The sequence below is a fragment of the Eublepharis macularius genome, chromosome 15 (genome assembly GCF_028583425.1).
Source record: "Eublepharis macularius isolate TG4126 chromosome 15, MPM_Emac_v1.0, whole genome shotgun sequence".
Taxonomy (NCBI): Eukaryota; Metazoa; Chordata; class Lepidosauria; order Squamata; family Eublepharidae; genus Eublepharis; species Eublepharis macularius.
Genome location: NC_072804.1, coordinates 56,315,382 through 56,384,618, shown reverse-complemented (window position 1 = coordinate 56,384,618; position 69,237 = coordinate 56,315,382). Strand labels below are relative to the sequence as shown.

Here is a 69,237-nt window from a genome sequence, read left to right as displayed (position 1 = left end):
GCTTGCTCACATGGCATGAATGTCAGAAAGATCCCTCCCATGAAGTTGCATGATGGGGGAAGCACATCTATATCACAAATTGAAGGTCTGAGTACAAGTTAATTGCTTCCTTCAAAGACCTCTGGGAACTGTAGTTTTTGTGAAAGGTCCCGAGACATTCGTTACAGATCCCAGGCATCTCTGTAGAGTGCTGGAATGCATGAATGTGCTAGCATGGCAATGAGTGGGCATTTTGTAAAGAAATAGACTGAGGATATTCTTTCTTAAAATATTCATGTGGCAGCTAGAGCCCTTGTGGGTTGACTTCTGACTGTGAAATAATGGTTTTTAGAAACCGCCGGAGGGATGTCTATTTGAATTGAAGGACAAGCTGGATACTAAAACATGCAGCGCTTCAGGTAAGCAGCTTGGCAGGGATTTGGGGGTTGGTCGTCTGTGCCATGTTGCCTAAAGGCGGGCGGGGGGCGGGGGGGACCTTTGCTTTCTGTAGTACCAGATGATTACCCCAAGAGAAGATTGATTTGATCCTGCACCTCACTTCTCCCCTGTAACTGAAATGCTTCCCCATGCTCTTCTAGAGTCCCTTTCTGCCTGTCATGGACTCTTCGGTGGGGCTGCCTTTGAAAAAGTCCAGAAACTTCAATTGGCACATTATGCAGTGCCAGAAACACTAACCAGATTATTTGCACTGGCATCCACTGTTTCCAGGCCGTGTTGGGTGCTACTTGTTGACTTATTAAAATCCCTACACGGTTTGCAGTTAGAGTACCTGAAAGAATTCCTCTGCCCTTCTGAGCCCAGGTTTTAGATTAGTTGGGGGGGGGGGTGGTGGTGGTGTGTGTGTGTGTGTGTGTGTGTGTGTGTGAGAGAGAGAGAGAGAGAGAGAGAGAGAGAGAACCTGTCTGTATGTGAGATAGAAGTTCGCTGGTGTCCAAGCCGGGACCTTCTCAGCCGTGGCTTCCAACCGTGCCACACCTCAGAGACTGGTCTCCTCCCTCCTGTTCTTTGGTGGGATCTGAAAACTCGCCTGTTCCGTCGGGTCTTTGATGGGGCACGGACGTTGTTTTTACAGATTTGTATGGCTGACTCGTTTTGTCAGTTTTTGTTTATCGTTGCTGCTGTGGGTGCTTTCTTTATATTTTAGCTTTATTGTTTTGCTCGTTCTTTTTTTATAGATTGCAAGCTGCTAGGAAGCTGCAAGCTGCTCTTTTGATATAAATGGCAGGATATAAATGATCTAAACAAAAAGATAAATTAATCCTCTTTTCTGTCCTTAGAATCTCAGGTTCTTGTTGAAAGCTTTGAAATGAATCTGCAGTCTTTGTGCTCCAAATTTCAAGAAACTTTGCAACTTTATGATCAGGTAAGACACAAGTCAGGTAGGCAGCAATATGAGTTTTGGGTTTCTCACCTGAGGGGATAGCTGCCCCGGTCCTCCCATTTGTTCTGGGGTCTGGAGTCATGAATTCCAGAGTCAGCTTAAATAAAATTGTTTATTCGTTTAAGGAGTGTTTGCAAAAGTATAAAGCACTCTTATGCAGGCAACAGGCATAAAACAAAGAAACCCTGTTGGTGCTACATAAAATCTGCCTATCTAAAACTTAAAGAGTTTGCTACCTAAGCACCTCTGGTTGGCATCCATTCGTTGCTTATCTTAACCATCTGTTAGAATGTGTGCTCCCTCCCATGCCTGGTTGGTCTGGCAGAGGGATATGCCGAGCAGAAAAGAATAGAGGAGAGCCCTGTGTGAACTGAAAATCCATCTTTTCTAGGACTCAGTGTATCACCCAGCAACTCAAGAGCCAATCAGGGCCAAGCTGTTAATTAGCGCTTCAGCTGTGTAGAGAGTGAATGTGGAGCTTCTCTGAGAACAGCCTGCCAAGGTTGCCTCCAGGGGACTCAGCGACTGCTCCGCAGGTGTTTCTAATCAGCCCAGCCACAACATATCTGAGCTAGGCCACAACCTGGCAACACTTGCAGTTCTGAACCGAAGTTCAGCCATCTTGACCAAGACCCTGGCTTCCACTGGCAGTTCCTTACATCATCTTGAAACACTTCATTGGCTGCCAGTTTGTTTTCCTGGCTCCATGCAAAATCTGTCATAACCTGGGACTTGCATACCTGAAGGAAGCCTCTCCCTGTCTCAACCCACCTGCCAGTTGAGGCCCTCCCCGCAAGCTCGTGTGCTATTTCTGTGGAATGGCCTCTGAGAGGAGGTATGGAAAGCCCATTTGCTGCTTAGGCAATGTGGTACCAGAGGGCTTTTTTGCACTCAGCGTAACAGGATTGTTGTTCTAATGACCTTTTGTGGCCTGTTGGCTTTGTTAATTGTGAGCTTTGTACTAGGGCAGGGCTGAATTTGGTATGATGGAATGCTTTTGTTGTACTGTGCGTCTAATTTTGTTGCTAGCAGCTTTGAACCTGATAAAGACTGCAGGATAAAAGATGTTAAATAAATAAGGGTTTTCTAATTGTGTTGGGGAAGGACAGGAAGCAGCTGGCCAGTTTCCTTGATGCTGCACAGTTGTGGCTTGGTAATAACACTAGGATATCTGCTATTGTGTTTCTGTGCAATCAGAATTTCCTTCCTATAGTGTATACCCCATTTTGGTACTTAGTAGCTTGATGATGGTGCTTGCTTGGATAGAGGAGCTCACTGGCCTGTAGGCAAGGCCAGCCCCCTCACAATCTGCTCTGTCTCCCCTTTCCTTCCTGTCCCAGAGAAGTGGGTGTATAGCCAAGAGAGTTTCTGGCTCACTCCCAACACAGGCTTGACAGCTGCAGGGGTAACTTAGTCCTCAGTGCTGGATTTGGCATGGGACTGCTGCCAGGTGCCATCCCCAAAGGCATTCAGATTCTCAGGAGCTGCTCTTGTGATCCTCTGAAGTCTGGATTTGATTGACAGCTCTCAGCAAAGAAAGGTAGCGCTGGAAGTGGAGGATTAAAAGGTTTGTGCTTGTTTACCCTCCCCTGCAGGTTACTTCCTGCAAAGACTGCACCAGAGAAGAGCTCCTCCAGGTAAAGGCCCTGCTGCTGAGGACTTCCTGCTGGATGAAAAGCGAACTGGACTCGAGAGCAGTGAAGGACAGCCTGGATGTGGCAACAGCCACAGACAGCCCCTGCCTGGGGCTGAAACACCTCCAAGGAGGGGAGGCCCACTGTCTTCTGAGACACTACTCTGACTCCCTGCTGAAAATGGTAGAGAAAAAGCTGGATGAAAGGAACAAAGCAGATGTCTCCTGAACCCCTTCCTCCCACACACACGGCGCTCGTTTCTGTGTAACTCCTGAGGAGTTGGCTGTTTGGGGACAAAACTCTGTTCCCCTCTAGCAATCTGTGTGTGTGAATGTGTGTGCTTTTTCCTCCAGAAGCAACCGTGTCCATCCATCTTAGCTTTTTTAAGGGGCCTGATTTCATAAGAAGCATTCTGTATGAGAACTTGTTAAGCAGAAATCTTTGCTTATTCTGAAAGCGTGTTTATGTGATAGACTCTTTTTATCTTGACAAACGTGATGGACTCATTTTATCTTGACAAATACAGTGTGTATTTTGCAAGCTCTGACAAATAATAAATTTTTGTTTGCATTTAAAAGGACTGTGTTTTACTTTAGATAACCCCCCAAACTAAAGCAAGGGATTGCTTTGTTTCCATTTGAAGCAAATGTGTGCCTACTTTGTGCTTCTGCAAATCCTGTGTGCTTGCCTTGGGAGATGAAGTTTAATTCCTTTTATAGCCCGACTAGCCCTCTGTATAGCTAGCCAGCTACTTCTGCTGCGGTCTGAAATGGTACAGCCTAACCTGGGGTGCAGGTGGGTGGAGCAGAGCAGTGTAGAACTGATCAGTGGTCTGCAGGTATCTCCAGCTAAAGAAACTTGGGTAGCAGACCTGAAAAAGACTTGCTTCGGGGAGAACTGGGAGTGCCACTTCCCGCTTCCAACCCCAATGAATGGGTGTCTCTCACTGCAGGAGAAAAGGGGATGATGGAGCTCACTCTTCATTTCAAAGAGCAGCAAAAGACATAACTAGAACCACAAAAACAGTTTGTGTTTGCAGCATTTTTGCATAGACCAGGGCTATTGTCTGACAGATCTGACAGATGAAAATGACTGACAAAGAGCCTTTGGTCAACTTGAGAGTGCCTACCAAAAGAAAGATCTGAAGTGGGAGCTTCACAGGTGGCGCTTCTCAGTTGCCAGGCTGCACCATTATTGTTCTGGATTTGGCGTTAGTTCAAAACAGCCTCGGAAACCAGCATGTAACTGTAACGATTTCAGGCTGAATAACAGTCCACGGTGCATCAGGCCCTCGCGGCTGCCTTTTGGCCTAAAGGGTTTCAGGCAGCTTGAACGGACCCCAAGACCCCAAGTGCTGCTGCACTGACATCTTGTCCAATGGGCAGCCACTGCTGAAACAAAGTCTAGTCTAGCAAGCCAGGTTCCTTGGGATGTGGGGAACAAGGGAGACAAAAAGACCTCAGCCGAACTCTTCTCCAGCCTGATTTGTTAATCAAAAGGAGACAGTGACTGTGTAAAACCAAACTGCTCAGAAAGCTGTCCATAGAAACAGGTTTATTCAAATCTGAGCACCAAGCAAGACATGGAAATGTCTGTTTGAGAGATTTGTTTGCTTTTGATGCAACGTCCCCCCCATGGATCAGTAATGACTTGGTTCTTGAACAGGGGACTATTTTTACCTTTAAGCATCAGCCAAGGGTGTCTGGAATGAGCAGCGGAAAACCCCACTGAGCAAAGGATGCCCAAGCAGTGGTCGTAGCCCTAGGGGCTAGTTAACGAAACTCACTGATAAGCAGCTGGGGAGACCAAGTAACTACCAAGTGAAGGTGAAACCGGCTAGGCTGGAAGGATTCTGGCAGCTGAAGCTTGCCCCTCTTCTACAACCACCCTGTTCCCCTCTGCTGCTCTTTGCTGCAGTGATGAGTGCACAGAGCCTGATTCCTCCGCTAGGTTTTCTTCTGTTGGACATCTGAGTCTCTCATGCTGCTTTGCCGAGAAGAAATGTCTGGAGGACCCAGTGTAGGCAAGCGTCTCTCGTGTTAGGAAAAACATAATGACATTTGGGGAGGTCCTGGGATAAGACTAACAGCCAGCATTCACTGAGTAGCATCCCACCATTCAAGAGTCCAAGAAGGTCTCCAATATTAACATTAAAACAAATCCTGCTGCTTGCCCAAGAAACCCAGTGTGCCACTGTGTATAACAAAGAGTATAGTGTGACTCAGAAGTCTGCATACTAAATTCTAGTAAATAGACCTCTTTAAGAGGAAATCAAAATGAAAATCGTTTCGGCAACGATGCTTACATTGTACTATTCCAGTCTCTGTATTACTAGACCCCCTGATAATTATTTTGGCTTGCTTTTGTTTCACTGTATGGCTTTCTGGTCTGATCCTTATATTTCAGCTGAGGCTGTGGTGCATTTCCAGCCCCTGCAGCTGTTCTGCCAGAAAGGCTGACTGGGTAACCGTCATCTGGTCCCCTCTCCATATTCAAGTGTAGGATTTGCATAGAGAGGATGCAGAGCCTTTGTTTCCTTTGCAGTTATGAGCCAGAGTATGCAAAGGAGATGGAGGCCACTCATTCAGACACCCCCTTTGCCTCCCGTGGAGATTCAAATTGCCAGAAGAGCCAGCAGATTTGTTTTAAATAGCACACGCTCTGTTGTAATCGCCCCCAGAATCTCTCCAGCTCAGCAGGCTTCAGCTGAGATTTTGGATTTTGCTTGGCAAGAAACCAGAAGTTTTGTGCCAAGACTTTTGGGCACTCTCGTGCGCTTGCTGAATGGTGGGTGGGTGTTAGATGAGGGACTGGAGTTGGCCCCTCTGATCGGCTGGAAATTGTCTGAGGGTGTTTAATTTTGATTGATCTTTCAAACAAATCTTTTGTCATCTTTGCTAGGCAGCCTAGACTCTGAATTTGATCTACCTCTTCACAGGAAGGAGAATCGGCTCGGGTGCATGATGGCCTAGAATTGTGGACGTCCAGGATTCCATTCCCTGATCTGTGAGATTATAAATGGGAACAGTGAGAATTGAGAGTTGCATCTTTGGGTTCCATCTTAGCTTCACAAGGAGCGCTGCCTTCTCCTCGGTCCTGAGGCGTGAATTTGGAGGCACCTTCCAGGGTTGGTCAGTATCCCCATACAGCTCAAGCAGAGGTATCAAAGCAGAATAACTAGTGAATCTAGGGGACTTGCGGAGGGCCACTGCATCAGTCATGCCTAAATCGTTCCTGGTGAAAAGCCGCAGCTCAGCACGGCTAAGAGCCCGGGACTGGGGAGAACTTTCTGACCAGCTCCGTGGAGATTCATACATCCCAGGTACGTATACTAGCTACGTGCTAATGCTCTCTCTTTGCACAGCTTTAATTAACTTTTTAAAATCACATACCACAAGCTTGACTGTATGTGAATATACTTAAAAGGATTCCTAACGAATGCTAGGCTGACAGGCCATAATTAGACCCACTCCCTATGTTCCCTGTGGCAACTTGTGTCCATACGTTTCACTCACACAAAGCAAGAGTCTGTTTCATCAAGATGAATGCTGGCTGTTGTGGTTTTCCTCTTTGCAATCCTAGCATTAAAAAAAATCTAGCTTAAACAATTCCATAGTTGCTGGGGGCTTCAAGTTTCTTTTAGCATTGTGTTCCCGGAGGCCATAAAGCACCAGGAAGCAATTTCAGGCCCCCTAGCACCTCCAAACCTGGTTTTTAAAAAGCTCTTCCTCCTCTATCTGCATTCCATGCAAGGGCTACTACAATGAGGCACCAAAACAGACTTCGGTGATGCAGGTTCTAGCTACCACTGCTCCAAAATGCTGTTTCCTTTCTTCACTTTTCTGTTCACCCCCCTGGTTGCCTATTTTTTTAACGGCAAGGTCCCCGACAACAAGGTGTTATTTTGAACTATTTGGTTCTTCCAGAAAGCAGCCTGGTGAAAAACCTTCTGGGACCCAAGATTCTCAGGGACTTGACTGCATTTGAGCAGACACAAGAAGACCCCCAAAGCCTCGTCCAAACCTTGTTTCATTCTCCACCGGATGCCAGGGGAAAACATTTGAAAAGCAACAGAGTAAGCAGACCCTCCGGAGGGCCCAGGCGTTTTCTCATCAGCTCTGTGGCATTCCTCTGGACACTTAAGAAAAGGTTCCTTTAGGGACTGTCTTGGACAGACAAAATGTGTTTACTGGTCATGGATTTGATCAAAGCCTCTCACTACATTATCTCTGTGGGTTGGATCCAACCAGGTTGCTCACTGGTGGAAAAGGGAGGCCCACTCAAACGGCCACGCTGGGGACCTTGGGACCTACATGAACAACAGCCATGGGGGGTGAAGCGTTTAGTAAGCAAGGGATCTCACCCAAGACTGAGCAAAATAGCTAGCTGGATCCAACCCAGTATTTACATCATAATAATATTTGATTTATATAGCACCCTTCAGGACAACTTAACGCCCACTCAGAGTGGATTACAAAGTATGTTGTCATTATCCCCACAACAACAATCACCCTGTGAGGTGGGTGGGGCTGAGAGAGCTCTGGAAGAGCTGTGACTGACCCAAGGTCACCCAGCTGGCTTCAAGAGGAGGAGTGGGGAATCAAACTCGGTTTTCCAGATTAGAGTCCTGCCACTCTTAACCACTACACCAAACTGCTCTGAATGGCCCTGGCTCTAGTCGAGGCTAGGCGGTCCTCCTTGGGGCCAGGGACCACCAACAGCTGTTTGTCCCCTGATCGGAGTGTCCTCCAGGGAATATATGGGGAGAGACGGTCCCGTAGATACGTTGGTCCCAGTCCGCACAGGGCCTTATAGGTCAATACCAGAACCTTGAATCTGATCCGGTATTCCACTGGCAACCAATGCAGCTCGCGTACGAACGGTGTTGGGGCAGAGACCTTGCTGATTACATTTCCCGATTCAACAGCTACCAATCCTCTACCCTTCCCCTCCCATTGCCTCATGCAGGGCAGGGGTTCCCAGATGCAAGCCACCTTTCAGTGCTCCATCTGCAGCAAGTGGTTCCCGCTGCAGCGCATGCTGAACCGGCACCTCAAGTGCCACAACTCTGTCAAGAAACACATCTGCCAGTACTGCACCAAGGGCTTCAACGACACCTTCGACCTCAAGAGGCACCTGAGAACTCACACAGGTAGGAGGGAGCCAGCCTTTCATGCGGGAAGGTCCCTTTGTGGCTGAAGTCGAGGCTGACTGGGGTCTTGAAGCTCCTAGGAGAACTCCCCTTGCTGCCTCCCCTCTACTGCTAGGTAGACTCAGGTTTTAACTTATATTAAAAAATAAATTCAAAATAAGATTGCTAGGGCAGATCACAACCAGTACAGCAATAGACACTGATGCCAAGATCCAGTAAACAAACTGCACCCGCCTAGGGAGAGACTAGAAAATTCCATCACACTACACAGGAGAGAGTACCATTTTAAGTGATATATTCTCTAACCATCATCTTCCTATAGAATTCTTTCTAGAAACAACCATCTTTCTCACACATGGCAATATACACAGTATCACTGGCGGTAGGGAAGAACAATCTCTTTCAAGGAGGGACCTCCTCAATCTTTTTTCGCTTGCAACGTAGGTGTGCGCTACCATTAAGCAACACATTCCTGTAATAAAAATACTGACAGACCAGCAACATGTTCCCTTAAAGATGCTATCAGATCAGCTAACACCTTAAGGAATAAACTGACATCAGTTTATGCTCCTACCGTGCAGTAGGCCTCGACTGATTCAAGCCACCATCCACTAATAAGATCAAGACACCTCTATTCCAGGTCTGCCAGTAAGCTGTTCCTCAGGCCTCAGGAAAGAAGCTGGTACCTTCTCATTAGCAGAGTCTCTCACCAGCCTCTGCATTACTTATTCAAGCAAACAATGAGGCAGATCCAACCAGCTTCCCCACTCAATCGCACCCACTCCCCTCCTTACATGGCGTTTGTCCATGCAGGTCCCGTGATCCCCAGTGTAACTTTGCTGGGGGACCCCTCCTCGTATTTTCATCATCAGGAAAGCTGGCTGGTTCCACCCAAATATCAGATTTCCATCAAATGAGGCAAGAGTAGTGACAAAGTGTATGGTTACGATTTTTTTTAAAAAATCACATCTTCCAAGTTCAACCCACACGTGATCTCAGCTCGAGATACTGTACACGTTTTCTGTATGCGGCAGTCAGGAGAGATCAAGGTGAGCGCTACCTTCCACCTTGACTGGCTGAGACCTTGCTGCTCTCCAAGCAAGCCTCAGGATCAGGGGAGCCACTCCCTGCTTAGAGCAGATCTATCAACGAACCTGCAGTCAGTCTGTCCTTTCTCCCACATCACCGCTTTACATTTCAAAACGTAGTCAGAGGAAGATTCATGAACATCCAGGCGATACTTTGAAACCTTTGCTCCGGGCTCAGGCGTTGGCGGGTGGAGGAACTGAGGCAGATGCTTGGCCGTCTCAGTGCCTTGGTTCTGCTGGATCGAGGCCAGCTGCGTGCACCACAACCACCGGCGGGACCCAGCTGCACAAGAGCAGAACGCCCAGGGCCTCCAGACCATCCCCTCTGCCCTGAGGTTAACAAAACCTGCTTTGACTCCTCCCCAGGCATCCGTCCCTACCGCTGCTGCGTCTGCGACAAGGCCTTCACCCAACGCTGCTCCCTGGAGTCCCACCTGAAGAAGATCCACAGCATCCAGCAGCACTATGCCTACCGGGAACGTCGCTCCAAGCTCTTTGTGTGCGAGGAGTGCGGCTTCACCTCCGGCGGGAGCGATGAGTACTACGGCCACGTGCGCCAGCTCCACCCCACCAGCGGCCTTCTGGGCAAGGAGTTCCGGAAGCTGGTGGTGCCTTCTCTTCACAGCAAGTTCCATCTTTTCTACCCTTCTCCTTACTGCGGATGAGTAAACTCTCTTCTTTTTTTAAAAAAAGATTCAGTCCCTATGCTAAGAATGAAGGCCTAGAAGCTTAATGATGTAAAACCAGCCACCTGCTGACTCATTTGGCAGAACTTGGTTGGTTTTGGTGGCCTTGCAGGGGACAGAAGCAGCCCAGAGGACTGTAACCTTTTGCCCCAAAGGGTCAGAAGGCCCCGTTGAGCCTCTGCAGGCTTCCATCTGGCACCTACCTGTTGAAAATCACTTCTCATCCCTAAAGTTTCATTTTTAAGACAATTTTTTTTAAAAAAACCTTTCCATTTTTACCCTGCCTTTCTCCCAGAGCAGCTTACATCATTCTCCATTTCACAACCCTGTGAGATAGGTTAGATTGATGATGTGTGACTGACCCAAGATCACCCAGTGAATTTCCACTGCAGATTAAGCATTCAAACCTGGATCTCTCAGACCCTAGTCCGACACTAAGCACTGCACCACACTGGCAAGCAAACACTCAGGCTCACACAGACTTTGGGTTACCTTTGTCATCTGAGCAGCCAGGAGAATGTTTGACCCCTTTCTGCTTAAAAGTAGCAGCTACGTGAGCCGTCCACCAAACCTAGGCATGTGTCCTGCTTTCTTCCCCCTACTCCGATCAGGAGGCAGAGCTCAGACTGCCCCAGCAGCCATACCTTTCAGGCCGACACCATCCAAGAAAGCATGAGCTTCAACAAGGGATCCAGCCACCCACCACAAGTGCTCCGAGCCACTCACTCGTGACCTGGAGTCTGCCAGAGTAATACAAACCCGAAGCCTGGTGACAGAAAGAAAATCTGTGCAGGTGGCCCAGGCAAGGCGCACGCCACCTCTTCTTTCAAAAAATAAACCAAGTTTTATTGACAGACTCCAAACAGTTCAGAGAGACTAGAAGCCCAGGCAGGAACCTCTGGGCTAGAAGCCATTCCCAAGTAAGACGGAACAGGCACCTTGCTGATGGCTGGCTTGTCCCCTCCAAGCTCTTTACTCAGTCCAGCGGTGACCGCAGTGTGGGGCTGTGCAGACGTAATACAGCCGCATGGCATCCTGTAAGACAAAAGGGAAGACAGTGGGAGAAGAGATCAGAACGACAGGCTGTTTCCAAAGAATGCTTCCAGCCATCACGGTCACAGCATATGCAGACGAAAATGGGATGATAGGCCAGAGACCAAAAGGCTGGCCTTTCTCACAGACCTGAAGGGATCTCGCTTCAATTTGTTGCTCAGTTCCCTAGAATTTCCCTTGATCTAGATTTATAAACTATTTCCACACGGAGGATATGAGGTCTGGGCTAAAGCATCTCTTGTGAGAGAAGCAGGGAATAAGGGGTTTGTTCTCTATTCGCCAGGAGCTCTCCCTCTACTGAGACTGCGAGATTCCCAGCTGAAGCACAGCAACTTTGAGCTAAATAAACCCCATGCTGAATTCCAGCGGAGAAAGGATCTAATCAGTGAGTCACATGAACAGCTCAAGTGAATGGGAGATAAAGCCGTCAGTTAGAGAAAAGGCCAGGCTGGTCAATGGGTCAGCTGAGGAATGCAGATGAGACAGAGGGGATATTCACGTTTGCAGCATTTCAGAGAAATGTCACCGGTAAGAACCGACTTTGGCTGACACACTGCTAAATACACTTCTCCTCACCTCTGCCCTTGCACTGTGAGATTGGAAAAATACGGCTTCCTTGTGGCCACACCTGGAACACAAAATACAGAAACCTGATCAACAGATAAGGGGACTGGGAGAAGCCAGGAAAGCATTTGTAGCCAAAAAGATTTTATTTTAAAAAGTACCAGAACTTGATGACTGAGGATGGGCTATACCCAGTGCATTTGCAGAGCTTTAAACATTTCTATTATGTCAACAGAACTCACTTCTGACAGGGGTGGTCCTCTGTTCGGGGCAGAGTTGGGTCCTGAGAAACGTCAGCGATGATCTGGGTCAGTTCGCTGAAATTAAGAGTTTGTATTTATTTATTCCAGCCTTTAGCCTGCCCACCCATCGCCCTGACAGACTGGGGCCAGTTACGACAGACAAACACACACAGAAGCTCCTGCCCAGCCCCCCGCCCCCCCCCCGGCTCTCAGAGCCCGGCCTCACTTCTGCTGGGGCTGTCCTCTCCCCCCCGATATCTGTCAGGCTGCTTCATGAACCCTTCCATGCTACTCTTTCCTCTCAGCACGCCTTTCTCCAATAACCTGGGCATGTGCCCAACTGTACTTTCGTTACAGCTGGTTATGACATCTGGAAGCAACACATGCATCAAGACGCGGCAAGAAACCAAACTCTGGTTAGTCGTCATGACTGAATGTAGACAGTTGGAACCAAACCAAGACTTCAAAGTAGGACTTACAACTGGTTTGCTCACCATAGTGTGTATTTAATTGTGGGTTGCTGCCACATCTGATTTCACAAACTAGAGTTTACTTAATAGTGCTGCCCCTCGTGGTTGCCTGTCACAGACGCTGCAGTGCAGGAGGGATGTCTTCCCTGCTGGGAGGTGGAGAAAAGGCAAGATCCAGACAAAGAGGGACTTGCACACAGTCAGGATTCGTGACTTGCATCTGGTAGACTAACCACAGTTTGTTGTGGAAGCTGAGTGAAGCCTACAAAAACTCAGCACTGAGAATTAAGCAGAGTCTGTTTCTCCAAGGGACGGCAACAGTCCCGTTAGGCCCGCAGTGGTGGTACTCACTCAACTTCATGTGTGATCTTGTTGACATAGATGCAGCTGTTGTCAGCTTCCTGCTGGTAGTCACAGTTCCGGCACTAAGCATGGGTGGGGAGGAAAAAGAAGCCGTTAAGTAGACCCAGAAACCCCCCTGAAGGGTCGATCAAACAAACTGGCAAAAATGATTGCCAAGAGCGGGAACTGGTTGACAGGCTGTTGTCCATGTCCTGCAATCTCACGTGGCAGCTGGACCCCTGCAGCTTCCTAGCTCCCACCATAACAGTGCTCATCCTTCATGTACAGAGTGCCCCAGGGTCCATTTCCAGGCAGCCCAGCCAGGGAAAACCTCAGCTTGAGACACTGGAGAGCTGCCATTATTCACAGCAGAGGGGTGAGCTGTTAATTTAATTTAGAAAGACAACTCAGTATATGGCAGTTGGGGGATGGGAAAATGTAAAATACACAGGCAAGATAGCTTAAGAACATGAGAACATCTGACTGGACCTGATCGAAGTTTCGCTTTTTAAATGTGGCCCGTTGGATGCCCTTCAGGAGATGGCCAGGCACCCTCGACTCTTCCATTTCCCCACCAATCTATTATCTCAACTAAATCAGGAGGTAAGGTACAACTGTCCCCTCTAGCTCCATATCCTAGTGCTGGCATCTGCGCACTCTCCACTGATAGCGCTGGTATCCAAGTATCCAGCGGAGCAATGTCCAACTTTTTTTTTTTTACAAGAATGAGTTCAAAGAATCATCAGCCTAGCAGCACATGCACCAACTCAGGCAGGTCACATGAATGGGCTTCACCCCCGTATGACACTGTGGTGGTTTCCCTGGGCAGGATTCTTACACAGCAAAAGTTCAGGTAAGAGGAGGTCACGGTTATCAATCTACCATAACTCAGATTAGTGCAACATGCCACAAACATAGAACAAGGATCTTTTAATCAAAATAACATTTGAAAAACCTGAAATGTAATTTTCTTAGTATTTGTTCTTTTCCGTTAACCTAACAAAAAGGCTAGTGCTAAGGTCTCAATATTTATCACGAGGAAAAGGTTAAAGAAGACCCAAGATAGCAACAATTAGGTAGGCTGGGACTGCCTTGAATTCCATGCCTGATGACTGCTAACATTTAAAAAGGTTTAAAGTGAGGCTTGTGGTGGGCAGGCTGACAGGCAGCTACAAGCAACAAGAGCCAAAAGATGAGCTCTGCATTCAGGGACAATCTGCTGCCGACTACCAGAGGCCAGGTATGCATGTGACCATCACTTTGCCAGGAAAGGCCCCCAGGGTCACTATTCCCCACGATGCTCAGCTAGACAGACCAGTCCTTCAGAGACTTCATACTCACTGCGTAGAGAAGGATCCTGTTCTCTTTGTCTTCTTTTGGATACAACATGTTGTTGCTGTTCAAGAGACCAAGAAATGACAGGTGAGCTTTCTATGGGCATCGGCAGTGCAGAAAGAGGACTTGCATTTCTAAAGCCAGTTTGGTGTAGTGGTTAAGAGCAGAGAGACTCTAATCTGGAGAGCTGGGTTTGATTCCCCACTCCTCCACTTGAAGCCAGCTGGGGGACCTTGGGTCAGTCGTAGCCCTCTCAGATCTCTCTCAGCCCCACCCACTTCACAGTGTTATTGTTATGAGGATAATAACAACACACTTTGTAAACAGCTGTGACTGGGTGTTAAGTTGTCCTGAAGGCCAAATTTCAGCAGGCATGACTTGTCACTCCAACATGATTCTCATTCTCCCACAGTCCCTATTTACCAGGGGCCATCCTGAAGATCCGGTACCCTTCAATCGCTGGTCCTGTTCTCCTGGCAATCCTACAGGCACTTAATTGGGATTAAGCTCCAGTGGACGCTATTGGAGCGGGCTGTCAATCTTCCTGCAGTGGGTGTGAGGATGTTTTTGCAAATCACAAATGCATATGCATTGGGACATACTCACTTGCAAGAGCAGTTGTGAAATGGTAATTACATTCACTAGGTTAACAAGGTAGTCTTTGTTTTATGAGGGACTCCTTCAGCCAGGGCAGGAGGAGCACACAGCCTACAGCAGAAGAGCTTTTATCAGAAACATCAGAACACCCGGGGGTGGGGAGAGACAACACAAATCTGCCTAGCAGTGGCTCTTGGGAGAAGAACACAGAGGTTACAAGTAAACAGAAGCCAGCCCTTCCCCACTGGCAAAGAGCTGGAGAGGGTTTCACGGTTAAAATGACAGGAGCCCTAACCCTCCTTTTATTCTGGACACAAGGGGAGTCCTGCTGGATGTGGCCAAAGCTCCATCTAGTTCAAGATTTTTTCCCAACAGCCAGTGAGACGCCTCTGGGAAGATCACATGCCAGTCATGCCCTTCCCTGGCATTTGTCTCTGGCATCTGTTACTCAGAGGTATACTGCTTCCAAACATGGAGGTTCCATGCAACTAGTAGGGCTCATAACCCTGACAAACCTACCAAGTCCCCTTCCTTTTTGTGCCTCATGTATTATATGCAGCTCAATCATATCTATGTTTACATGGAAGATTTCAGTGGGAGCTTCTGCCTCAACAACTCTGCTAAGTCTTTAAGATGCCACAAGATTCTTTCTTCTCTCTCTCTCTGGAAGTCGTGCTTAGAGGTGGTCTGGGCCCATGCCCTTTATCGGAAGTACTCTAGAAATTCACTACCAACACCACTGAGAGTAAACATTATGGGGTTGGTTATTGGCTATTTGTGTTGTGGTTAATGGAGTTTGCTTGTTTATATATACTCAGAAAAACTGCTGCTTTGTGAAAAAATACAATACTTTCTAAAAACAATGGTTTTCTTTGTGACGAAGAATCCCGTAAGTTAACTCACTTGATTGATTGTGAATCTGAAGGCTGCTGTGCTGGTCCACGTGAGGGAAAAAAGTCAATCCCCAAAAGCAAGAAGGTGAGACTTTTTCATTAGGGCCAACAAAAACTGCTGAAACACGATGGTTATGGGGCTGAGATGCGAACCAGCATCTACCACTGCCACGAGCCCAGCAGGTGGCCTTGAGTCAGCCCCTCCTGCTCTGAGTGGGGCACTAATTTGTCTAGAAGAGCAGCATATAAGCACAGTTATTATTATGAGAGCTGCTGTAGCACAGTGGTTAAATGGCGGTATATAAGCACACTGTTGTTATTCCCAAAATAGCAGAATAAAGGAGATTCTCATGGGATATAATAACATGCAATTTAAGAAGTTCAGTAAATCTCTATAAAGCTCAAAAAAATAGCAGCACAGAAGAAAGCCTAAATATCAGAATTTATTATGCAAAATAGAGCTTTTTTAAAACTTGGGAGAGCCTATTTGTCACTGTTTATTTAGCCCATTTTTATCCTCCAAGGAGTTCAGGGTAACATAGATGGTTCTCCTTAATTTAATCGTCACCGCATGAGATAGGCTAGTCTGAGAGACAGACAGACAGACAGACAGACAGACAGACTAGCCAGTTACCCAGTAAGCTCCAAGTCATAGCTGATTTATGGTGGGTGGTGTAGAAGGGAGTCCAATGCCACCTTAAACACTAACAAAATGGAGCCCATCACATATTTTCCTGAGTGAGATTTCACTTCAACACATGCATGAAGCGCACATCCACTATGCCAAAAGCGACAGACAACAGGAAGTGTGCATGTGGTGGCAGGGAAGATCCAAGACAAAAACAGTAAATTTAAGGGGGATGAGGACCAGCCCCAACTACTGACATACAGGCAAAGCACAATTAATACCAAGTAGGTGGGATGTAGGACAAAACTAGAACGTATACATGATAGTTTAGCTACCCATATACTTTGCTTTCATCCTGTGGCTGACCTAATTGGCATTAATCCTCTTGTGCCAGTCAGCAGTGAGGAGCAGACCTCACCCAGCCTGAGTGGATGCTTCACTCTCTGTAGATTGGATTTCAATCTGCTTGATAACATCACCACCCTCCTTGCCCCCCCCCCCATTGCTGACAGCTTTCAATGTTATATAAACTCTTCTGCCTAATGGGATCTGCATTCCAAGTCATCTGATGAAGTGAGTATCTTCCAACTAATAAAAGCTAATGCTGCAATACATTTCATTAGTCTTGTGGGGATAATAACAACATGGACTTTGTTTACCAAAATGAGTGGACGCTAATCTGTCCTGAAAGGCGGTATATAAGCACATTGTTATTATTGTTATTATAATAATAATTATTACATTATTATTAATGATTATTATAATCATTGTAATTATTATAAGTATTAAAAGAGCCAGGGTGGTGTAGCAGTTAGAGCACTGGAAGACCCAGGTTCGAATCCCAGCTCTGCCATGAATTCTTGATGGGTGACAATGGGACCATCACACACTCTTACCCTAACTCATCTCACCTCAGAAACCACAACATTCAAAAACCAGTAATGGCGGGGGGGAGACATTTTAACCTTCCAGGACATTAAGTTGCTGACCTAAAAGTAGCAGTTCTCCTGCAGAGGAATTTCAACAGGAGATTGGAAAGAAAGACTGCTGGATTGCTGCTGATAATGAAGCTCAAGACAATGCATCCACCTGGACTGAATCAAGACCTAGGGTTTCTGATTTCTCCTCAACCACCAACCCTTTACATACCCAGCCCTATCCAATCATTCCTGCTATTGTCATTCACCAGACAAATAAGGACAGATGGACTCACATTCTAGCTGTATTTGAAAAAGTGAGCTGTGACTCACGAAAGCTCATATCCTACCACAAATTTTGTTATTCTTAGAGGTGATACTGGACTCTTGCTCCTTTCTACTGCTACAGGCAGACTTACATGGCTACCCATCTCGATCTACCTCGCAGAGTTTTTGTGACAATAAAACAGAGGAGGAGAACATTGTCAGAAAGCCACTTTGGATTGCCAAAGGGGAGAAAAGTGGGGTATCAACTAAATAAATAAATAAACAGAAGTGCCACTGAACTCATTTTTTTACTTTGCTGGAATTATCACTATGCCACCAAAGCTTTATTGTACACCCACGGTTGCTATGTTAGCTAAGAATAATCACAATTATTGGTGACACATTACTACGACTAATATATTTTTAAGAATCAGGACAGTGAGATCCTTTCAGGCAAGCACGGCTGCCAACTCCAGCCTGGGAAATTCCTGGGGATTTGGAGGCGGTCCTTGAGGAGGAAGAATCCGAGGAGGGGCTTCGCCTACAATCTACGGTATACCATAGAGTTCGCCCCTTGGAGCTGCCTTTTTCTCCGTCACATAGACATCAGCTCTAACTGCAGGAGAGCTCCAGTCCCCACCTGCAGGTGGCTGGGTGGTCGTCACCATCATCATCATCATCATCGCAGTGAGATGCAACAAGGCCTCCCTGTTTCTCCCGGCAGTGAAGGGGGAGGGAATAATTCAGGGAAGAAGCCCCCCAGAGAGGTAAATGGGGCGAGGGAGATCGCGGAAAGGAGGTGGAAAGACGCCCCCCCTCCGCCCCTGGCCGCCTCACCATTCCTGACAGAAACGGATCCCCACGAAGCCCGGCTCGTAGGCCCCTTCCGATTCCATGGTAACCGCCGAGTCCCGAAAGTGCGCAAGCGCAGATCATAATACGGCCCGTGCCCCCTAAACGGCGCAGGCGCAAAACGAGTTGTCCGGTGAAGGGGGGAAACCTTCCGTTCCCAGACTGCGCAGGCGCATTACCTGGTTGCTAGGTTCAACGGAAGCTGGCAAGGGTCTTAACGGTTTCGGCCGCGTTCGCTCCAGTTTCAAAGAATTCTCCGCGTCTCGTCGCCGATGATGCCAACGAAGCAGCCAGAATGCAACCATGGCTTGCCTGGGTGCAGCCCCACGATCATCTTAATCCACAGCGGCCAGCTAGAGACCACAAGCGGGTTACAAATTGCCAACCTCCAGGTGGTGGCTGGAGATCTCCTGGAATAACAACAGACAGGATTGCCCATTGAAAATAATGGGAGAGGCTTGAATGCCCATTGGAAATAATGGGAACCTGGAATGCCCATTGACTTACATGGGCTCAATTGAACACATTAGAGCAAAAAAAAGGTGCAAAGAAAAAGTGGAATGGATTTTGAAGGGCCGAGATAGACTGTTCTGGGACTGGATTGACAGGCGCCTGAGTGCAATGATGGCCCCTGGGTGTGCCAGAAGGGGTCTGGGACTGGAAAGACAGGCCCCTGACTGGAATGACGGCCCCTGGGTGTGCCAGAAGGGCTCGGGGACTGGAATGACAGGCCCCTGACTGGAATGACGGCCCCTGGGTGTGCCAGAAGGGCGCTGGGACTGGAATGACAGGCCCCTAACTGGAATGACAGCCCCTGGGTGGGACAGAAGGGCGCTGGGACTGGAAAGACAGGCCCCTGACTGGAATGACAGCCCCTGGGTGGGACAGAAGGGCGCTGGGACTGGAAAGACAGGCCCCTGACTGGAATGACGGCAACCAGGTGTGACAGAAGGGGTCTGGGACTGGAATGACAGGGCCCATGACTGGAATGACGGCAACCAGGTGTGACAGAAGGGGTCTGGGACTGGAATGACAGGCCCCTGACTGGAATGACGGCAACCAGGTGTGACAGAAGGGGTCTGGGACTGGAATGACAGGGCCCATGACTGGAATGACAGCCCCTGGGTGTGCCAGAAGAGCTCTGGGACTGGAAAGACAGGCCCCTGACTGGAATGACGGCAACCAGGTGTGACAGAAGGGGTCTGTAACTGGAATGACAGGCCCATGACTGGAATGACGGCCCTTGGGTGGGACAGAAGGGGTCTGGGACTGGAATGACAGGCCCCTAACTGGAATGACAGCCCTTGGGTGGGACAGAAGGGGTCTGGGACTGGAATGACAGGCCCCTAACTGGAATGACGGCCCCTGGGTGTGCCAGAAGGGCTCTGGGACTGGAAAGACAGGCCCCTGACTGGAATGACGGCAACCAGGTGTGACAGAAGGGGTCTGTAACTGGAATGACAGGCCCATGACTGGAATGACAGCCCTTGGGTGGGACAGAAGGGGTCTGGGACTGGAATGACAGGCCCCTAACTGGAATGACAGCCCTTGGGTGGGACAGAAGGGGTCTGGGACTGGAATGACAGGCCCCTAACTGGAATGACGGCCCCTGGGTGCGACAGAAGGGCGCTGGGACTGGAATGACAGGGCCCCTCACTGGAATGACGGCCCCTGGGTGTGCCAGAAGGGCTCTGGGACTGGAAAGACAGGCCCCTGACTGGAATGACGGCCCCTGGGTGTGACAGAAGGGGTCTGTAACTGGAATGACAGGCCCATGACTGGAATGACGGCCCCTGGGTGGGACAGAAGGGCTCTGGGACTGGAATGACAGGCCCCTGACTGGAATGACGGCCCTTGGGTGGGACAGAAGGGCCCTGGGATTGGAATGGCAGGCCCCTGACTGGAATGACGGCAACCAGGTGAGACAGAAGGGGTCTGTAACTGGAATGACAGGCCCCTGACTGGAATGACGGCCCCTGGGTGGGACAGAAGGGGTCTGTAACTGGAATGACAGGCCCATGACTGGAATGACGGCCCCTGGGTGGGACAGAAGGGGTCTGGGACTGGAATGACAGGCCCCTGACTGGAATGACGGCACTTGGGTGGGACAGAAGGGGTCTGGGACTGGAATGACAGGCCCCTGACTGGAATGACGGCCCCTGGGTGGGACAGAAGGGCCCTGGGACTGGAATGACAGGCCCCTGACTGGAATGACGGCAACCAGGTGTGACAGAAGGGGTCTGTAACTGGAATGACAGGCCCATGACTGGAATGACAGCTCCTGGGTGTGACAGAAGGGCCCTGGAACTGGAATGACAGGCCCCTGACTGGAATGAGGGCCTTTAGGTGTGACAGAAGGGGTCTGGGACTGGAATGACAGGCCCCTGACTGGAATGACGGCCCCTGGGTGGGACAGAATGGCTCTGGGACTGGAATGACAGGCCCCTGACTGGAATGAGGGCCTTTAGGTGTGACAGAAGGGGTCTGGGACTGGAATGACAGGCCCCTGACTGGAATGACGGCAACCAGGTGTGACAGAAGGGGTCTGTAACTGGAATGACAGGCCCCTGACTGGAATGACGGCCCCTGGGTGGGACAGAAGGGCTCTGGGACTGGAATGACAGGCCCCTGACTGGAATGACGGCCCCTGGGTGGGACAGAAGGGCTCTGGGACTGGAATGACAGGCCCCTGACTGGAATGACGGCCCCTGGGTGTGCCAGAAGGGCTCGGGGACTGGAATGACAGGCCCCTGACTGGAATGAGGGCCCCTGGGTGTGCCAGAAGGGCTCGGGGACTGGAATGACAGGCCCCTGACTGGAATGACGGCAACCAGGTGTGACAGAAGGAGTCTGTAACTGGAATGACAGGCCCATGACTGGAATGACGGCCCCTGGGTGTGACAGAAGGACCCTGGAACTGGAATGACAGGCCCCTGACTGGAATGACGGCCCCTGGGTGTGACAGAAGGGGTCTGGGACTGGAATGACAGGCTGCTGACTGGAATGAGGGCCTTTAGGTGTGACAGAAGGGGTCTGGGACTGGAATGACAGGCCGCTGACTGGAATGAGGGCCTTTAGGTGTGACAGAAGGGGTCTGGGACTGGAATGACAGGCCCCTGACTGGAATGACGGCAACCAGGTGTGACAGAAGGGGTCTGTAACTGGAATGACAGGCCCATGACTGGAATGACGGCCCTTGGGTGTGACAGAAGGGGTCTGTAACTGGAATGAGAGGACCCTAACTGGAATGACGGCCCCTGGGTGTGACAGAAAGGGTCTGGGACTGGAGTGACAGGCCTCTGACTGGAATGAGAGCCTTTAGGTGTGACAGAGGGGCTTGGGGACTGGAATGACAGGCCCCTGACTGGAATGATAGCCCCTGGGTGTGACAGAAGGGCTCTGGGACTGGAATGACAGGCCCCTGACTGGAATGACAGCCCCTGGGTGTGCCAGAAGGGCTCTGGGACTGGAATGACAGGCCCCTAACTGGAACGATGGCCCCTGGGTGTGCCAGAAGGGCTCTGGGATTGGAAAGACAGGCCCCTGACTGGAATGACGGCCCCTGGGTGGGACAGAAGGGCGCTGGGACTGGAATGACAGGCCCCTGACTGGAATGACAGCCCCTGGGTGGGACAGAAGGGCGCTGGGACTGGAAAGACAGGCCCCTGACTGGAATGACAGCCCCTGGGTGGGACAGAAGGGCGCTGGGACTGGAAAGACAGGCCCCTGACTGGAATGACGGCCCCTGGGTGTGCCAGAAGGGCTCGGGGACTGGAATGACAGGCCCCTGACTGGAATGACGGCAACCAGGTGTGACAGAAGGGGTCTGGGACTGGAATGACAGGGCCCATGACTGGAATGACAGCCCCTGGGTGTGCCAGAAGAGCTCTGGGACTGGAAAGACAGGCCCCTGACTGGAATGACGGCCCCTGGGTGGGACAGAAGGGGTCTGGGACTGGAATGACAGGCCCCTGACTGGAATGACGGCCCCTGGGTGTGCCAGAAGGGCTCTGGGACTGGAAAGACAGGCCCCTGACTGGAATGACGGCAACCAGGTGTGACAGAAGGGGTCTGTAACTGGAATGACAGGCCCATGACTGGAATGACGGCCCTTGGGTGGGACAGAAGGGGTCTGGGACTGGAATGACAGGCCCCTGACTGGAATGACGGCACTTGGGTGGGACAGAAGGGGTCTGGGACTGGAATGACAGGCCCCTGACTGGAATGACGGCCCCTGGGTGTGCCAGAAGGGCTCTGGGACTGGAAAGACAGGCCCCTGACTGGAATGACGGCAACCAGGTGTGACAGAAGGGGTCTGTAACTGGAATGACAGGCCCATGACTGGAATGACGGCCCTTGGGTGGGACAGAAGGGGTCTGGGACTGGAATGACAGGCCCCTAACTGGAATGACAGCCCTTGGGTGGGACAGAAGGGGTCTGGGACTGGAATGACAGGCTCCTAACTGGAATGACGGCCCCTGGGTGCGACAGAAGGGCGCGGGGACTGGAATGACAGGGCCCCTCACTGGAATGACGGCCCCTGGGTGTGCCAGAAGGGCTCTGGGACTGGAAAGACAGGCCCCTGACTGGAATGACGGCCCCTGGGTGGGACAGAAGGGCGCTGGGACTGGAATGACAGGCCCCTGACTGGAATGATGGCCCCTGGGTGTGACAGAAGGGGTCTGTAACTGGAATGACAGGCCCATGACTGGAATGACGGCCCCTGGGTGGGACAGAAGGGGTCTGGGACTGGAATGACAGGCCCCTGACTGGAATGACGGCCCTTGGGTGGGACAGAAGGGGTCTGGGACTGGAATGACAGGCCCCTGACTGGAATGACGGCCCCTGGGTGGGACAGAAGGGGTCTGGGACTGGAATGACAGGCCCCTGACTGGAATGACGGCCCCTGGGTGTGACAGAAGGGGTCTGTAACTGGAATGACAGGCCCATGACTGGATGACGGCCCCTGGGTGGGACAGAAGGGCTCTGGGACTGGAATGACAGGCCCCTGACTGGAATGACGGCCCTTGGGTGGGACAGAAGGGCCCTGGGATTGGAATGACAGGCCCCTGACTGGAATGACGGCAACCAGGTGTGACAGAAGGGGTCTGTAACTGGAATGACAGGCCCCTGACTGGAATGACGGCCCCTGGGTGGGACAGAAGGGGTCTGTAACTGGAATGACAGGCCCATGACTGGAATGACGGCCCCTGGGTGGGACAGAAGGGGTCTGGAACTGGAATGACAGGCCCCTGACTGGAATGACGGCCCCTGGGTGGGACAGAAGGGCTCTGGGACTGGAATGACAGGCCCCTGACTGGAATGACGGCCCCTGGGTGTGCCAGAAGGGCTCGGGGACTGGAATGACAGGCCCCTGACTGGAATGAGGGCCCCTGGGTGTGCCAGAAGGGCTCGGGGACTGGAATGACAGGCCCCTGACTGGAATGACGGCAACCAGGTGTGACAGAAGGAGTCTGTAACTGGAATGACAGGCCCATGACTGGAATGACGGCCCCTGGGTGTGACAGAAGGACCCTGGAACTGGAATGACAGGCCCCTGACTGGAATGACGGCCCCTGGGTGTGACAGAAGGGGTCTGGGACTGGAATGACAGGCTGCTGACTGGAATGAGGGCCTTTAGGTGTGACAGAAGGGGTCTGGGACTGGAATGACAGGCCGCTGACTGGAATGAGGGCCTTTAGGTGTGACAGAAGGGGTCTGGGACTGGAATGACAGGCCCCTGACTGGAATGACGGCAACCAGGTGTGACAGAAGGGGTCTGTAACTGGAATGACAGGCCCATGACTGGAATGACGGCCCCTGGGTGTGACAGAAGGGGTCTGTAACTGGAATGAGAGGACCCTAACTGGAATGACGGCCCCTGGGTGTGACAGAAAGGGTCTGGGACTGGAGTGACAGGCCTCTGACTGGAATGAGAGCCTTTAGGTGTGACAGAGGGGCTTGGGGACTGGAATGACAGGCCCCTGACTGGAATGACAGCCCCTGGGTGTGCCAGAAGGGCTCTGGGACTGGAATGACAGGCCCCTAACTGGAACGATGGCCCATGGGTGTGACAGAAGTGCTCTGGGACTAGAATGACATGCCCCTACCTGGGATCACATCCCCTGGTGTGCCAGACTATGTCTTGGATCCTTACTAATGCAATGTCTTTAAACATGTATATGTTAGCCTTATGGTATTGTCAGGGAACCATTTGTAGGAAAAGAACTGCAGGAACTCATTAGCATAACTCATTTACATATGGCACACCCCTTGATCGGGCAAAAATGGCCAGGATTCGCCTCCTGCCAGATGGGGAAGTGTTCCCCCACCTGGCAGTTGCCCGATCAGCCCCGTTTTGCCCACAATCCAGGCCATAACAGGGCCAAAATGGGTGTTTGGGGCATGTTTTGGCCTGGATCAGGCCCAAAATGGCCCAGATTGGGTTGGTGCCGGGAGGGGAGGGGTCCCCCACCAGCAGGGCCGGTGCCAGGGTTTCTGGCGCCTGAGGTGAGATACCTACTTGTGCCCCCCCACCACCAATTTTTAAAAACAGAAGAAATGTAGGAAAAACGAAAAGCACAAAACTTGAAACTTTTTACATTTTAAATTTAATTTTTATTTTATTTAAATTTTAATTTTTTAAATGTGAGAATAACCACAATCTTTGTTTTTCTTATTGTGAGCCAAAAATCTATTTTGTGAGCAGAAACAGCAACTTGCAGTGAAGTTTTGAGCACACCTCCTTTTGTGTGTGTGTGTAAAAAAAGTTTCCCTCTCTCTTTCTTCCCACTTCTCTCTGAACCCAGAGACTCTTGGCAGTAGAAGGAGGGCTTCTCTTGCAGAGCCCACTTGGAGGAGAGAGATATTTGGAAGGGGGACTGAGCAGAAGCCTTCTCTTTCTCTCCGACCCCCTCCAAGCCTTAAAATATTCATCACCTTTGTCAGAGATCCCTTTCGGGAACTACCCTCCATGCTCATCCTTCTCCCCCCCCCCTTGGGTTTGAAGTGAACGGCAGCTGACAGCTAAGCATGTGCTGTATAAATATTGAAATAAACTATTGGGGGAGAGTGGGAAGGTGGGGTGATATCTGTAAACTAGGTAATGAGAGAAGGAAGGTGATAAAGAGGGGGCGCAGGGTGGGGCACTGCTCTGCTGGAGTGAAGGGGGAGCAGCATTGAGATCAGAGAATAGCAAGGGGGAGGGAGAACAAAAATGAAGAGGAGGAAGGAAAGTAATAGAATTTAAAACAACTTTAAACCCAACAACAGTGATTTTCTCCTACCTGTCGCACAGGGACTGAAAGGGAATTGTGTGTGTCTCACCTCACTTCCTCCTTTCTCTGTGGTGGTGCACACACAACAAGCCACTCTTTCCACCAAAATTAGCCCCCCCCCCAAAAAAGCCTGAGGAAAGGTGAGAAGTAGAATTGATGGCAGCTGGGGAGGGGGAAAGGGATGTACTAAAAGGAATGACAGGATTGCCCACTGGAAATAATGGAAGAGGCTTGAAGGCTCATTGGTGAAAATGGGAGCCAGGAATGCCAATTTACTTGCATGGGCTCCATTGAAATGCATTACAACAAAAAAAAAGTGCAAAAGCCCAATAGTGAAGCTGTGGCTCATGAAAGCTCATACCCTACCACAAATTTTGTTAGTCTTATAGGTTCTACTGGACTCTTACTTTTTTCTACTGCTACAGACAAACACAGCTACCCATCTTGATCTATCAACACAGGCTGCAGAGTGGAATGACAGTCCCTGGGAGAAGAATCAGTGGACTAGGACTGGAATGGCAGTGGGTGTGGAATGACGGGGTATCATTCCAGTCCCAGAGCTCTGACCCTATTCCGAGGAGCAGTTGTTCCACTCTTTGACCTGTCATTCCAGTCCCTGAGCACAAGTTCTATTCCTAGGGGCTGCCATTCCACTCTGGGGCTGTCATTCCAGTCCAAGAAAACTTCTGCTATTCTCAGGGACTGTCATTCCATTGTGCTGCCTGTAATTCCACTCCAAGAATGCTTCTGTACTACCAGGGGGTGTCATTCCACTGTGCAACCTGTCATTCCTTTCCAGAACACAGATTCTGCTCTGAGGGGCTGTCATTGCACTCTGGGAGTTGTCATTCCAGTCCCAGAACACTTCTGCTCCTCCCAGGGTCTGTCATTCCAGTCTGGTGCCTGTCATTCCAGTCCCAGAACGCTGCTTCTACTCCCAGGGGCTGTCATTGCACTGCACTCTGGGGGCTGTCCTTCCAGTCCCAGAGCACTGAGCCTATTCCTAGGACTGTCATTACACTCTGAAACCTGTCCTTCTGGTCCTGGAGCACAAACTCTACAGCTAGGGACCGTCATTGCACTCCCAAAGTGTTCCATCTGGTCCCAGAGACCATTATGGAAAATCCATTCCACATTTTCTTTGCAACATTTTTTGTGTTGTGCGATGCATTTCAATGGAGCCCAGGCAAATCAATTGGCATCCCTGGCTCCCATTATCTCCAATGGGCCTTCAAGTCTCTCCTATTATTTCCAATGGGCAATTCCCCCCCCCACCCCCACCCCCGTTATTCCTTTTAATACATGGGGGGCGGGGTGGGAAGCAAGAAAGAAAGGAGAGAACAAGGGGGACAAAAGATCAAAGGGAAACTTGCTGCTCCCCAGCCAGCTAGAGTATCTCTTGCTCCTGGAAGCCTCATCCAAGGCTTACAGAGAGAGAGAGAGAGCAGGAGGGGGAGGAGGAGGGGGAAAGGCAGAGAGAGAAATGTCCTGGGTGCATTCTACACGGGTGAAATTTGTTTTTTTAGCACATTCATCCTTTTGTACAGCAGGAATGCAAGGGAAAACATGAAGGAAGGATGGAAATCCCACACATCTTGCACTGCTCCACCTGTTCACTGAATGTGAATGGGAGTTTCCAGAAATGCTTTACAAGCTGTTTATTACATCAGGAGCAGAATCATTCTGCTAGTTCAACCCTGGGCTGCAAAACAGACAGATAATAAGCTTTCCAAATACGCACACACTGTGCTGTACCTGATCCCCACGCCAGTGCGGGCAGGACGTGTCTCTTGCAGAAATTCACCTGCAGCCTTTCCCTGCCCAACTTTGGCACTTCGTGCTGCTGATTAGCACAATAGGCCAACACGCGCTTCTCCTTGGGTGGGGCTGCGAGCCTGTGGCTGCGCCCCAGAGCCTCTGCCGGCCCGCATGTGCACCAGGATGCACAACCTCCCATGCACCTATGAGAGCATGGTGGGGCAGGGCTCCGGTGTGTATGCAGACATCATGTGGAGAGCCAGGGAGAGGATTAGCGCTGGTGCCAGCTGGGGAGAGCTGAGGGGTACAAGCACTGCGCAAAGCAACAGGCACAGCCTGGTTGCTTCTGCTCGGTGCAGCCCATGGGCCCTGTTGTTCGCTGCTGCTCTGATGCTGGGTCGGGCTGAGGTGTCATTGGGGGTGGGGCCAGGGCCAGCGAACGGCGCCTCCTTTGGAAGGCAGCGCCTGAGGCAGCCGCTTACTTTGCCTCTATTGCCCCACTGGCTGGGCCCACCAGGCACCAACCCAATGCTGGCAGTTTTAGTCCTGACCCCGGCCAAAAATGGCCCCAAAGGGCCAGAAATGGCCATTTGGGCTTTGTTTGGGCCCAGATCACAGCCGAAACAGCCTGGACCAGATCAGTGCTCCACCTGGCCCTAACCAGATCCCATCATTTCTGGCCCCGATCCCAGCAAAAAATAGCCCAAACGGCCGAAAGTGGCCATTTTGGGCCTTTTGGACCAGGATCGGGGCCGAAAAGGACAGAATCTGGTCAGAGCCAAGCGGGGGAACCCTCCCCTGCCCAGCACTGATCCAGTCCAGGCCCCCTTGGCCCCAATCTCGGGCCCAAACGAGCCCAGAACATCTAAAAATGGTCATTTTGGGCCCGTTTTGGCCAGGACTGGGGCCGAAACCACCAGGACCATGTCCGTGCCGGGTGTAAGAAACTTCCTCCACCAGGCAACGACCTGATCCGGGCTATTTTGGCCCCGATCTAGGCTGTTCTGGCCCCAATCCAGGCCGAAACGGCCCCAAATGTCCGACAATGGCCATTTGAGGCCCATTTGGGCCCAGATTGGGGCCAAAGTGACTGGGACCGGGTCAGTGCCGGCCGGGGGAGACTTCCCTTGCCTGGCACCGACCCAATCCAGGCTGTTTCAGCCCTGATCCGGGCTGAAATGGGCCAAAAATGGCCATTTTTGATCCATTCCGGCGCGGATCAGGGCCGTAATGGCCGGGACTGGGACCGAGTTGGTGCTGGGCGTGGGAGACTTCCCCCACCTTGCTCTGACCCAATCCCGGCAATTTTGGAACCAATCCAGGCTGAAACTGCCCCAAATGTCAGACAATGGCCATTTTGGGCATTTCAGCCCGTTTCAAGACTGAAACGGCCCAGACCAGGTTGGTGCCGGGTGGGGGATGCTTCTTCCATCTGGCACCAACCCGATCAGGGCTGTTTTGGCCCCGATTGTGGCCATTTTGGACCCAATCAAGGCCTAAATGGCCCCAAACCTTTTAAAGTCAGGTGGGCGAGGTCACTTGACTTGGGGGAACTACCGGAATAGCCTTCTGGTGCATCCCCCCTCAAAATGAGCCCTGGGTATTGTATTGAAATGTACTTACTTGACACTGATTGTATTAACCTCATACTGTGTAATCTGCCTTGAGTCTCAGTGAGAAACCAAGGAAGGGAACACCCTGGGAACCCCAAAAACACTACAAGGTGTCAATAAACTTATTTACCAATGTAATCAAGTGAAATATAAATTTATATAACTTAATAAACAACAATAAATACAACATTACAAAATTACACGAGTCATGATACATCTACACAGTCCATCATATCTCCAATGGAACTACTCCTTTGCTTCTTCAATGGGGTCAACCCGTCAGAACCCCACATCGATGTTCTAAGTTCAATGGCTGTAATAATAACCAAAGCCCAATAGCTATAGTGGCACAAAGTCTGCAAAATGGCTTCTGTCACACTCAGGGGCCGTCATTCCTGTCAGGGGCCTGTCATTCCAGTCCCAGACCCCTTCCGTCACACCCAGGGGCCGTCATTCCAGTCGGGCCTGTCATTCCAGTCCCAGAGCCCTTCTGTAACACCCAGGGGCCATCATTCCAGTCCCAGAGCCCTTCTGTCACACCCAGGGGGCTGTCATTCCAGTCCCAGAGCCCTTCTGTCACACCCAGGGTCTGTCATTCCAGTCAGGGGTCTGTCATTCCAGTCCCAGAGCCCTTCTGTCACACCCAGGTGCTGTCATTCCAGTCAGGGGCCTGTCATTCCAGTCCCAGAGCCCTTCTGGAACACATAGGGGCTGTCATTCCAGTTAGGGGCCTGTCATTCCAGTCCCAGACCCCTTCTGATATACCCAGGGTCCGTCATTCCAGTTAGGGGCCTGTCATTCCAGTCCCCGACCCCTTCTGTCACACCTGGTTGCCGTCATTCCAGTCAGGGGTCTGTCATTCCAGTCCCCGAGCCCTTCTGTCACACCCAGGGGCCGTCATTCCAGTCAGGGGCCTGTCATTCCAGTCCCAGACCCCTTCTGTCACACCCAGGGGCCGTCATTCCAGTCAGGGGCCTGTCATTCCAGTCCCAGACCCCTTCTGATATACCCAGGGTCCATCATTCCAGTCAGGGGCCTGTCTTTCCAGTCCCCGAGCCCTTCTGTCACACCCAGGGGCCGTCATTCCAGTCAGGGGCCTGTCATTCCAGTCCCCGAGCTTTTCTGTCACACCCATGGGCCGTCATTCCAGTCAGGGGCCTGTCATTCCAGTCCCCGAGCCCTTCTATCACACCCAGGGTCCATCATTCCAGTTAGGGGCCTGTCATTCCAGTCCCCGAGCCCTTCTGTCACACCTGGTTGCCGTCATTCCAGTCAGGGGTCTGTCATTCCAGTCCCCGAGCCCTTCTGTCACACCCAGGGGCCGTCATTCCAGTCAGGGGCCTGTCATTCCAGTCCCAGAGCCCTTCTGTCACACCCAGGGGCCGTCATTCCAGTCAGGGGTCTGTCATTCCAGTCCCCGAGCCCTTCTGTCACACCCAGGGGCCGTCATTCCAGTCAGGGGTCTGTCATTCCAGTCCCCGAGCCCTTCTGTCACACCCAGGGGCCGTCATTGCAGCATGGGGCCTGTCATTCCAGTCCCCGAGCCCTTCTGTCACACCCAGGGGCCGTCATTCCAGTCAGGGGCCTGTCATTCCAGTCCCAGAGCCCATCTGGCACACCCAGGTGCCGTCATTGCAGCATGGGGCCTGTCATTCCAGTCCCAGACCCCTTCTGTCATACCCAGGGGCTGTCATTGCACTCAGGGGCCTGTCAAGCCTGTCACAGAACAGTCTATCTGGGCCCAGAGACTTTCCTTCAAAATCCATTCCACTTTTTCTTTGCATCTTTTTTTTGCTCGAATGTGTTTCAATGGAGCCCATGCAAGTCAATGGGCATTCCAGGTTCCCATTATTTCCAATGGGCAATCCTGTCATTTGCTTTAGTACATCCCCTCCAGAGGAGAGCTGCATCTGAAGAAGAGGACTGTGATTCTCAAAAGGAGAGAGAGAGATGGAGTGGTCATTTAACTGGAAACATGTTTGTGACCTGTTGTTGCAAATCTAAAGGGAAAGCAGAAAACGAAATACACGGCAAGAAAATTAACATTGTGTCCTGAAGTATCAAATACTCTTACACATCTCTACGTAGGAAATCATATGAGGAAACGTGCTGGCTAATTCCAGTTCCGATAATTTCCAACCAATTACTTTTGGAGGATATAATGGCTCCTTCCTCTATGCAGAGTGTATCATAAGGAAAACTGGATTAGATCTAGAGGAAGGTGGGAGTGAAAACTGGTGGAAGGAACATGAACAATTTGAGATGCTGATACCACCACGTTGCTGGCAGAAAATAGTGAAGACTTGAAATGATTACTGATGAATGTAAAAGAGAAAGCGCCAAAGGATTACCGTTGAACATCAAGAAGACAAAAGTAATGACTACTGAAGAATTACACAATTTTAAAGTTGACAATGAGGACATTGAAATTGCTCACGATTTTCTATTCCTTGGCTCAATCATCAACCAAAAGGGAGACTGCAATGAAGAAATCAGAAGAAGATTGAGACTTGGAAGAGCAGCTGTGAGGGAGCTAAATAAGATCCTTAAAGATAAAGATGTCTCTCTGGGATCCAAGATCAAGATAATCCAAACTATGGAATTCCCCATTACTATGTATGGATGTGGGACGGTGAAGAAAGTTGACAGAAAGAAAATTGTTTCATTTGAAATGTGGTGCTGGAGGAGAATTTTGCAGGTACCATGGACTGCCAAAAATACAAATAAGTGAGTACTGGATCAAATCAAGCCTGAATTCTTCCTAGAAGCTAAAATGACAAAACTGAGGCTATTGTACTTTGGACACATCATGAGAAGACAAGATTCTCTGGAAAAATCAATAATGCTAGGAAAAGTGGAAGGCAGTAGGAAAAGAGGAAGACCTAAAACGAGGTGGCTGGACTCAATAAAGGAATCCACGTCCTCCAGTTTGCAGGATCTGAGCAAGTCTGTTAATGATAGGACATTTTGGAGGTCTTTCATTCACAGGGTCACCATAGGTCGGAGGCAACTTGATGGCACATAACATACACATTGGCTCCTTCCAAATAACTATAGAGATGCATTGATTTTTTGAAGGGACATTGGAAATCCCTAAAAGCAAAGGAGATTGGTTGATCTCTTACGGATGTTGTCTAAATGACAGTTAGGTGGGTAGCCATGTTGGTCTGCAGTAGAACAATAGGATTTGAGTCCAGTGGCACCTCAGAGCCAAGCCACAAGTGACGAATGTCACTTGCCTGGCAAGTGAACAGACACACGTGTATTCCTCCCTGTTCACTTGCGCTCCACTTGTGCTCCACTTGATCACTATGTGTGTCTGTTCACTTGCCAGGCAAGTGTAATTCGTCACTTGTGGCTTGACTCTTAGAGATCAACAAGATTTTCAGAGTGTAAACTTTTGAAAGTCAAAGCTCCCTTCTTCAGACCCAAGTAGAAATGGAGATCCCTGAGCATTTAATAACAACAACAACAACAACGTTCAATTTATATATTGCCTTTCAGGACAATTTAATGCCCACTCAGAGAGGTTTACAAAGTGTGTTACTATTATCTTCACGACAATCACCCTGTGAGGTGGATGGGGCAGAGAGAGCTCCAGAGAGCCATGACTAACCAAAGTTCATCCAGCGGGCTTCAAGTGGAGGAGTGGGGAATCAAATCTGGCTCTCCAGATTAGAGTCCTGCTGCTCTTAACCACTACACCAAACTGGTTCATATCCTGGCTCATATCCAGTCGCTTATATCAAAGCCAGAGGCTCATAGAATGGTAGGATTTGAGTCCAGTGGCACCTTTGACAGCAACAAGATTTTCAAGGTGTAAGCTTTCGAGTGTCAGAGCTCTCTGCTTCAGACCCTTCTCTTTTTTTTCTTCATGAAGAGTTTGGAGTGTTGAGGCTGCTGGGCCCCTTTTTTTCCTGCCTATTCTTTGGTGAACTTTCCTACCAAGATTTTAAAACTAACCTACCCCTGGCTGCATTCTAAGGGAGGGCATATTTCATGCATCTGATCAAATGACCCAATAGCTTATGTCTTGACAAATCTTGCTTGTCCATAAGGTGCCATAAGAATATATTTCCTTCTTAAATGAATTCTCTTCTCCCTGCATGAAGAGTTCTGGGAAAGCCAAAATTTATACACTTCGAAGTTGTCTTTGCGCTTCCCTGTTCTTAAAAAACGTAACTTTTTTGTTTCATCTGGCATACCCTCAATAACTGTTATTGGCCCTCCTCCCTGTTTTTTGTGTTTCTGCGTGTTTGTTGAATTGTTTAAAAAATTTTTTTAGTATTTTAACGTTTGCCCCCTTGGAGACCCTATTTTGGGTAGAAAGGCAGCATACAAATGTTTTACATAAATAAATTAATCACACAGGGCTCTTCAGCGCATGCTCCCTGGTGCTTAGGAACATGTGTTTGCCTTCCTCATATGACATGCTTATTCACAGGTGCACGTGCACACACACACACCGGTGAGATGCCATAAACATTCTACCCATATCATGCATAATGTGCTTGTGAGACCACACACTTTTGTGACCGATTCTCGCCTGTTTCCTGAGCCTTCATAAGAAGTGGTCACACCTGTTGTGTAGCTTTAGTTAGACCAGTTGGTTCTGTAACAGACTGCTCTCAGTGCCAGGTCCAACCTACAGAATTTGCATTTCAGGTAACTTGCTTATCTGTGCATACACAAGACGTCTTCATCCCTTTTGTTCTCTCTGGCTGAGAAAGTTTTGGGAAACTCCAGAATTGATATATTCTACGTTATCTTCTGTCTTAACGCTTCCCTGTTGTAAACTGGGAGTAAACAAACCAACCCTGTATGACGTGTATACTCGGAAATGACCGTGCAATACTAAGCAAAGTTACTCCCGTCTAAGTTCTTTGAAATCAATGGGCTTAGACTGGAATAGCTCTTCTTAGGATTGCACTGTATCATTGGGGTCTACTTGCAGGAAAGTGTGTTGGAGGATTGCAGCCCAAGAGAGATGAAAAGGGATGCTTGACTGTTTGCTTAGAACTGTCTGAAGTGGGACGCCGAGTGCGCAGCTGTGTTAATCTGTTGCAGCAGCAAAATGAAACAGGAGGTTACTGACTGATTTTGGGAAACAATTTCTCTATCCTTGTTTTCTGGGCAACAAAATGGAAGACACATCTTCAAAATTATCCTTTAGAGCACCACTTTTTGCTCCAGCAAAAGAGTTTTTGCTATCTGCTCGGACTTGCCAAAGCCCACGAGAGCTGCCTGCCGCCCTTTTCAAGGATTAAACCCAGCAACACTTCCAGGCAGGGATTGCAAAATCTGTGGGGTGGCTCGAAGGCAGTCCATGTATACACCTGTTGTGTATGAGTTTAAAAAGAAAGGTGTGAACTGACGCGTGGAATCTTTTCACTATATTCCCTTCTGTCTCTTCTTCCCTTCACCTTCAGCAAATCAGTTCAATTTATTGCATGCCTGAACATCAAAGTGGTGTGTCACATTAAGCTTTTTAGAGTGGCTTAACCCATTTGACTAGGTAATGTTGTGAGCATTGGTGATTTGATAGATCCAGAGGAGTTAGCCATCTTAGTCCATAGCTGCAAAATAGTAAAGAGTCTAGTGGCACCTTTATTTGATAGAAAAATCGAAAAGAGTCCAGTAGCACCTTTAAGACTAACCAACTTTACTGTAGCATATGCTTTCGAGATCACAGTCCGCTTCGTCAGATGCGAGAACTGTGATTCTCAAAAGTACTCGCATCTGACGTAGAGAACTGTGATTCTCGATAGCTTATGCTACAGTAAAGTTGGTTAGTCTTAAAGGTGCTACTGGACTCTTTGCCATTTTGCTACTAGACTAACATGGCTAACTCCTCTGGATTTATTTGATAGATGATTTGATTGGTTTTTCCTCTCTCTTTCAGGGATAGAAAGAGGCACAAACTGAAATTTGTGCCTCCAAATGATAAACAGGAGGCACAAGCTGGAATTTGTCCTCTGTTAGAGTGCCGGTCCGTCCAGCCCATCAGTGGCTCCTCTGACTTCCAACGAGGCATCTGTCTCTTTCCACAGCAGACCAAAGTTCCCTTGAGGTCCTTCTGCCCGGAGAAACCAAGGAGCAAGCCTGGTACCTTCTGCATGGCATGTAGCCACTGAACCCCAGAGCTGTGGCCCCTCCCATTCCAAAGCAACGCAAAGGGGGAATTCACTCATTCTCAGCTGGAATAGTGGTGCCCCGCCCCACGTGCCTTCACACCCTCAGGTCAGGGGTGCGAGTGCACCCTCGTTGATTTCCTTACCAGCCTATGGACTAAATTTATATGCCACCTTAGCTGATTTTTTTTTCAAAGCAGTGTACCAGCTTTAAACGAATATAAACCATAACCTTGTTAAAACTGGCACTGAAGCGCAATGAAGAAAACACCGCGAACTGCAGTCCCAGGGCCAGTCTGCAGTATCAGCAAGGAGGAGGACAGCGCCCACGCCAGCACAGGCCCAGGGGCTGCAGGGAGCCTGAAAGGGTCTGCCCCCCCCCGCATGATCCCCAGCCCAGCCTCCCTCCAGAAAACCAGTCCCCCCCCGCCAGTGCAACCCGAAGATAAACAGTCGGCCCAGGGTGTACTTAGAAGTGCTGGGTGGGGTTAGTTTACTGGGACTTTATGGATCTTGGCTTTGGTGTATTGATCAGCTCTTTTCTTTCCATTTAAGAGAGGAGAAGGAACCCAAGGAGTAGGAAATGGCTGGATGTTTCCTGTGCTTGCTGTATCCTGGAATGTGATTCTTCTCTCTTCCCCCACGCCATGTGCTTCTGCACTGCATATCTGGAGGAGGATGCAAAGTTACTGAGCATCTTGTGAGTCCTCTCGGTCCTTTCCCCTATGGCTGCCCTTCCCCTTCCCCTTGTCAGTCTATGGAAGACAGGATACGTGGAAGCTGACTCCCAACCCTTGCAGCAAGAAATCCAGGCTCTTGAGTAAATGGGTTTTATTGAGATATCTTGGCTTCACCATACATATGTCCATAGGATACAAAGAAGCAAGTAAAGGCGTCTGGCTGTACACAGGTCTCTTGTTAAGAATGACGCATTGAATACATGATACACTATAACTACCCCTCTACCCGTCCCCCACCCGCTTAGCCCATCCCGCAGAACATAATCAGTAGCAGGACGGATGGAGCTGTCCCAAGGCCACTGCGGCAAGCCATCCGAGATCTCCGAGGTCTCCGCCATACTGGAATCTGGAAAGCAACAAGGGAACAAGTGCATGAGGCTATTGCAACATACTATCTAAAACTGTGCAACAGTATGGAGGGGCTGTTGGCAACGGACCTGGCACCCCTTCCCTTTAACCTTATCACTCACCTTTACCCCTTACCCTTACCGTTATCCCTTACACTTACTCCTGTGCACCTGCCAAGTACAGAGTTAAGTTTTCCACCGGCCACTGTACATCTGAAAAGAGAGTATCTTGCAATGGTAAAAAGTACAGTGCCCTGGAAGACAGAATAGTAAAGAGTCCAGTAGCATCTTAGAGACTAACCAACTTTATTGTAGCATAAGCTTTCGAGAACCACAGCTCTCTTTGTCAGATGCATCATCAGCTTTCGAGAACCACAGCTCTCTTTGTCAGATGCATCATCAGCTTTCGAGAACCACAGCTCTCTTCATCAGATGCAGATGCGTCTGACGAAGAGAGCTGTGGTTCTCAAAAGCTTAAAGTTGGTTAGTCTTAAAAGTGCTATTGGACTCTTTACTGTTTTGCAACTACAGACTAACACGGCTCACTCCTCTGGAAGACAGAGGCTCCATTCAGACATCATGTTGAACAGCTGTTGAGAGGTCTTGCCTCCTTCATGAATTAGTCCTGATACTTTTTATAAAGCCATTTACCAAGTTGGGGTGGTTCCAATGGAAGAACCACTTAATTTAGAAGAAGGTGCCTTAGGTTGGAAGAAGGCTTCAAACCTGAGCCTAAAGGAAAGGCAGGGTATAAATATGTTAAATAAATAAATAGATGAACTTTGCTCAGTGGAGTGATGGGACAGGGGTAGGAGACACCCAGTGTCCGTTGTGAAGTACTAGAACAACGTGCATTCATCAGCAGCACAATTTGTAACCAAGTGCCCAGGTACAGCATGGATTAACTCCGACTCCTGGATATTCGCCAGGAACTTCAGTGGCAGAGCTCTTCGTGAAAAGAATCCAGTCCCCAAGCAAGGAAGACAAACTGGCTGAGCAGGTGCTTTGGTGGAGCAGGTGGGACTGGTCTGGTCATCCAAAAGGCACAGACGAGAGAGAGAGATTGGCAGAAGAGGGACACTCTCAAGAAGGCCAGAGGTCCCTGGATCTTGGGCAGAGTCATGGGAAGTACCGCAAGCAGAGAAGACTTCGAATGGGTCTACACGGATCAACCTCACACGGAGAGAAGGAAAGAGATCCTGGGTGAGTCTGGACCCAGCGCTGGTCCCACCGAGTCCCTCTGGCAAAGACAATGGGTCAGCATGAGAGAGCTAGGAAAGAAAGGAGGGAAAGGATGAATTGGGAGTGGAGGGGAGTGAGGGCTGTGGGATGAGGGTTGAACGTAGGTGGAGGAGCCAGGGACTGGGGCAGTAGGGAGAGACAGTTTGCAGAAAGTAGAGAGAGAAAGTTTGAGTCGGAATCCAAGGGAACAAAAGCAAAAGAAGTATGGTAAGTAGGAGTTGAGCAGGCATAGATTGAAATCATGAAATTGGACCACAGTCAGAACAGCACAGAGGGAAATTATGATCCAAAACAAGGCATAGGAACATAAGCGGGGAAAGATACAGTGGGTAGAAAGAGGACCTCGACAGGAGGTCCTACCCAAGGGGAACTTCACTGTAAGTACAGATCCAGAGGAGTTAGCCATGTTAGTCTGTAGTCTATAATAGAAAAGAGTCCAGTAGCACCTTTAAGACGAACCAACTTTATTGAGGCATAAGCTTTCGAGAATCACAGTTCTCTTCGTCAGATGCACGAAGCAGATGCCTGACACATCTGACGAAGAGAACTGTGATTCTCGAAAGCTTATGCTACAGTAAAGTTGGTTCGTCTTAAAGGTGCTACTGGACTCTTTTCTATTTCACTGTCGGTAGACACTGCATGATTCAAACTGACTTAGGATCAAGCCCTGAAGAACACTTCTGGACATGCTAGAATGTTTCACTGCACAATGGCCTCGCACAGCAGGTCTCCTGGGGGGACCGAGACTTGGCTGCAGCCGGCAGGAAAGTCAGGGGCAGAAGCAGACAAGGCTAGCCTGAGGCCATGGGTGCCGAGGCACGGCCCAGAGCCCTTCCAAAGGCACCTGTCTGGCTACTGTCCACCCCAAGAAATGCCTTAGCTGATTTGTGCAGGCTGGCTGCCCACAGGTGGAAGCCAGCAGATAGATCAGCGGGAACCTCTTTCACTGCCCTGAAGCTCATTGAGGGAGGGGGCCCTCAAGAAGGATCAAAAGGGAGGGTTATACATCCCACAAGGTATTCCAGCCATCGTTGCCCCCAAATACAGCTCCCTTTGATGATTAGAGCCGAGCGTGGAGTCTGTTGCCACCTGGTTACTGATGTGATTTCTCCACATGGCAACATCAGGTCCAGTGTGCTCACGGCACAAAACAATACGCAACTTCCCTGTGCAGAGATGTTGATACCGCTTAATTTGAGCTGCTGCTCCATGCGAGAAATGAGATTGCAAAATGTGAAAGTGCCCTCTGGGTGTTTCCTTCACCCACTTAGTAACTAAAAATGCTTCCGTGACCATCGGTGATTAGGCGCAAGGACTTCAGACAGGCTTGGACTTGAACATCTCTTGTATTAAAATCATCTCTTTAAGACATGTCGAAGGTGTTGAACTTTGGCAAAGGAGAGCAGCCTCCAATAATGTCGCTACTAGCTTAGAAGGTTGGCAGACGTTGCCTGTCTTGCAAGGGCAGGGAATTTCTAGGTAAAATAAAAGAATGTGCAGACCGGACCGCTGTCGTGCACAGGCCTGGCGTTTACTGGCACTCTGGTAAGCCCCCAGGAGCTGGAACCCAACTGGAGGCTGACCCTGATTGCCCAGTGATTTGGGAAGGGCAGTGCTCCTGCATTCAGAGCCGAGTTGCCGCATGCCAACGGGGAAGGGCTGTTTCATTGCCTGGTTGGGGAGCCGTGGCATTGGCGGGCACCTGTCACAGCCTCCCAGATGCCTGCTGCTGCCACCTGGGTCCATGGCAAGCTGTAGATTCTGGGCCAGACTGGGGTGGCACACGCTTGGCATGACAGAATGCCTTGACCTGACTCTCCCTACGATTTTGAAATGTTGGTTTGACTACCTCAGTCTCTCGAGAAGAAGGTATGAAATGAATGGAGCCAGATTTCAAGCCGTCAGGGAAGATCTTCACTCCTCTGTCAAAACGTCTGTAAACCCAATATTGAAATTCTCTGATTAGGCTTCTGTAGTAATTGCACAGAGCAATGATGTGCAATCCAAAGACAGTCCTTCTGTTCTTACCTATCTGTCACCATACATGAAGGAGCAACAACTTGTAAGTTAGACTTGACCTTTCCTCTGAGTCTTGTAACCGATGCCAGCTGCCACTGCATGTTCCAGTCGGGTTGGCATGCTTCAGAAACATGCGTCATGCCTCCAGTTCTTCACCAATTCTGTTATTGAGTCTGGGCTCATTTTGCAGTTTGGTCCTACCTTCACACAAGGGTAGCCTGAACCTACAGACGTTGACCTTCTTTCCTCTACCTCTCTCAAGTTGGAGTTTGGTGTAGCGGTTAAGAGCAATGGGACTCTAATCCAGAGAACCAGGTTTGATTCCCCACTCCTCCGCTTGAAGCCAGCTGGGTGACCTTGGGTAAGTCACAGCTCTCTGGAGCTCTCTCAGCCCACCCACCTCACAGGGTGGTTGTTGTGAGGATAATAATAACATACTTTGTAAACTGCTCTGTGTGGGTGTAAAGTCCTGAAGGGCGGTATATAAATTGAATGTTGTTGTTGTTATAGATTCTGCACCTGGTTTAAGGAAATGCACCTGGTCAAGGCAATGAGACAAGTATGCAGCCGTCAAAGGCTCTTTGGCAAAGTGCTTCCTTGTGCAATTACTGAGACCTTGCATGTGGTGAAAGTGTTATGCGCAAAACTTTGCGCCTCCAACCAACCACAATAAAAATTAAAATAAGATCCTGGAGTCCTTCTTGAATTGAAGCAAAACAGGTGATTTAATTAAACTGCTGGATGATTAAACCTACTTACACAGATAATTAAACCTACTTACACAGAAGTAGACGGTCTCTTACTGTGCAAAAGCTCATCAAAATTACAATAGAAGTGTCATATTCTTACAGGTTGCATTACAAATACTACATTGGCTCCTGAGCGTAGAAAAAAAGTGCAAGGCATATAAGTGATATATAAAAGTAATATATAAAATCCTTTTCATCAAATCTATATCCATCAAAAGGGCACAGGTGACAGAGAGGAAGAATTAGCACACTCCAAGTGCCATCCTAGACAGAGTTACACCTTGCTAAGCCTTTGGACTTCAGTGGGCTTAGAAGGGCATAACTCTACATAGGATGGGACTGTCAAGCAGTCACAGTAACATGAAGCGTACAACGAAAATGCTCAGCCTCAAAATACAAGTATGTCCCATATCCAGCATATATCACTCAGGAAGGGGAAGCAGGAGGCCAGAAAGGAGGAGAAGAATTAATGGCTACCTCTTTGTATAGGCTCCAGGCAGAGACCCAGACCTATAGGAAGGGGTCCCAAACATTGGCTTATCCAGGGCTTTTTTTCTGGGAAAAGAGGTGGTGGAACTCAGTGGTGGAACTCAAGACTGCACAATGACATCACTTTGGGCCAGCTGGAACAAGGGGGGAGTTTTTTAAAGTTTAAATTACCTTTGGCGAAAATGGTCACATGGCCGGTGGCCCCGCCCCCTGGTCTCCAGACAGATGGGAGTTTAGATTGCCCTCCGTGCTGCTCGGCGGCGCAGAGGGCAATCTAAACTCTCCTCTGTCTGGAGATCAGGGGGCGGGGCCGCCGGCCACGTGACCATTTTTAAGAGGTGCCGGAACTCCATTCCAACACGTTCCTGCCGAAAAAAAGCCCTGGGCTTATCCAAAGCATTGGAGGCCAATAAAGTATTCAAAGAATTTGACAGTTCTACTCCCAATACAGTAGTTATATTCTACAACGAATGCTTCTTGTGGGTGGAAAAGAGTAGCAGAATTGAGCCCAACTGAACACTGCACCTCGAAGTACATGGAAAGAGAGATACCAATTTGGAGCCGATTCTGGACTCAGTTATAGGGTGGTTGTTGTGGTTTTTCCGGGCTGTATTGCCGTGGTCTTGGCATTGTAGTTTCTGACGTTTCACCAGCAGCTGTGGCTGGCATCTTCAGAGGTGTAGCACCAAAAGACAGAGATCTCTCAGTGTCACAGTGTGGAAAAGATGTTGGCAGGTCATTTGTATCTACTCAGGAGGGGTGGGGTTGAGCTGAGTCATCCTGTAAGAGTTTCCCAGGGTGTGGAATGCTAATGGCGGGAGGCTTCACTTTATCCTGAGGAGGTTCTTTTGCATATGGATTGGTGCTTGATGTGCTAATCTTCTCTGCAGGGCTATTGTCGAGTATAGCGTGTTTTGTTAGCCTGGTGTTTTTCAGAACTGGAAACCATGCTCTGTTCATTCTTAAGGTTTCTTCTTTCCTGTTGAAGTTTTGCTTATGCTTGTGAATTTCAATGGCTTCCCTGTACAGTCTGACAAAGTAGTTGGAAGTGTTGTCCAGTATTTTGGTGTCCTGGAATAAGATACTGTGCCCTGTTTGAGTTAGGCTATGTTCAGCCACTGCTGATTTTTCAGGTTGTCGAAGTCTGCAATGTCTTTCATGTTCTTTTATTCTTGTCTGGATGCTATGCCTTGTGGTCCCGATGTAAACTTGTCCACAGCATAACCTTCAAGCAGTGTTCAGACCCACCCGAAAAATACAACAGATGCTACGATCAGCAAAAGACAGTAGAGACCCCCTCACCTCTGCAGGAGTATACCGTATACCCTGCAGCTGTGGAGGGCAAACTTCCCCTCTCGGGTTGGGTGTCTCTGGCATTCCCCTTCACACTGCAGGACCCAAAAGCCTCCTTTGGCCACTATTACAGCACAGGCAGCCTGCCACAGACTACCGATTTTCTGCTCACTGGCAGGCTGTGGGAACCAGACTAAAGTGGATTTCCTTGGACGTCAGTCCCATTTTCTTCAGTGGGGGCTTGCTCCCAGGAAAGGGTTCTCAGGGCTCCAGCCTCTGGGTCCCTTCTATAAGATAGTCCTTCAGTGCTGCTGAGATACTGCTTGTTTGGAATCTGCAGGGAACAGCATTCAAGTTGTGATTCTCCCATGACACTGCACATTGCACTCTTATCTAGAACAATGCTGCAGGATCCTGCCTGTTCAGTCCTGGAATGGAAAGGCGCCCTGCAATCGCGAGCCTATTTCTCCTTCTCACTGACGCTATTTAATAAGTAGCAACTAACTGCAGTCAATCAAGCCCTATCATTAGTCATTTGCATTGCTAGTTCCTTTGTTTATTTTTATTGTTGTGGTTTTACAATAAAAAAATATTTAAAAGCTAGGTTGCAGCTTATAAGGGATAAAACAAAAACACATCGTGGGATTGCGATGGAGGCAAACTGGAAAAAACTAATCAGAGGGCTGTTGTGGAAATTGTTGCTCTGCAACCGGGGACTAGTCCACCAGTTGCTTGGGTTTGCCTCTTACCATAGGCATGTAAAGAGTGCAACCTCACTTGATCTTTCCCTAGTACTAAACTGATGTCTCTGCTAAAAATAATATGCCAGCAGCAAGATGGTCTTTAAGCAAAACTGCAAGTTTTTATTCATAAAGGCAAAACAAAACAATTTGCAAGGGAATGTTCACACCACACCTGTTCTTCCTAGAGATAATCTGTTTGTTGTTTACTTCTGATCTTTTGGTGATTTATACCAAAGGACTGAAAAAAAGGTCTCACACAATTAACTTTTATAGCCTTACCTATTCTCTGGTGAGATCTTCCCAGGGAATGCAACTTTATTCTGCAGGGACAGAGAGAGTTTTTGGAAGATTTCTTTCCCCCAACCTATAGCTGGTTTTCTATTTCTAACATAGGCCAAAAAGGCCTGGTTCCGACCCACTAACAAATTCTGACAACAAGGGCCAATTTCAGTTGTTTTCAGGAAGCACATTAGTAAACAAATTAGCAATCGATTTAATTAAGTAGTACTTAAATAAAATGCACTTGTGCCAAAACAACACGCGTTGTTTTTTTTAAATGCAAAACTCCACTTTAAGAGACCACCAGTAGTGGGACATGTAGTGGTCGTGCCATCTTGGAATACAGAACAGCGAGTGAAGAAAGTTGGGGCTTCATCAATTATGTTGCTCATTGCTTGACCAATTGCATTCTGACTCATAGAAATAGCCCCAAACCAGGTTTTTAAAAAAGTCTGGCAGACAATGTAGGAAACATTGGAATGCAAAAGATTAGCAAGAGCATTCTCTGGTATATCTGTAATAACAGAGTGAACAAACTCTGGAAATGGGGGACGTGGAAGGAACCCTCCTTTGCCTTAATCTCTTCCTTTTCTTCCTCTTACTCCACCATGTCCCTCCTCAGAATTCTGGTTCCCTGTGTCAAACACTGAGTGTACATCGTGGAGATTATAGCACTGAGGTTCCCTTTGGGCAGAGCTGTGTTCTTTTTAAAAGCAAAGGTCGTATTTGTCTTGCCTTGCTGGCTAGAATTTTCTCCCATGCAAAGCACAAACAGTTCCTTGGATGAGACTCTTGGATCTTTGTTATTTAGTATAATTCCATACTAAGTGTAGATGACTGCGGAAGGCAATGGCAAACCACCCCGTAACAAGAGTCTGCCAAAAGAACGTCGTGATGCGACGTGTAACCTATAGTCGTGATGCAACTACCTATAATTCTATAGATGTTGGTAGCGACCAGTTTGTATGAACTGCAGAAGAACAGATACTGGGTGTGGTTCCACTAGCCAGTGCCAATCTGCTTCGCTGCAGGTGAGAGAACAAAATAGTGCATTTCCTTTGAATCGCATCTGTGTTTGAGTTGGCAAAGCATCCAGCAAACAAATGGAGCTGGGAGGATCATTAATAGAATATAGAATAAATCTCTCTCCCTTTTTTGGCTATTTGTCTTATGAGGATTGCCAAGGCATGCCTGATCATGCAGATGCTGCCCCGAGTCACAAATTCAGGGCACAATTTAGAAGCAGCAAATTTTGTCCCCCACCACCTCCAGGTTTCGAGAGGACCTTGGCAAAGCACCCGCTGTAGTCCCTCCAGTGGTGGGCACCCTTGTTTAATGCTTGCCCCCCCCTCCATGGTGGTGGCACCCCATTCTTCCTCCTTGCTGTCCACTTACTTGCTTGGAGAGCTGCTAAGTGGGCCACTGAGCAAGTGTCTGCAGGAAGGATCCAAACCCCTTGCTTTTCCTCAGCAATTACTGTATAGTAAAGGTCAAGGTCAAGGTAGTCCCCTGTGCAAGCACCGAGTCATTACTGGCCCATGGGGGGATGTCGCATCACGACGTTTTCTTGGCAGACGTTTTACGGGGTGGTTTGCCATTGCCTTCCCAGTCATCTACACTTTACCTCCAGGAAACTGGGTACTGTATAGTACAAGCCTTTAATCCAATCCTGGCCCTGATTTCGTAGAGGAAAGGAACTTAGGGCCTGCATGCCGAAGAATGAACTGGCAGAGCCCAGGGGTGGCAGAATGCATGGTCCTCGTTGAGATATCAGGTACTGGATTCCAGTTGCAAATATTTTATTCCACTAAAAAAAACCCCCACCCTCCTCCATCATATTAAAAAATAACACAGCAGGGAGGAAAGTTCAACCCCCCCCCCTGCACTGGTTCAGGCATTTCACAAAACTGTGGATCACATTAACTGCGTTTAGCTTTCGAACCAGAATCTAGGTCAGAGTTGATGACTCCAAGTTTGGATTGCAGTGACAAAGCCTGGTTTCTTTGCCTTCTCCCTGTAGCCTGGTAGGGAGTTTCCAGGGAAAACATCTGGATTAAGTCCAGATGAAACCAAGATGTGTGAGCTCACCACCCCAAACTATAGTTCAGTGGTTAATGAGCTGACTTCAGGACTAGGTTTGAAGGACCCCAAATAATCCATGAGTGGCTGAGCGTTGCCTCAACACTGCCCTAGTTCCCTTCAATCTGTTCTCTCACCAACCGTTGTCAAAACAGACTGTAAACTCTTCTGGATGTAGAATTTCTGTTGTTTATCTTCCTGGGTAAAAGTGCTATGTTACACAAACCCAAAGTCGCCATTGCGCATAATCCTTCGAGGGCAGAGAATTGACCTTGGGTGCTTGCTTCTTTCTTGCTTTGTCGTTTTGGGCTGTCTAATAAAATTTCTTCCCCGTCCCACACAAAGTGGCTTGACAAAGAGGTGCACTTGACAGCGATGAAGATTCCTGGCTGGAGCTCATTGAACTGTTGAGCAACTTCTAATCCCCGCCAGAAGGCAGGCAGGCAGCCATGGGCAGAAAAGAATGCGCAGAATGTATGGTCTGTTTCCTCATAGTTTAGACATTGTTCATGGGAGCATCACCTGTGGTCCACCACCCCGTCACTTTCCCTGCCGGGATTGTTTTTGAATCCCAGCAGAGCAGCCATGACAAATGTTGTAGCAAACACTTACAAGGAAACTTGTGTCACGGTAAAGACTGGCAGATTTACTGAAACAGGGAAGATGTCATTAAACCCTATGACCACACTAACTGTAATTATTTTTATTTCAGGCATGGTTTCGCAGGCTGTTTGAAGGGAGCCACAGCCTGGTTGAAGCATTAAACATCAATGAATCTGTGGCCGTTTTCACACTGCTTACCGGCCACGGAACATTGCGCCGAGCTCCCAGAACGGCAGCATCTTCCTGGTGCAATTTCGTGCAAGAACAGCCGTTCTCGTGCGAAATCGCGCCAGGAAGACACTGCTGTTCCAGGAGCTCGATGTGATGTTCCGTGGCCAGCAAGCAGTGTGAAAATGGCCTCCAGCTCCATTCAGACATCCCACCAAATTGTGGCTTCATTAAACTAACTACAGTTAGTAGGGTTGTCCGAATGCAGCCCACATCAAAGACGACAGTGAATTAGGGTCCCTCAGTTCTAGAGCTGGACTTGTGATGTCGGTTTATCAATGACACCTGTTTACTTATTTAGAATATTTTCATGCCACCTCTTCAGAGGCCTGCTCAAGGCATCTTAAAATTAAAAACCACAGTTTAAAAATACAAGCTTTTAAAAACACAAGGCATTGGATATACGCAGCATAAAAGCTATCCATAAAAGAGAATCAGATCATTAAAAAGCTAATGAAACCTCTTAATTAAAAGCCTGTATAAAAAGATGTGCTTTAGCAGGTGACAGCCACATGTAATTCAATCTTGTTCGAGGGTAAAATTCCTTCTTCTTGGGCAGAAGTTGAAATAATGAAAGGGCAGAGATATTAATAATCCAGGTTCATATTGTCCGATCGCTCTCTTAAACCAAGGGCCAAATCTTTGTGCAGAAATCTCATGGCCTGAGTCTAAGCCTGGGACCTAGGGAAAGAACGCAGCCCTCTCATTGATTAGCAGGCAGGATGAGACCTCCAGATCGGCCACCCTGTTATGAATGTGGGGAGGACGGTCGTTTTTGCTTTGTCTGGACTGCTCATTTCTTGCCTCCAACAACTGACTGCAGGGACCCTGAACCTTAATGGAGGTTGCCTCCATTCCCCACCTGAAACCGACTTGTTTGAAATCTGCTCAGCCCCCCAGCTCTTCCCCTGAAACCCGACATCTGACCAAGCTGTGTCGAAAAGTGCAGGGAAAACACTTCCTTCTTTACAGGAAGTTAGCAGCGCAATATCTGAGATTTCTTGGTCAAGGGAAAGAATGTTGCAAGATGTCACCTTCCTCAGCAAGGCCGGGGGGGTGGGAACAGGGCTGATGGGCTGAAGTCAAACACTTTGTGCAAGGCCTTAGCTCCTTTGCAAATTCTTTGCTGAAGTTTGCCAAACCTGAGCGGGTGCAGTTCAGAGATCTGGCAAGCAGGAAGTGTTTCGAGACCAGTGGTCCTTGGCCAGGGAAGTTATAGAATGGATGGCTAGATTAAGGCTTGCAGGTTGGAGAGAACTCTATATACCCTCCTTCACGCTTAGCATTCCCACCCGTTTGGCTGTCTGCAAACTGTGTAAAACAGAACTGTTCAGATTTTGTAAAGGAAATAGGGCTGCGGTAGAATTAAATGATAATAATAATATGTTTATTGCTTTTCCGGCCGAAGCCATAAGCCATACAAACACCAACAAAATATGAACTGTACGAATGAAATGATAAAAGGAAGACGATTCAAGAGAGGGAACAGGACTGTTTCAGACTTCTGCAATCCTGGCCCTGTTACGTTGCTTATTCGATGGCTCCACATCCTATTGATTGTACCGACTTGCATTATGTAATTTGCCTTGAGCCTCACTGAGAAAGCAGTAAAGAGTCCAGTAGCACCTTTAAGACTAACCAACTTTATTGTAGCATAAGCTTTCGAGAACCACAGCTCTCTTTGTCAGATGCATCATCAGATGCATCTGACGAAGAGAGCTGTGGTTCTTGAGATCTTATGCCTCAATAAAGTTGGTTAGTTTTAAAGGTGCTACTGGACTTTTTACTATTTTGCAACTACAGACTAACACAGCTAACTCCTCTGGATCACTGAAAAATGTAGACTAAATATAAAACAACCAAATAAATAAATAGGTGATGCCCCAGTGGTCCATGCTTGCCAAGAAAAGTGTTCTGGTTTCTGTCCTGTTTTAGGAACTGCCTAGGGTTGCCAAGTCTCCAGGTGGTACTGGAGATCTCCCGGAATTACAACTGGTCTCCAGGCAACAGAGATCAGTTCCTCGGGAGAAAATGGCTGCTTTGTAGGGTGAACTCTATGGCATTATATACCCCTCTGAGGACCCCCCCCCAAACCCTGCCCTCTCCATGCGCCACACCCCAAATCTCCAACCTGGACCTGGGCCGTTTCCAGACGGCCCCCCGCCTCGCGAAACGTCGCGCGTCGTCGCGCGTCGTTGCGCAGAAAACGCGAAATATCGCGTTTTCTCGCGCGAGTTTTGCGCGACGTCGCGCAAAACTCGCGCGAGAAAACGCGATATTTCGCGTTTTCTGCGCAACGACGCGCGACGACGTGCGACGTTTCGCGAGGCGGGGGGCCGTCTGGAAACGGCCCTGGCAATCCTAGAACTGCCTCTTGTCAAACCCATCGCTGGTTCCTTCACTGCCACAGCAACTGATGCTATCTGTTTCTTGTTTCCTCAATATAGCCAAATATCCCGAGATAAAGAAGTTGATGGGCCCTGACTCCAACTTCAAATGGGTGGTGACCCTCATGGTTCTGTCTCAGCTGGTAGCTTGCTACCTGGTGAAAGACTTGCCATGGAAGTGGGTCTTCTTCTGGGCCTTCGTTTTTGGGAGCTACGTCAACCACGCCATGACCCTGGCCATCCATGACATTTCTCACAATGTGGCCTTTGGCAACAAGAAAGCCATATGGAACCGCTACTTCGGTATGTTTGCCAATCTGCCTATCGGCATCCCAGTCGCCTCTTCTTTCAAGAAGTACCACGTTGACCACCACCGTTACCTGGGTGGGGATGGGTTGGATACAGACGTCCCCACCAGTCTGGAGTGCCGCCTCTTCAACACTCCCCTGAGAAGGTTTCTCTGGCTCTTCCTGCAGCCAATATTCTATGGCTTGAGACCTTTCTGCGTGAGTCCCAAGCCAATCACCCAAATGGAACTCATCAACTTTGTTGTCCAGTTGACCTATGATCTTCTCATCTATAACTTTATGGGAGTCAAATCTGTGGCCTATATGCTTGCTGGCACCCTTCTGACCACCGGCTTCAACCTCGTCACAGGCCACTTTATCGCGGAGCACTACATGTACGCCAAAGGTTATGACACCGTCTCCTATTACGGGCCTTTGAACTGGATTACCTTCAATGTGGGTTACCATATGGAACATCATGATTTCCCCAGCATCCCAGGAAGCAAACTACCACTGGTAAGGTTAATTTAGCCCTTTGAAGAAGGTGGCAGACACTCGCTGAGTTACTGTTTGCCCCATACTTCAGTGGGCACATCCTTAAATGAATCAGAGTGAAAGCTGTGATGGGTGGGGGAAATTCATCTGTAAAGGGTGATCTCCAGGGCTTTTTTTTCTGGGAAAAGAGGTGGTGGGACTCAGTGGTGGAATTCAGGACCACACAATGATGTCACTTTGGGTCAGCTGGAACAAGGGGGAAGTTTTATAAAGTTTAAATCACCCTCGGCGAAAATGGTCACATGGTTGGTGGCCCCGCCCCCTGATCTCCAGACAGAGGGGGGTTGAGATTGCCCTCCGCGCAATGCGGCGTGGAGGGCAATCTCAACTCCCCTCTGTCTGGAGATCAGGAGGCGGGGCCACCGACCATGTGACCATTTTCAAGAGGTGCCGGAACTCCGTTCCACTGCATTCCAGCTGAAAAAAAGCCCTGGTGATCTCCATTTCTTGAATCTTTATTTCGATTTTTGTTCTGACTGGTTTCTTAAAAAGCTTTAGATATGTTTTAAGGAACTGGGATTTTTCACAGTAGCTCATTTGCTAAGCCAAGGTCCTAAACAGAACTTAATTAATCTCCAGAAAAGACAATGAAACTATAGTTTAAAAATTCTGTGGATTCTTTACACGCACTCTGATACCCATAAAAATCCAGTGGATACAAGAGACAGAATTGCATGCCCTCACTATTGTCCTAGGGTGGTGCCAGGGGGTGCGCTGCCCCCATCTGAAGCACTGGTTTGGTCCATTGGAGAATGTTTTGAGAAAAAGGCTTTCAAATTTGTGACAAGAAAACTTGCACTTAATGGAAAGTGAGAACTCTTTAAAGCAGGGACATTTATGGTGAAAAGAGCATCTGCCGTGGCTGACACCCCTCTGAATGGGGTTGCTGGCTCCAGATTGGAAAATTCCTGGAGATTTGGGGTGTGGAGTCTGGAGATGGTGGGGTTTGGAGAGAGAAGGGATCATAGAGGGGTATAATTCCTGCAAAGCAGCCATTTTCTCCAGGGGAACTTATCTTTGTCACCTGGGCCGTCGTCACACAGGCTTTTATTTAGCGCTAAAATGGCGCTATTTCCCGGCAAACACCCACCTTATTCCAACACTGTAGCGATTTTCTCTCTTCTGCTTTGTGCTTGATAGTTGTGCTATTTTGTGCCTCAGTGTGAATGCCTCACATCGATGTATTTTGCCTCGCAACGTCCTATGCCCTCCCTTCAAACCCAGAATCCATTTCTTCCTGCGACTCCCCTTTTTTTAATTTTATTATGTCCTTATAACGCCATAACGCCATAACACAATGCAAAATTTCTGCTGAAGTAAAAATGACTCAATCGCCATGGCAGAGTCTTCAGCGATGGGGATCACGTCAGACAGGGAGTTTTCTGCGGGCAAAGGGCTATTTATATAATTTCAAAGTTGGAAAAACAAAAAGGTCGTAATGTTTTGCTCTAACGGAATGTTTATATGCTGTTATTCCGTTATAGCGGAATTAAACGCCAGAATAATTTTAAAAAGGGGGGGAGGAGCTGCTTCTGCGCGGTTAGAGGAGAGAACAGAACAGAGTGCTTCAGTGTGGACAGCTGGTGGCGCAAAGAGCCGTTAGATGACCCAAAGAAACGTTACTGTGCCGATAACAGGTAGGACGCCATATGCTGTAAATTTAACGGAAGAGATGCCCATGTGACGACGGCCCTGGACATCAGTTGTAATTCTGGGAGATCTCCAGCCACCACCTGGAGGCTGGCAACACTGCCTGTAAAAGTGGTTGTGTTCCAAACTCAGTCCGTCTGAGCTGCCCAGCTCGGCCTGTCTAAGATGGCGTGGGTGGATTTCTCATGGTAATTATCAAACGTATGCTTATGTAACTAGATCAAGATGGGTTAGTCTGTCTGTAGCAGTAGAAAAGAGTGAGAGTCCAGTAGCACCTAGAAGACTAACAACATCTGAGGTAGGTTATGAGCTTTCGTGAGTCACAGCTGAAAAAGTGAGCTGTGGCTCACGAAAGCTCCTACCCTACCACAAATTTTGTTAGTCTTATAGGTGCCACTGGACTCTTGCTCTTTTCTACTTATGCTTATGTAATCCTGACACAACTTTCCTTTTAGCTACCCTGAGCCTGACTATGGCAGTAAGTGGTGGTTAGGAAGTAAGGTAGTAAGGAAGTTATTATTTTCTTATGCTAAAAGCACATGAACTTAAAAATAACGTGTGCATTTGATGCTAACAGCTCAGGGGGCCTGTGAGCTCAAAGAAAGGAGACAGAGGTTACACATCTCATTCCTTCCATGTCATGCAAATTACAGGCGCCTTCGGCCTCGATTTGCCTCAGTGCTATTCAGGGATGGGAAAGGATGTTAAATCCTTCATCTTCCACTTGGTTTCATTGTTCATAACTGGGTCCCCTGCTTTGCTATTGCCAGTTTGGTGTAGTGGTTAAGAGCGGCAGGACTCTAATCTGGAAAACCAGGTTTGATTCCCCACTCCTCTGCTTGAAGCCAGCTGGGTGACCTTGGGTCAGTCACAGCTCTTCCAGAGCTCTCTCAGCCCCCCCCCCCACCTCACAGGATGACTGTTGTGGGGATAATAACAACACACTTTGTAAACCGCTCTGAGTGGGTGTTAAGATGTCCTGAAGGGCAATATATAAATCAGATGTTGTTATTGTTATTATTAATTTAAAGAGGAATGTGTTTTTTCGGAATACACCCTTTCTCCTTTAAAACTGAGTAGCTGTTAAAGGGTTAAACACCCTTTCCCTTCCCTGCATGGTCCCAAGGCAACTTGAGGCTGCAGAAGCCAGGCTTTGGAGAGACAATTGTTCATGGCTTCTGTGAGGGTGATAAGGAATTTTCTGATTCTCGATTAATTCACTGAAGTCCCACCTGGAAAAACGACAACACCCAGTTGTCAGTTGTAAATCCTTCACACCCAGTGCAGAAATAGTTCCCTCTCTTGCCCACTCCCACTTGATTGCAAGGAGGAAAGTCCAGGAATGTAAATCATGCAGATATTTTTAGAACAGTTGATGTTCTGCCTGACTGTCTCCATGGTGCCTGTTTCTTTCCAGGTGAAGAAGATTGCCCCTGAATATTACAACAACCTTCCCTATCACTTCTCCTGGGGCATTGTTCTTTGGGACTTTGTCTTCAAACAGGAGCTGGGGCTTTTCGCCCGCGTCAAGAGAAAATACAAGACCAGGGACAACTTGTGAAACAGGAAGATGTCGAGGGCTGTCCTTCTTCCCACCTTGCAAACGCTTCAGTTCTGAACACACACACACACACACATCTGACACGTTGTCAGAGAGGCGGAGGAGAGGGAAGAACTATTAACACATCTCTTGAAACTAAATCAAATGACTTTTTTTTTAGAAAAAAGGATGAGCCTCAAAGTTTCTTAGATACGATGGCCCAAATGACTTGGGCAATGGTTAGAAGCCCATTTTAGTTTCAGTAGGACATTCTGCTCAGTAAATCCAACAAAATGGCGGCAGTAGCTTGAGAATTGCCCTGGGTTCATTTATCCATACCAGACAATGGTCAGTGAATGTGCGGGTCATGCAGAAGGAGAAACCTTTCAAAGCATGCCCTCAGAGGCACAGAATACTCCATATGGAGCAGCAGAAATGAGGAAATATACCCCCACACTGGTTTTGCTTAGGGAAAATGGCTTTGGGGGAGGCAAGAGCCCTCCCTCCCCCTGTGGTGGCATTCCAAGCCCATTTGGGCTTTCTTTTTTAAAAAGAAGTAATGTCCTGCAGCTGCTGTGTGACAGTGGGAGACACAAGTTGGGAGACACAAGTTGACTCTGTGGTGAACTCATACAAAAGGTAATGTTTAGTTTGGGTGTCAGTAGACTTCAGTAGAATTCTGAGTAAACCAGTTTAGGATTGCTCTGTAAAAGACATTGACTGAGTTCAGACGTTGTGCAAAACCACGGTTTAATTAAATTAATGGTTAATATAATTGTCTGAATGTAGGTCACTCTATTACTTGTGGTTAGTTACAGTCCCAAATCAGGATCTTAAGTTGGTTTATTAATCACAATTAATGTTGACTACGGTTTTGCTTAATGTTGGAATGCAATCTTGGATTGTCTCTGGCAAAAACATTTCAGGCTACAGAGAGAAGGCAATTTTTCAAAGGCAGCTGGGATATGAGTGATCGTCTGGCATGAAAGACATCTTCTCAGCAGAGCATTTGTGACCCTCTAGGGTAGAGATGTTTGTGTCACCACAGAAGTTTTTTTCTTGTGTCAGCAGACACATCTCTTCAGCCAGGCCCCCTTGGCACTTGTGTAGCTGAAGAGGGGGAAATCTGTAAAGCAACCTTTCCTTTCCTATATTTGCAGCAAACAAAGTCATAAATTAACGTATGTGTAGTTACATCGTTCTAAAGGCATTGACATCAGTGGGCTTAGAAGAGTGCTTAGAATTGCACTGTAAATGGCAGAGAGTGGAATGGGACAGAACATGCGCTGAGGCGGGTGCTCAGTCTGTCTTTTGGCCGTGCTGAGCCTGACTGGCCTTCTAGCTCAGGAGGAAGGAGGTTAGTTTGTTGTAGCAAAAATAAACTAGAGTCTTCGGCACCTTCAGTCTTTCCCCCCCAGTGTAAGATTTTGTGGGCTGGAGCTCACTTCGCCAGATGCATCTATCAAAATGGGCTCTGCTCCACAGAAGTGTGTGCCAACATGAAATCTTGTTAGTCGAAGGTGCTGCAAGACTCCTGTTTCTGTCCAGTGTGTGTGCCCTTAGGCAGCATGGGACTGGCGCCTGTTTGTTTTAAACTGGCTTTGCTCCCGTAACCACAATCCCGAGGCACATGAATTTCACAAGCAAAGCTTTTTCTGACCTCCTGTCTCCATTCTGGAAAAGGCTTCACCTGCTTAATTTCAGCATTGCAAGGTTGTTGTTGAAGATGCAGAACTAGAGACAATTTATAAAGCTGTGCTTTCCATGGTCATAGATCCAGAGGAGTTAGCCGTGTTAGTCTGTAGTTGCAAAATAGTAAAGAGTCCAGTAGCACTTTTAAGACTAACCCACTTTACTGTAGCATAAGCTGACGATGCATCTGACGAAGAGAGCTGTGGTTCTCAAACGCTTATGCTACAGTAAAGTTGGCTAGTCTTAAAGGTGCTACTGGACTCTTTACTATTTTATAATGCTGGCAACTGTAGGACTGGACCAGATTAAGACTATGGGGGGGGGGTTTAAAACATAGTAACCCCTGCCCCCAAGAAATCATACGAGGTGCTCACTTGCAAAGGCCTCCCTTGAGGAAGCTGATACACAATAACATTCGATAATAATAACATTTGATGTATATACCGCCCTTCAGGATGACTTAACACCCACTCAGAGCGGTTTACAAAGTATGTTATCATTATCCCCACAACAAATCACACTGTGAGGTGGGTGGGGCTGAGAGAGCTCTGAGAAAGCTGTGACTGGCCCAAGGTCACCTAGCTGGCTACAAGTGGAGGAGTGGGGAATCAAACCCAGTTCTTCAGATTAGAGTCCTGTGCTCTTAACCACTACACCAAACTGGCTCTCAGCAGCTTCCCATTCAGCGACTCACAACCTGAATGCACCCATGTTTCAGTCAGACAGTGAGTGCGTTGCACAATGGTTACAGTAGTGCACAACTGAGGAGCTGACTTGAGAAAGTGAACCAATTGGCACATTGCAGGCAAACCCTGCCAGGCTCCCTGGTGAATCTGACGTGAGCGGAATTCTGCAGTTTTCCCCATTTGGTGATCAGGCAGACACTGAACCAGATTGAGAGAATCCGTCATGGCCGGTTGTCCTAGAGTGCCAAGACGCACCCAGCCCTCCTGCTGCTGCTGTTTGTAGCTCTCAACCAAAAGGGGCTCAGATCCTAAGGAGGGGGGGTGGGGTGGCGATGTTGCACCTTCATGCACAGACAAAGGCACAAGACCTCCCATGTAATCCCTCCAGGATTTACGGGAAGGGATCGAGGACACTTCGATGGCCAGCTGCATGCCAAGAGTTCGTGGGCCTCAAGCAACATTCTTTGCAGAAGTCAATGCTTCTCTGCGTGCTGTTGGGATGGGTACCATCCTGGCCTCATTTCCATTTATTATGTTCACTTTTATAACCAAGCTGCATTTCAACCTGCTGTGAACAGCTGTGAGGAACTTCTGGTGGAAAGCAGGAAATAAATAAAATAAAAGATTGAGTGGAGTGTAAATTATCTTGGACCTCTTTTCTATTATGTGAATGTATCGTTGGGTTTGAATTTTTTTAAAAAAAATATTGGCATGACCGAGCAAAGAAATACATTCTCTGCAAGGGCTACTGGGTTCGACGAGGGCCTGACAGGATTCCGAGCCTCGTGCCAGAAGCTCACTGGAGCCCTTGGATGAGGCCGTCCCCAACCTTTTTGAGTCTGTGGGCACATGTTGGGGGTGTTGGAATAGGCGACTCAGCCTGCCTTTGGACACTGGGGGGCGCTGCATGTCTCTTTGAATGTAATGTATAAGTCTAGCAATCTCCCACTCTCTTGTCTAAGGTGGGAACGCCTCCTGACTCCTCCTCTCTTGCCTCTGTGCCTCTTGGGAGATTTCACACCTTCCCTCATGCTCTTCCAAGAGAAAAGATGTGAAGCCACCACGCTCCTCATGGAGCCCTTCTCTTTGTCCACAAACCCGCACCTACAACCTCGCTGCCTAGTTTCAGGCCGTGGCATTAGACTAGAGAATGTAACTCTTTAGATTAGGATCTTTTCCTTATTATTACCAGAAGATATTGCTATGGAAGAAATCTGCTACAATAAACTGTAAGTTCTGTCTTTCTATGAATTTTGTCTGAGGATTAATTAATGCACGTTTGTTAGGGTTTAAATGCTTCTGACTAAATTGCTCTGCTATATGTTACTCTGCTAAATTACTAAACTAAATATATAAAATACGTGATCTCTGACGGGGCACAGCAACAAAATGGCTGCTGCAGGAGGTGGAGCCAGGCACAAAATGGCTGCTACAGCATACCTCTAGTCACACAGTGACGGTCCTTGTGCTGCCAAAGCCACGTTTTTAAAAATCTGCACAGCCAATCGACACTCCAGTGGCCGATCAGAAGCCAGGCTTGGCAGAAGCCTTACCTGCCACCACCCTAGGGTTGCCAGGTCCCTATACCCTCTCGGGGGGAGGGGGACCTGGCACTTGCCTCGTGCTGGGAGCATGCTCTTCTTCACACACACAAGCCGAGGCCTACACGATGATGTCACTTCTGAAATGACATCATCATGCCAGCCGCGTGAGTGCTCCTGGCCCCAAGTAAAGCGGGGGGATGTTCCGACGGGCGGCGCAACAACGTCACTTCCGGAAGTGACATCACCGTGCCGGTTGGGAGCGCACCTGCAGTGTGCACGCTTGAGGTGCCTGCCGGTGGCAGGCAACCTCCACGAGCTTGCCCCTCCTGCCAATCCCTGGGCAATCAGCAGACAAGGAGGCAAATCCCTGGAAGTTTGCCCACCTCTAGTGGGCACCTGGGAACTCTAGCTGCCAGGTACCTCCCTTTTAAAAAAAAAATTATTTTAGATTTTTATTCCGCCCTCCCCACGGACGGGCTCAGGGCGGATTACAACAATTTTAAAACATGTATAAATTTTTTACATTATAAAACAGTAAAAACATCTAAAAACCATTTAAGACATTTGGCACAATAAATTAATAACCAGATGGCAGCCGATAAGTGCTACTTGAAAAGCCAAAAACAAGATCCAGAACAAAATTCAAGATGGTGGACAACTCTAGGGGAGGGTTTAGATCTTTCAGTCTTCCTCTTTTATATTGGCCGGCAGAAGGCCAAGCCCATCCTCAACCATATGCCTGGCGGAACATCTCTGTCTTACGGGCCCAGTGAAGCTATAACAAATCCTGCTGGGCCCTGATTTCAGTAGACAGACAGTTGCACCAGGCTGGAGCCCGACCGAAAACACCCTGGTTCTGGTTGAGGCCACCACCCTGACATTTAATTCGTGTTGGGCACAAGGGCATCCTTCGGGACTAACAAGATGGCATCACTTCCGAGAGCACCAACCACGCAAGTGCTCTCGCCCTCCGCATGGAGCCGATTATGCCCATTTGGGGCGATCAGCGGGTGAGGGGGCAAATCTCCAAGAGTTTGCTAGCCACTGGCGGGCACCTGGAAACCCTAGTCGCACCCCTTGGGAGTTTGCACACTGCACATGCTCCTGGGTTGCCTGCCAGTGACGAGCAATCGCCGGGGGGCTTACCTCCTTCCGCCGATCACTGGCGGATCAGCGGGCAAGAATGCAACCCCCCAGCAGTTTGCACCTGGGAACTCTATACCACCCACTTTCTAAAAACACTTGGTGGGCACCAGGAAAGGTGTTGGCGGGCACAATCCTGCCTACAGGCTAGAGTTCTCAACTTCCAGGTGGTCCCTAGAGATCTCCCGGAATTACAATTGATCTGCAGGCGACAGAGATCAGTTCCCCTGAAGAAAAGGGCTGCTTTGGAGGGTGGAGTCTATGACATTATACTCAGTTGAGGTTCCTTCCCTCCCCAAACCCCACCCTTCCCCTGTTCCACCTCCAATATCTCCAGGAATTTCCCAGCCTGGAGCGGGCAACCCTACTACAGGCACCGCATTGGAGATCCCTGGACTAGGCCTCCTCTTTCTGCTTAGCTCAAGGCAAAACGGAGGAGGGAAGAACCAGGTATGTGGCTTTACAGGAATGGTGGATTAAAGATTAGATACACGAATAGATATAGATAAGAAGCTCAGGATACAGCATATTTTATTTTTATGTTTGTTTGCATTATTTATAGAGTCTCTCTACATGAGACATCTGACACATGAAGAACACATGTTGGGAGATGCAACGTTAGCCAGGAAGGGTAATTTTCAAAGACAGGGCTGGCGGCAGGGCAAAGGCTTTGGTATGTACTGGAGCTGTGTGAAGGGGCTGTGAAATGCCGGAAGGGAAACTTCAGCCCATTATAACTTCTTCAGGTTCAAGCCTGGCGCTGGCAGGCAGCTCCAGCCCATTTCTATTCCTCACTGCCCTCTGGTTGCCATCCCACAGAGTTTTACACTGGAGAGGTGAAATTGACAGACCCTTCAGGGAGGCAAAGACGAAATTAACAAACCCTCTGAGGAGCAATCTTCGCTGGCTCTATCTTTTTAAACTACGCTTTCTGGCTAACATTGCATCTCCCTACACTTGATTAACATGTGCTGATGCGTCTCATGTAGAGAGACTCATAGACTGCCTTTCTCACTGAGAGCAAGATCAATTACACAGTGCGAGACAGTAGGATCAGTTTCAAAGCCATTTCAATTAACAATGTAATAGGGTACATAAATGCATATTCACAAGATTTAAACCAGCAGCCATCCAATAGAGTTGAAGAAATGCTAACACAGAGCATGAGCAATTCTAAGACGGACATATTAAACAACCTACAAACTACCCAGTAGGATCATACTTAACAACAACGGGCAGTACCTATCACTAGGCAGTCCCTATCTTTTAAACTGATGCCTCTCTTTGAGACCATGTGTATTATTTACATGTATATTATTTGCATGTAGAAGGTCCTGGATCCCGTCCCCAGCATCTCCGATTGAAGGGTCTGTCAGAAACCCAGGAGAGCCACTACCGGTTAGCATAGAAAGTCCCGAGTGAGGGGGAACAAGGGTGGGACTCACTCAGCAGCAGCTTCACGTGTGATTTTATTCTTGGCACAAGTTTTAGCGTAGAGGCTGCAGCTCAGGGGCAGAGCTCCTGCTTCACATGCAGAAGGTCTGATCCCCACCATCTCAGGTAGCAGGTCCCTTGGGGGGACCTTTTGTGTCAGAAACCCCGGAGATCCACTGCTGGTAAGAATGGCCAACAGCTTCATCTATTAAGCAACAGAGCACTTCCTCTGAGTGCAGAGGTTCAGTTCCTGAGAGCACCTCCACTGGAAAGGTCTTAGGTAGCAGTCTCTTGGGGGGGGGTGCTTTTCTGTGCCTGAGATACTGGAGAGCCTCTGCCAAGGAGAGGGGGCAACACCATGCTAGAAGACGACCAAGATTCAGATACAGGGTAAGGCAGCTTCAGTGTCCTCGAAGGTCTGGAAAACGGGCAGGGCGGCATGCCCAGGACATAAGGTTGCCAGCCCCCAGGTGGTAGATGGAGATCTCCCAGAGTATGCATGCCCCGTGGGACCCCTTAATTGTAGTGATGGTTTTAGTTTTAATACATATTTATTGTTTTTAATGTTCTAACCAATTCTGCCCTTGTTCAAGGGAGAGGTGGTATAAAGATCTAATAAACAGACTCTCCAGGCCACAGAATTCAGTTCCCCTCGAGCAAATGGCTGCTTTGGAGAGTGGACTCCGTTATATTTTAACGTGCTTACAATGTTCCCCAAACTCTCCAGGAATTCCCGACCGGGGGCTGGCAACCCTCAGAGGCATTGTCTCAACCCCTGCTATTTGGGCACATTTGCAAGGACGGAGGCGTGGGGGAGCTTCTAGAGGCAATGCTGTTTTCATAACACAAAGGCATGAACGCTATGCAGCATTTCCACAGCTGCGCGCTCCCTGCCACCTGGCGCCTGTGAAAGGACCGCACAGAAGCATTCGCGCCTGGGAAACAGGCCCTTCCGCCAGGAAACTTGCCCTCACTTCCAAGGGCTTCAACTTCGAGCCCTCCTATACAAGGCGCTTTACTATTGGCTTAGCCGCCTGAGTCTCAATCCTTCGCAGCCTCCTATTGCTCGGAATCCCGAGAGGGCTTCCACGACGAATGAAGAGGGTGCGGGAAACTCAGGAGCGCAGCCAAAAAAAAAAAGTTAGGGCGGGGTTTTTGTAATACGATTGGCCGGGAAAATAGCGGAGGAGGTGGGCCGAACCGCCGCGCCACGCGATTGGCTGGGGGCAGGGAGAAGCCGGCGGCAGATTGGCTGGCCGGGAGAGCGGCTGGTGAGGGGACGGTGAGGCCGGGCGGCGGTTCGGGTCGCCAACGGGAGGGCCGCGATGAGCGTCTCGGGGACCCCCGCGGTGGTCTCGGTGTCCATCAGCAGCAGCCTCAACTCCTTCCGGGCCCTGAAGCGCTACTCCCGCGGCCTCACTATCGCCGAGTTCAAGGTACCCGGATGGAGGGGGAGGGGCCCCTTGGCGCAGAGGGTGGAATGGGGTTGTCAACCTCCCGGCGGGGGCTGGAAATATCCCGGAATGACAACTGAACTTAGGGTTGCCAGTCTCCAGGTGGAGGCTGGAGACCTCCCGAAATGACAAATGGTCTCCAGGCCACAGAGCTCCGTTCCCCTAGAGGAAGTGGCTGCTTTGGAGGGGGTGCCCTCTGTTTTAGATTAATTAGATTAGATTAGATTGCTGGAAAGTGGACTCTGTGGCGTTATAGACCACTGGGGTCCCTCGCCTCTCCAAGCCCCACCCTCCCCAGGCTCCACCTCCAAATCCTCAGGAATTTCCCAACCTGGAGTTGGCAACTTTGCATTAGATCCCCCCCTCGAGGCCTCTGAGCCAGGAACCGCTCTGGGGAGCGTGCTGCATCTGCACTGTCCCCTCCTGCTTCCCTCGCTCTGCCCTGAAACGATCCCTCTTTTGCTAATTCAGTCAGTTGAAGCCATTTGTCTTTCTTAACCTGCCCCCATCCAAAAGGAGGCCCTCAAGTCTACCGTCTTGGGACTAGGACAGAAGTTCTCCCCGTTTTCCCACAGTGCTGCGTCTCTCCCCCCACTCTGAACCACCCTTTAAGATTGTTGCCTTTGAGGGTACAAACTAGGGCAGCTAGATTGCACCTCCAGTGACAGCGACCCAGGCCAAATTGATTCCCCCTCTCCCCATCAAACTGGACTATTGTCTTCTTTCTCCCGGCCCTCCCCGGGTTATGCCAACCTGGTAAAATTTGGCAGCCTAATAGGACTGCACACACACACACACACCCAAAGTCCATGTTGTTAGTTGTAGGCTCCCCCAGTGATTCTTCTTTACCACCCTTTTGGTCACAATCCCTCTCCAGCCTAGCAAGCAAGCAAGAGGAATCACATCAACCCACAACTTGGGGGTGCCTTCTCCTCACTCCTGCGCTGCAAATGGAGTGAGCGTCCAGGGGTGGTACTCTCACCTTCCTCCTGGAATGGACCACCAGTTACTCAGAGAACTGGATCCTCTTGCTTCTCAGAATTGCATTAGGCATTGCTTACCTTAGGCTTCTGTTTGCTAAGCCATGAGGACTAGAAGCTTGCTTGGTTCCTATGGATTCTCAGCTTGCCGTGTTGGTGCATGGCATACACTCTGCCTTGGCTACAGTCATACAAAAGCCCCTTCGGGGGATATGGCAGTGCTGCTGAGTCTCTTATCTAAGCGGGGCTTGGATTCAGGTCATCTACACAGGCACCTGTGAATCAAAAGCCACTGGGGCTGCGCATGGGGTTTGAGCCTGTTACCACATTGTTCTGGCCTGCTGCATCCGCAGCCTCCAAGGATACTGGCATGGGACTGAACCTTGTGATGGAATGGAAAGGAGTGGGACATATAAGCCCATCGTGTGTCAGACAAACTCCTTGCCACATAACACTGATTTACGGCAGGAGCCGGGCTGCTGCAGGTGTCTGTCTGTCCATTGATTGGGCCTCAGGCACAGCTCTTTTGCTCTGGGCTGTGCCCAAGAGTAATGAAAGGCAAACGTGTGACTCTTTTAGTTGCTAGGCTGTGGGGCATGGCTGTGCTGGTAGATTTCCACATTGTCAATTCAGCACTAAAGAAAAAGCAGCCCTCAACAGAAAAGGGAACTTTTCCTTGCCGTTGATGCCTGCGTACAGCTTGAGTTTGTGCAGAATGGCTAGATTCAGGAGTGTGTCTCATGCTTGTGGCTGTGCGGATTTGTTACACTCGCAAAGTGTCTCTGCAGGTGGCACTGTTGGACTGCGTAGAAAGCAGTGGTTTCCTGCTCTCCAGCTGATCTTGCACTTGTTCCAAATCACAAACTCTCTTTTCTATACATCCATCCCCTTGGAGGTGTGTGTGTGTGTCAGTTTCTTGCGCATTTTGATATGTGCATCTTTCGCCAGTGCGTGAGCGGAGCATTGCCGAGCCCCATTTTGAGCTGCGGTCGCCTGCAAACAGAAAATCCTTTTGTGTGCTGTGCATCTAAACCAGGATTAACTGTGGCTTGGCAGCTGATGGCCAGTGTCTGGCTGGGTAAGCCAGCCAACCAGCTGTCTCTCTGAGCATGCAGCACTGGACTTATGCCATTGCTGCATGATGGTGCTTGAGCACTGGCCCGTGACGGTTGGATGTGCAGCTTCTGCTCTGGGGCTCAGACATGACCCAACGGTAGTTTAGTTTTGAATTACCTCTGTGGTTCCAGCTGAATGGTGCAAGAGAGGACAGATCGTTGCATAGCTTTTGCCTGTCTTCTTAAGCTTTTGCCTGTCTTTTGCCTGCTTGTCTGCTGACAGTGTAAATTGGAACTGGTTGTGGGAAGTCCGGCGTCATGTATGGACCTCGAGCTGTATACTGTAGACGACAAGTTTGTGATGAAACTCGACAGCGACGAGGCCTTGTTGGGCTCATACCCCATCGACGACGGGTGCAGGATCCACGTGAGTGTTGCAATCTGACTTTTCTGGGGCAATGGACAGTTGCAACAAAAGAAAAGGGGGTAGGGGGAGGAAGCCCCCACAAACTCAGCCCAGAAAAGCAGGGTTAAAAATAGAAGGGTCAAGTGGCAACCTAAAATGTAAAATATATTCCAAGAAGGTATTTATTATGGATGCACAACATATAGGTTAAAACAAAACATAAGGCCTGAATGGCAAGCTACATGCACATGTCAAAAATTGCTAAAACGTTCTCCGTACACAGATGATGATACAGTTCAATGACCAACACAAAGAAAGGCCAGATGCATTCCCGCCCTAAGGCTTTCCTCAGTGGTCAGTTGTACAATATTTATAATCAAACACACCCACACATTCTAGATACTTTATCTAGAAATGCAAAAAGAGAAGGGAAGGAAAGAAAAGAAATTATGGTTGGAAATGACTATGCTCTAGAAATATTTTTTAGAAAAACACTAAAACAAAATTTATCTCTTGTATTGTGTGGTATAATACAAATGTTACTGCAGACCAGGACTGCGCTCACAGAGCGCTCTTCATTTGATGTTATATTCTATTGTTTCATCAATCTGCAGTTGAAATAAAGTGGTACGCACTCAAACACAATGGAAACCAAGCCTCAGGTTTGTTTGAGATCGAAGAGCCCTGGGGGTTAAAGAGTTTAGTATGGAATAATTGGTTCCTTTGCAACATTTTTTTTATAGAATTTGTTTTTAACCTATATTTTGTGCACGTCCATAAGAAATACCTTCTTGGAATATATTTTACATCTTAGGTTGCGACTTGACCCCTCTATTTCTTTCCCCCTGCAGTGCAAAGTTGGTCAGGTAGCTCCTGATACGCAAGAATGCCTTTGGCCGACAGCCCATTGCAGGGACTGGGCTGCAGTGCTGGCGTGGACTGATGGTGCCGCTGGGTCTGTGGGACCCCCAAACTCTCCAGAGTGTGCCAAAGCAAGTCCAGGCTTGTAAAAGTTGTTTTTAAAAGGTGTAAGTTGAGTTGAGCACCTTTGTGGTCAAAAAGCGGGATGATTCGAATATGCAGTAATGGTGAAATTAACAGCCGATTTGAGAAACAGACCAGTCACGAGATTTGAGGAGAGATGGAAGGTGTCATATGCAAGCAGGAGACAAATTTAGAATGGGAAACAGATCAAAAACAAAATTGTACATAAATGCATTGCATTGTAGAAGCAGAATGAGAATAAGTTTTAAATGTAACATCTTGAATATAAGCAAATAAGGAAGTAGATTTTGGGCAGAAACATCTTTTATTTTCTTATTAGGAGATATATAATAGACTTTCCTTTTGTATTTTGATATATTATCTATCGAGATATTTGTTAAAAGTGGGCTATGAATAAACAGCCGATTACCCCGGAGGTTCTCCGAAGCCTCAGCAACTCAAGGAGATGAGTGTTGCCTCTGTAGCTTTGCTGCTGAAATTGGGGGTTGCAGTTGGCTTGGGGGGCGGTCTTCAGCCTAGGTTGCTCTGTAGGGAATTCTGTCAAACATGAATAAGGACACAGTCTTTCGATTTCAGAGGGCTTTTCCAGGCTGGGTTTACTGCAGCAATAGATATGCTTGATTGATTGATTGAGGCCTCTGTACAAATGTACTCCAAATCGTTATTCTTTTAAGTGCTGTTGGGAACATGTGGTTTGCCAGCTTGGGGAAATACAAGCAAAGGAGTTTGGGGTGTTGTGGCTTCTGATGGCGATTGTTCTGTAAAAACCACTGCCCAAGTCTGCTGCCTTATTGCAGTGCCAACCAGTACATGAACAGCCAGAAGACTGAGCAGTAATGAAATTCTCATACCAGAGCCAATGGTCTCTTAGAGGAGACTGCAGAGGAGGAAGAGTGAATAGCCGAAGGTCTTGGGAACCATGTTTTCATCTGGCACTGAAGGCTCAAGCAATTCTGTGTCTGGCAAAATAGCTGAGGACAGCTCATTCTGCAACTGTGGGGGCCAGAACTGAAAAGGCCCCGCTCCACCTCGCTCCTTCAGAAAAAGGAAGAAGGTGGAGCAGGGCCTCCACTGAGGATCATAACTGGAAGCATTCTCTTCAAGGCCCTGACACAAGCTCATGTGTATCCAGCTAATGGGAATGTTTCATCAGCTACCCCAATCTGAGGCAACTGTCTGCTTTGGGCCTTGCAGGTTATTGACAAGAGTGGCACGCAGCTTGGGGAATACGAAGATGTGTCGAGGGTAGAGAAATTCCAGATCCCTGATAGTGAATACAACAAAAGAACAGGTGAGATTGGACGGAAGCCTCCCAAATGAGTATATAAATGAAGACCTGAAAAGCGCTGGCAGTTGGCTGCGGACAGGGAGTTTACTTGTGCTCAAAACGCAAAGAAAGCAGCCCGTCTCGTTGCTTGTGGTCCCGGGTTTATTTGCTGAGGGTTCAACATCGCTGTGTCTGTGGACTTGTTTGTGCTTGGAAGTGTCTCAGGGGAAGCCACTACACTCATTCTTAATGGGTCTTTTCCTGCTTGGCTGACACTTTATGAGCTAGCACATACATCCTGAGTTTTCTGAAAGCTGCTAGTCCTCATGTTTCTTCCCACAATGCTCCTGAGGTAAGCGTTTCAAATGATGTATTTTTTAAAAAGGCACCTTTATGAAGATTGCACTTATAAAAACTTACCAAGGCCTTTGATGCTGTCACCTTGAATCAAATAATCTGCGCTGTGTGATTTCCGAGTGCTGAGCCTCACGTGGCGGTAGGGGCAGGGTGTCTTCTGGGCCGCCCTCTCTCCCTGTACTGAGGTGAGGGTTACGTTTTTTCCCGGTCCACAGATTCAGCCCGCTCCTTCTTGAAACAAAATAAACTGGGGCAGTACAACAAGGAAGAAATGTTGAAGAGAGAAGCAGAGCAGGAGCAGAAGCTGGCGGAGGAGAAGGCCCTGGCGGAGGCTATTCCCGTGGGATCGAGGTGTGAGGTGCGGGTGCCAGGGCAGCCCAACAAACGTGGGATGGTGATGTATGTTGGTGAGTACAGTGGGGGGGGGGAGTGGGATATTTAAGTATGGCGTGTAGAAAGCGGTGGGGAAATATCTATGTCTCCTGGGATTTAGCCATCTTTGACCTTGGGAGCTTCTCTCTTCAGACAGCGCAGACTCAAAGTGCAGCGTAAGCAAAACCCAAATTCAGGGCCTGAACAAGGACCACGAATCTGTCTGTCTCTCACTGCAAAATGAATGTGCCTCGGAAAGGCAAACCTTCAGGCCTTGTAGAGCTTGGCGTGCCTCTTAGGAGGCAAGTCTTTGCCTGAGGAGGCCTGTCCCCTTGAACCGAGTGGGACTGAGTTTGCGTAAGCATCCTTAAGGAGAGGGCTGTAAAGGACCCTGCCTCAGAGATGCCTTCCTTTGACTTTTCTCAGGTGTAACGGAGTTCAAGCCTGGCTATTGGATTGGAATCAAGTACGACGAGCCTTTGGGGAAGCATGACGGGAGGTAAACAGATTTCTTTATTTTAAACACTGAGCAGCCGTCCCTCTGCTTAAAACAAATATGGGTCACAGTGGCCAATAAAGTCATCACCACTAATTAAAACAATTAAACTATAATGAATATAACCATAGTCTACAATGATGCTACAAATAGAGAATAGCCATAAAATATCCCCGGAAATAGCAACAGAAATCGTCTCAAAACAGCATCAGGTGGTACATATCGTAAAGCAATTGAATAAGAAATTGCCGTAGAGTGATCTTTACCAAATTCATCCTCAATAAAACCTCAAGAGATACGAGAAGAGCAGAGGATGAAAAAAGATGGTATAATGGGCAGAGCAGCAAGCTGTTCCTAAGAACATGCACGTGATGTTGCCTAATACTAGAAAATCCCCAGCAGCAGAGAGCGACGGAAGATCACCTGGGGAAAAGCTGATCCATGGCACATCTTTAAATCTTTCCTGCGCCTGCATAGCATGGGCTGTCGAGTCAGTCCTCTCCGGGGTCCGTACGGTTACGATAGAGATCTTCCACTGCTGTGAAGCATTCAGGCACGACTCCCCTTGCTTCTGGCATGCACCTAGCAGGGACGAGGAATGCCTCCACAGGCTGTCCACAGGTTGTTTGCAGAAAGAGTGCAAAGCTGCAGAAGTTAAAAGCCAGCATTCATAGATCTCCTCTGTGATCCTTCAGAGAATTAAAACCCAGTGAACCATTTTTGCTCTGTGCTTTTCTCAGCAGCATTACTAGTAGTAATATTCATAGCAGAGAATGTATAGAGCTTCCCTGGCCTCGTTGTGTGGCTTTCTTTGGTCTCCATGTGTGCATAGGTTTCTGCATGTACAGTGGGATCACAGCCAAAGCACAGAATGTGGAATTGGCTGCTGAATTCAGCTCCTGTGACAGTCTTGGCTCGCATTTTTAAGAAAAGAAAATAAAGTTTGTAGCCTTTAGGACTGAATATTGCAGGCAGTGCTTGCTGAAATAACAGAAGTGAGGGTGTGCCTGGGTCACATATCCAGGGAGTTACGTTCGGGGGAAGAGGGAGAGAGGACTCTGGGAAGCTCATACCCTGGAAATATAGTGGGTCTTTAATGTGCTAAAGGGCCCAAATCTTGAGGGCATGGCTGTGGGCCGCATATCCAGAGGTTTAGGTTTGGGGGGAAACTTCAGGCCCTTACATAGTTTCTTAGCCCTTCCCATAACCAGAAAAGCCAGAATAAATTATGCAAAATAAGGCTTCAGTCATGTTTGTAGGCTGCAGTACGCATTTTGGTTATTCATCTGACAAAGATTTGGGTCCAGAAACACCTTAAAGACCAACTAGATATCCAGGTTATGAGCTATTGAGAGTCCGTGCTCCCTTCATTGACTCCAAAAGCTATGGTGATCTAATTCGTCTTTAAGGTGCAACTGGACCTGTATCTTGCTCTTCTACTACAGACCAGCCCCGTTATCCACAAGAAGCTATCATCTGACAAAGAGTTTTTAAAACTGCCCTGCACAGGGGAGGGCCTTATGCCACTGTGAACCCGGTCAGATTTCTCTTGGCATTGCTCCCTGAAATTCACAGACATGCGCTACTGCTTTATGTTGCGTTTAGGGCTCCACGCTGTTGTGTTTATCTCATTTTTGTAAGCTGTCTTGGGTGCAGATGCTGTTATGGAAAAGTGACCTAGACATTGTCTTAATAATCATGCAGTTGCTGCCGGCACAAGTGTAACTTTTGGTCTCCTTCGTCCTACAGCGTCGGCGGAAAGCGATACTTTGAGTGCCAGCCAAAATACGGAGCCTTTGTGAAGCCTCAGCATGTCACAATGGGGGATTTCCCAGAGGAAGACTATGGACTGGAGGATGAAATGTAAAAGGGGGGGGGGGAAGAGGGCAAAGGAACTGGGGGAGGATTGTGACAGCCTCTCCTCGTGCCACTGCCCCGGTTGCTGCCGTTTTTGTGGTGCCCTGCTGCATTCCCGTGGGTGAGCCGGTGGGAGAAGACCTGACCGCTGCTGTCTTTCTGTGATTTTTGGGTTGCTTTTCTTTTCTCCTGGTCGTTTGTGTCCGTTCAGTGAAGGTGCCACGTCCCTCCTACGCTCTCCCACGCTCACACTTCTGTGCTGGTTTGTGAGATAGCGAATACTGGAGGGACTTTGCTTCCTAGCAGCGATCCCTGAAGTGAGGGCGTGGGGCCTGCTCTCCCGCCACGTCCTGCTGCACAGCCTAGTGGTTCCAGAAGTGGTTACGCTTGAGCCAGGTGCGTTGCTGCCGGTGAGGAGGCCGAAGCATTCTCCTGTGAGACTCTGCACTCATGCAGCACCTTGTGCAGACAGGGCCGCCACCCGTGCAGTGCAGCTCTGTGGCGCCTGACGCTGCTCTGTGCAGGCGGCAGCTCAGTCTCTGCAAGACACTGCAGCAGTGCAGAGTGCCCTGGAAGGGTGTTTTTGGGCGACATGTTTAAGGCAGACCTCGTTATGACACGTTGATGCCAATTCGAGATCCTTTTGACTTTCAAAACCAATCTGAATGGAGCCGTGTCTGTGACCGTGCATTATTATTTTTTCCATTGTTACTATTTTATTTTTTGTGCTGTTGGTTGATGCAATGTGATAATTACAAATTTGAAAGAGAGAGAAATACATTCCATGCAGGACTCTTTGCGTGCATCTGTTTGTTTTATCTCCCCTGCTGATCGCCAGGTGACGAGGCTGGAGGCCTGACGGACGTAGTGTTACGTGAAGCTGCTTTATCCTGAACCAGGCTGCCTCCCTTGGCCCCGCCCGCCCGGACCAGCAGTAGGGATCTTGAGATCGCCCCCGGCCCTGATGCCAGAGAGATTGTTTTCCTTTCCTTTATGGTCATTTTAATTGTGTTTTTTTTTTAATTTCCAAATACAAATCTCATCTCAATCAGTTGAAATTCAATTCACATTAATTAAACACAAACAAGTGTCATAAGATCTGTTAATGGGCAAAATGTGAAACAGATTCAATCCCGAGCCCTTCTGAAGAGCACCGCCTTCTGAACTGCCGGAGGGGTGGCCCATTTCGCAAGGCCGGGGCTGTCCCAGGGGCTGTTCCAGTCTGGGCGGCAGCTGACCCGGCCTGTCTTAGGGACAGAGCAGGAAGCAGCCCTCCGTTGGGTGTGGGGAGGGGGGGATTGGAAAGGGAGTCCAGGAGTTTCTTCTCCCCTCACGGCCCACCTCTGATGTGCCCAGCTCACCACTCAGGCCTTGATTTC

The 69,237-nt window shown here is 48.7% G+C and overlaps 5 protein-coding genes across 6 annotated transcripts in view; 4 read left to right on the top strand and 1 right to left on the bottom strand.

The window, feature by feature from the left end:
• The window catches only part of WDR62 (WD repeat domain 62), a 20,976-nt gene extending 17,419 nt beyond the window's left edge, over positions 1-3,557 (top strand). The window contains exons 27-29 of the mRNA XM_054999275.1: positions 332-398; positions 1,278-1,363; positions 2,977-3,557. Of these exons, the coding sequence (XP_054855250.1) occupies positions 332-398; positions 1,278-1,363; positions 2,977-3,243 (420 nt within the window). The 3' untranslated portion in view covers positions 3,244-3,557. The remainder of the gene's footprint in view (positions 1-331; positions 399-1,277; positions 1,364-2,976) is intronic.
• A 4,471-nt stretch (positions 3,558-8,028) lies between these two features.
• Positions 8,029-10,612, top strand: OVOL3 (ovo like zinc finger 3). Its single transcript, XM_054998684.1, has 2 exons — positions 8,029-8,167; positions 9,622-10,612. The coding sequence occupies exons 1-2, from the start codon at positions 8,053-8,055 to the stop codon at positions 9,918-9,920; spliced, it is 414 nt and encodes a 137-aa protein (XP_054854659.1). The 5' UTR covers positions 8,029-8,052; the 3' UTR covers positions 9,921-10,612.
• Positions 10,612-18,231, bottom strand: POLR2I (RNA polymerase II subunit I). Its single transcript, XM_054998683.1, has 6 exons — positions 18,087-18,231; positions 13,954-14,008; positions 12,622-12,695; positions 11,801-11,875; positions 11,571-11,622; positions 10,612-10,976 (listed from the first exon to the last, which is right to left on the bottom strand). Exons 1-6 carry the CDS (start codon positions 18,143-18,145, stop codon positions 10,914-10,916), a joined length of 378 nt encoding a protein of 125 aa, XP_054854658.1. The 5' UTR covers positions 18,146-18,231; the 3' UTR covers positions 10,612-10,913.
• Positions 18,232-30,627: 12,396 nt separating this feature from the next.
• On the top strand, positions 30,628-55,735 carry LOC129343661 (sphingolipid delta(4)-desaturase/C4-monooxygenase DES2-like). 2 transcript variants are annotated; one of them, XM_055000004.1, is made up of 6 exons: positions 30,628-31,476; positions 34,652-34,854; positions 35,436-35,580; positions 36,897-37,170; positions 48,139-48,881; positions 51,988-55,735. In XM_055000004.1, exons 4-6 carry the CDS (start codon positions 37,089-37,091, stop codon positions 52,129-52,131), a joined length of 969 nt encoding a protein of 322 aa, XP_054855979.1. In that variant the 5' UTR covers positions 30,628-31,476; positions 34,652-34,854; positions 35,436-35,580; positions 36,897-37,088; the 3' UTR covers positions 52,132-55,735. The 2 variants fall into 2 exon arrangements, with proteins under 2 accessions (XP_054855979.1, XP_054855981.1); XM_055000006.1 differs by lacking the exons at positions 30,628-31,476; positions 34,652-34,854; positions 35,436-35,580 and adding an exon at positions 39,491-39,589 and having other exon boundaries at positions 37,082-37,170.
• A 4,112-nt stretch (positions 55,736-59,847) lies between these two features.
• TBCB (tubulin folding cofactor B) lies at positions 59,848-68,040 on the top strand. Its single transcript, XM_054998676.1, has 6 exons — positions 59,848-60,045; positions 62,382-62,525; positions 64,704-64,800; positions 65,349-65,540; positions 65,932-66,004; positions 67,751-68,040. Exons 1-6 carry the CDS (start codon positions 59,935-59,937, stop codon positions 67,866-67,868), a joined length of 735 nt encoding a protein of 244 aa, XP_054854651.1. The 5' UTR covers positions 59,848-59,934; the 3' UTR covers positions 67,869-68,040.
• The last annotated feature ends 1,197 nt before the right edge of the window (positions 68,041-69,237 follow it).

Bases quoted from the DNA above. Each gene is read 5' to 3' on its own strand.
- OVOL3 (XM_054998684.1), top strand. From the start codon at position 8,053: ATGCTGAACCGGCACCTCAAGTGCCACAACTCTGTCAAGAAACACATC. The intron at 8,168-9,621 runs GTAGGAGGGAGC...ACTCCTCCCCAG, and splicing joins GCACCTGAGAACTCACACAG to GCATCCGTCCCTACCGCTGC.
- LOC129343661 (XM_055000004.1), top strand. From the start codon at position 37,089: ATGGGAAGTACCGCAAGCAGAGAAGACTTCGAATGGGTCTACACGGAT. The intron at 37,171-48,138 runs GTGAGTCTGGAC...TCCTCAATATAG, and splicing joins GAGAAGGAAAGAGATCCTGG to CCAAATATCCCGAGATAAAG. The intron at 48,882-51,987 runs GTAAGGTTAATT...GTTTCTTTCCAG, and splicing joins CAGGAAGCAAACTACCACTG to GTGAAGAAGATTGCCCCTGA.
- POLR2I (XM_054998683.1), bottom strand. From the start codon at position 18,145: ATGGAATCGGAAGGGGCCTACGAGCCGGGCTTCGTGGGGATCCGTTTC. The intron at 14,009-18,086 runs GTGAGGCGGCCA...TCTCTTGAACAG, and splicing joins ATCCGTTTCTGTCAGGAATG to CAACAACATGTTGTATCCAA. The intron at 11,876-12,621 runs GTGAGTACCACC...TCTTAATTTCAG, and splicing joins AAGATCACACATGAAGTTGA to CGAACTGACCCAGATCATCG.
- TBCB (XM_054998676.1), top strand. From the start codon at position 59,935: ATGAGCGTCTCGGGGACCCCCGCGGTGGTCTCGGTGTCCATCAGCAGC. The intron at 62,526-64,703 runs GTGAGTGTTGCA...TGGGCCTTGCAG, and splicing joins ACGACGGGTGCAGGATCCAC to GTTATTGACAAGAGTGGCAC. The intron at 66,005-67,750 runs GTAAACAGATTT...TTCGTCCTACAG, and splicing joins TTGGGGAAGCATGACGGGAG to CGTCGGCGGAAAGCGATACT.